This window comes from Hippocampus zosterae, chromosome 1 (assembly GCF_025434085.1).
Source record: "Hippocampus zosterae strain Florida chromosome 1, ASM2543408v3, whole genome shotgun sequence".
Lineage (NCBI taxonomy): Eukaryota > Metazoa > Chordata > Actinopteri > Syngnathiformes > Syngnathidae > Hippocampus > Hippocampus zosterae.
Window position 1 is genome coordinate 15675801 of NC_067451.1, and position 69631 is coordinate 15745431.

Sequence of the window (69631 nt, forward strand, 5' to 3'; positions counted from 1 at the left end):
ATGCACATTAGCTGGGCCAGGCGTTCCTCTTGTCCTGCCGCCTTGTACTGGGACTTCAACGTTTTCATCTCCTGCCTGATGTTGTGGATCCTTACCGCTCTTTGATTCTTTGCGTACGTTGTTCCCGGGCTTTTCTTCTCCTCCTCGCCAAACCTTTCTGCTGCGAAGCTGACAATGACTGCTGTCATAGCTTGTAGCTTCCCGTCGGCGTGTCCCTTCACCATAGCCTCCAGAATTTGGTCGACATCGTCGTCGACTTGCTTCCAGAGAGAGGTCATGCTAGCTACAGGCCATTTGATCCGTCTCGTTTCAGACTTGATGCTCGAGGGATTAGTTGGTTTATATAGTTCCCTGTAATTGTTTTTTCCAGAATCACGCTAACTGGATGTAACTCATTTGACTTTGGTTGAGTCACCAACAGCCACCATGCCTCTGCAAATTGACAACATTGACCTAGACTTCCTCTCTGATACTGAGCGGGATTTAATCCTGGAGGTGCTGCGGCGGGACGAGGTACTCAGGCAAGCCGAGGAGCAGCGCATCCGGTAAGGAATTAGCTTTTCTTGCTTTGGCGGCTTTCCACATTGTCGAGTGCTGGTCCTGCGCCCGACACCTTAGGGCGGTCCGTTTTCCACTGAAATCAGCACAGTGGAAATCGCGACAACAATCGCACATCAAATCCAGAGGTTTGAATGAGACACGAGCAATGGAGAAAGAGAATCAACTGTATTTCCAATTGAACAGTGAGAGCACTAATTCTATTTGAGAAGAGATCGAGGGCGGAAATAAAAATGGACCGCTGTTGCAAAATGGCGTATGTTAAATCCCGACTGTTTACAAGGGATACGGCCTGACTGAGCCCTGCTGATGTAGCAATTTTTTAAAAAACAGATTACTACCCCTGTAAAAAAATATTTTGAATTGCCTATACAGTTTTGTTGAAATCACAAATATTATTTGTCACAATAATTTCAGAAGGTACGAAACGGGTAAATAACAACATGCAAACATTTTATTTATTTTGTTTTTAACCGACTCACAGGCTGCATAGGTGGTACTGGGGGGGGGCTACCTGTTGGGGATGGGCATCATATTTGCTATTGCTATAGCTTCAAAGCCAATGTCTTGTATATTTTTTTTTAGAGTCAAGGAGTGTGTAGTATTTATTGGGTATACAGTCTTGTATACACAAACAGATAAGCTGCACTGCCCTCTCCTGTGACCATTTTCAACATACTATATTCCTGTTAATTATTGGGGGGGGGGGGAGCTGTTTTATTTGTTTGTTTTTGTTTTTTGCTGCGGCATACTTTCGGGTTGATTGCACGTTGTTTGCCCCATTGTTTTGCAGGAAGCTGAAGCAAGAGTTGCTAGAAATTAAGAGGAAAGGGGCCAAACGTGGCAGCATAAGATACAGTCAGCGGAGTTGCGCCCGCTGCCATGGCTCACTGAGTTTGCTGGCATTCAGTTCCAACCACTGTCAGTGCTGCCATCACCTCGTATGCCGTAAATGCAGGGCCAACCTCCCGGATGGATCCTGGCTGTGCAGTGTGTGCGACAAAGAGTCGTAAGGGAATGTTTTCATACTTTGTTTGCAATACTTTAAATGGGGGTACATTTAAAGTATTGAAGCCAAATAGCAGTTAGCAGCACTAAAAGTTGGCAGGAGATCTATTAGCTAAAGTACGGCTATGATGTCTTGTAGTGACATAAGGAAGAGTACAGGAGACTGGTTCTACAATCTGAGGGTCAACCGATTCTCCACCATGCCTGGCCACGAGCTTGTGAGAAGCAGCCTCAGAAAGAGGCCCGTGAGTGAGTACAGGAAGAGGAAGTGGGTTCCGACTGTTTGACAAGGAATGTAAACAGCACGCCAAGCCCAACATGGCAAAAGTGGCTGGAATACTGTTGTAGACAAATGGTAAAAGAGGAAATAACTTGGCATGTGATTCACTGACTGTCTATTTTTTAAAGTGAAAAAGTATGCGACAATGGGAGATGTTCTACTTCGAAATTCGGAATCGAGCCGAGGTCCACCTATTCCTGTCCCCAGGCACAAAGTCAGCGCCACCGACAAACGGTGCAACATTTCTTCCCGCACATACACTATGCACAGAAAGTTAAGGATATTCACCTTTTGGGTGGAAATGTAATCAATTTAAAATGCCCTATACCCTATGCAGGTGAACTTACAGTAATGTTAATTTTTGGGAGTAAACACATCCAGCTATTCAGGACTTGCTGTCCTCTACCAAGAAGCTGATTGGCCAAACTCACAACAGGTGTTTGTTGTGTGTTCCAAAATTTTGCTGGATTACTGAATAACATTTAGTTATTAGTTTGGAATGAGTTTTCATAGTCAAGCCATCCGTTGTTGCAAGGGAAAGGAAATGGTTTCAGTAAAATTTGGCTGTTCTCACTGCACAACATTTGAAATTATGAATTGGTCTTTCGTCAAGTGACTGTGATCCAAGAAGGTTGATTGATGCCTTTTGAGATGTTCAGTTGTCAGGGATTAATGGATTGTTGTAATTCATGCCTCCACATGATTAACCCCTGATAATTGATCATCAATTTGGGCATTAACCTGACATATAAAATTTGGGGGGGACATAATGGCTTATAAAGTATCAGAATGATATAAATACTGTATACTCCAAATGTAAAGAATTGTGTGAATTGTTCTACCCTCCCAAAAAAATCTCAAAATTAGAGTGTGGAAATCAGAATCAGAATCAGAATCATCTTTATTGGCCAAGTATGTAGAACACACAAGGAATTTGTCTCCGGTATAACACGCTGCACTAGTATCATCGTAAACAACAAAATCATTGAACCATTTTAGAGTAACCACTAGTTTTGAAGTACCATTTTGTGGTGCAAGAAATTTGAAATCTTAAATGTGTCGGAACAATGTGAAAGTTCACCCAAAAATCTAATATCCGTAACTTTTTGAGTACTTTATGATAAAATATTCAAATATTGGGATTGCCAAAGATTATTCAAAATTTTCTCTTGTAGTCCTTCCAGTGAGAACTCAGTTACTTCAACGGCATCTTTTGAAACAAAAGAGGATGGAATTTTCTCTCATGGTCCTCCCAGTGAGTACTCGGGATCTGTTGCTTCAACAGTGTCTTTTGAGAGAAAGGGGATCGGTGACCTGTTCAAGCCATCACGGAGTGACGCTGAGTTGTCAGAACTCGCCAGCCTCACTAGCAGTAAAACAGGCCCCGAGTCAGGCCGTGTAACCCCTGACCTGCACAGGTAAACTCACTGCTGGTGCTGATGTTAGATAATTACATGAACTTGGACTATATTATGTCATGTGTAGTTGGATGCATTTCAAACTGATGTGTTTTTTTTGTCATCCAGAAGAGATGGTCTCCCACCACATTACAACCAGTCCAGTGTGACTCTCTTACCAGATGCTATCAGCATTCATAGTTACAGCTCGGAAGCTGAAGCTGTAAGTGTGTTGTCATATTCAAATCTTCTCCCAGCTCGCTCAATCTACTCCTCTTTGACTGTAATTACGGGTTATGTCCTGATAGGATTTAGAAATAAATCAGTCCATTCCAAGCCAGGAGTTTGACGTTGACAAACTCTTCAGACATGTTCGCGATCCTCCCGGTAAGTCTCTTATTGTCTTCCCACAAGCAAAGACAATTTGGATAAAAGCCATCATGTTCATAACAGATGATGGCATGGATGTGGGCAAGCAACCCGACTCGTATAAGGCCCCAGTGGAAGTTAAGAGCCAGTTTGGACAAGTATTGGACACCAAAGTAAGTACAATAACAATATATTTCATTAATGCTTATGGCAACTTGTTTTTTTTTCTTCCTTTTTTTCACAATTTCAAACATGTCATTAAAACACCTGGGAACTGTCTGAAACATGCTTCATCAAAATATCTAAGAATGATGATGATATTTTCACATCACCGTTTCTTGTTGGGCTCAAATCGACCCGTTTTTAGGGGCCAGCACTTTTCTCATGCAAGCAGGCGGTTGTACAGACATGTCAACAGGAATGTGCATGATCGTGTGTACCATTGTGGAAAAGTCTGTCCCTGTGAGATGAAGACATTCTAATTCAGGCCAGGGCTCGACACTAAGACCATTATGCTCGTGAATGTGGCCAACTTTTCAATGTGTGCTAGTGGAAATTTAATCCGGTCGCACGAGCATGAGTGCATGTTTCAATGTTCTGACTGGTATTTGGGGAGATTACAGCGAAGGTGCTCCAATTTTGTCTCCTTTTGTCAGACGGCACAAACACGGCGGGTCAGACCCTCTGTGACACATGTCAGGGTAAAGGTCAAACACCAAAGATTGTGACTTGTTTCTTGAGACATCTTGAACCCCTTTACAATGTATAACTGTCATTTTAAAAGTTGTTTAATCATTGGTAGAGCGCAGCTAAATTACTTAAAACAATTCAGAACATGTCATCTGCGGTTTGAATCAGAATCAGAATCATCTTTATTGGCCAAGTATGTAGAACACACAAGGAATTTGTCTCCGGTATAACACGCTGCACTAGTATCATCGTAAACAACAAAATCATTGAACCATTTTAGAGTAACCCGTAGTTTTGTAGTACCATTTTGTGGTGCAAGAAGAGTGACTACGTCAGTGACTCTTTAAGGAGTTAATGGCTAGAGGGAAGAAGCTGTTTAAGTGTCTACTGGATTTGGTGCGCATGGATCTGTAGCGTCTGCCTGAGGGGAGTGGCTGAAAAAGGTGGTGGCCAAATCTTGCGTTGTTGGGCATTGCCAGAGCTGTGACATCAAAGAAGACAAAAAAATGCCATGGCTATTGTGGGATGCGGTTGTGTGCGTCATGTTCAGTTACTCTCTACGTGCTTCATCACTTAAAGCAGGGGTTGGGGCGGCAAACTCGAGGGCTGCTGTCCTGTCTGTTTTCCATCTCTCCTGGCCGCAACACACCTGATTCAAATAATCAGGATCATTCTCAAGCTGCTTCAGAGCTGGCTGATGAGCTTGATCCTTCAGGTGTGGTGCACCAGGGAGAGATGGTATAACGGGTAGGACAGTGGCCCTCGAAGACCGAAGCTGGACATGTCCAACTTAAACAATGCTTCATTCAATGTGTGGCTGTTGGTTGCACCAATGGTGAAGGGAGGGGCACAAGTTTCATCAACTTTCCAAAGGATAAAGAAATCCATGACCAGTGGATAGCAAAGTCATTCGGCAGGGAGGAAAGCGTGATCAACTCTGGTTGCCAGGCAAGTACTCCAAGCTGTGCGGATCATCTTGAACCAGCGTGCTTCAGCAAACATTTAGCAGAGAGCATCGGGTACACAAGTGTAGTTCGACCCAGGCTGAAACCAGCTCCCATGCCAAAAAATGTTCTTTCGTCAAATGTGATTTCAACCCCCAGCAGCAGGATGAACTCCAGCCGCAGTGGTTCGTTCGAGAAGCCATACAGGCAATAGGTGAGGGAGGAGTTCAACGGAAAAAAACAATTGCAGTATAATATGTACTGTACTTCTGCCGACATGGCAAGCTGTCCAACATGGCAAAGCCTTTCTTTACCGCATGTTATAAACACCCCGTGTGTAAAAATTGCTTGCCATTGCATTGCCATTGAATGTAGTGTGTTGTGTAAGCTCATGGAAATTGTACAGTATCTCTATGGTGTTGCGTGCTGGTCGGCAACTAAAACGTCACTTTCTGTAACCCTAGTAGTGGCTAGGGTAACTACATCCCCCCGCCCCCGATGCCTCAAGCTACCAGTAATCGAACTATGGTTGAGAACTTGGAGGAAGGAGCGTGTGTGTATTCCAAAACATATTACCAATGAAAACATGAATTTTAACAGACTCTGGAAAATATTTGGAATCTAATCTTTAAATTCCTGTCAAATTTAAATAAAATAAGTATCCAAGCCTGAATGTGTACTGGATGCTATATAACTGAGCAAGCACTGTTTGCTTTATTAAGTTCGGCTTCCCATTCAGCTTGCTCCCGTTCACTGAGGTGCTCGCGTTCCGCTCCATTTTTGCAACGGAGACTGTGTGCCGGTCTATTGCAGTGGTACATGTGGAATATCCCAAAGACGTGTCAAAGAATTTTCCTCAAGGACTCAACATCTCATACACTACTCCAGCTATTTTTCTTTGAAACGTGATTAGCATGTTAGTTCTTATTGGTGACAGAAATGAAATGTCGAGTTTGATGTTGAAAAACACTTCAAGTCCAATTTTGTTACACCACAATGCTGAAAGAATTTGTAACTTATGTTCATGGCAGAATGTGTCAAATATGAGCTGGATTTTTATGATCACCCTGACGAGTATGAGGTCCCAGTGAACATCAAGAGACGATTTGTAAAAGCTTTGGTCATACAAGTAGAACAGTTATTTACTTTTTAGTTTAACTTTTGACCTCAAGGGAACATCTTTGGCGAGACATTGCGGGTTGCCTTGCGAGTGACACTTTTCCACTTGCAAAAGATGGTATTGGGAGGCACTGTTTCTACCATTTTGTGGGGATTTCAGGCTTGCCGAGCTCATGTCCTTCGGGTGATCTGGGCAGTGTCTGCTTTGCTGCTGTTCAGGTTCTTCTCTTGACTAAAGGTGTCTCCTTGAAGTGAATGCAGGACTCCCTTGTCTCGTTTTTGGCAGTTTTTACTGGTGGGTCATTTCATGACCAAATCAACCAGTGGGTTCAACCAAGCAGATTTTGATTTTAATATAGCTTGCTCTTCTTGTTGATAGTGATGGCACAACACTAAATCTCAAATATGAGGTCAGTTGGAGCAGGGGTTTGTGTTACAGCCCACCGAATTTGAATTAGTTGGGCAAAAATGGGCGTGGCCGCCTTCCTTTGAACCTTTGTATCTCAGAACTACTGTAAATCTTTTCAAAACGGGTATTGCTGGAAAGGGAATTCAGATCTTTACAATTGATGCATATTTTAGTAACTTGACCTTTTGGCCAGTAATTTGACCTTAATTTATTTTTCATGAAATGTAATCCCTTTCCAACAATACCTGTTCTGTGAAGATTGAGGAAGTAGTTCCTGAGATGTAAGGGTTCCCCACAAAAGCGGCCATGCCCCTTTTTGCCCAACTAATTCAAATTCGATGGGCCGTCGATTGACCTAGAATTTGAGATTTAGTATTGTGCCGTGGCTATCAACACGTACAGTAAATGAAATCAAAATTGGCTTGGTTCAATTTTTCACATTTTTGGGGCGATTTGGCATGGAATGAGCATGGTACCATTTTGTGATGTAGAAAACCCAACTGCTAACAAAAGTGAGTACAGCTCAGAGCCAGTTTTGATTATTGGAAGTACCGGGTTTACCCAATGCGATGTTTGTGTGTTGACGATAAAGCTGGGAATTTTTCTGTCTTATGATAACAAGGAGCGAGCACAGTTGTGATGCTGGCAACTAGACATTGTTCTATTTCTGCCCCAGATTTCTCCATTTTCTCCTCTTTCAATGTGATTAGCCTTTTTTCCTTCAACCGTAGGTCCCAGAAATAAAGCAGGTCATTCCAAGCCCAGACTTTGACGTTGACGAACTCTTCAAGAAGAGCATCGAAAGCAGTGAGAAATCATCTCATTAGTCTCTTACTGTCATGCTCTTGTTCCCCCCCACCCCACAATACAGACAGAATTTGGTCATAATCCATCATGTTCATTACAGAAAGTGTCTATAATGAGATGGATGTTTATGATCAATCCCACTTATATGAGACCGTGATTGACGTCGAGAGACAATTTGTCCAAAATTTGGACACGCAAGTAAGTAAGCAAGCCCCACTCTTCGGGGCCGGCTCTTCCTGATGCAACTTTGTGCCCCATATGCTTTTGGGCCAATGGCGAGTACAACTCTCATCTCTGTAAAGAGCCCAGAAAGTGAGGGTGGGGTTGCGGACTGTTGGGGGTTTTGAGGAAAGCAAGTGCCCATAAAGGATATGAAAGCATTTTGATTTTCGAATCAGCAGTTCACACACTTATTCCATCTACTCCTTTTTGCACGTGACTAGCCTTTGTCCTTTTAGGTCACGGAAATAAAGCAGGCCAGTCCGAGACCTGAGTTTGATGTTGATAAACTCTTCGAGAAGAGCTTTAAACCTATTGAGAATCATCCTGGTATGACTTTTATTGTCCTGCGTTTTTTCCTTCTACAATGCACAGAGAATTTGGTCATAATCCATCATGTTCATTACAGAACGTGTCTATAATGAGCTGGATGTTTATGATCAATCCCACTTGTACGAGGCCCTGATTGACGTTGAGAGACAATTTGACCAAAGTTCGGATATGCAAGTAAGTAAGGCCTATTTTTAGGGGCTGGCTCTTTCTCATGCAAACGAGCAACTTTGTGCCTCATATACTTTTGGGCCAATGGCGAGTCCTGCTTTCATCTCTGTTAAGAGTCCAGAGAGTGGTGGTGGAGTCGCGTTTGTTTGGGGGTATAGAGAAAAGCAAGTGCCCATAAATGATATATGAAAGCATTTTGAATTGAGAAGCAGCAGTTCACACAGTTACTCCATCTATTCCTCTTTAAGCATTACTAGCCGTTTTTCCTTTTAGGTCACAGGAATAAAGCAGGCCAATCCAAGCTCCGAGTTTGATGTTGATAAACTCTTTGAGAGGAGTGTAAAACCCATTGAGAATCATCCTGGTATGCCTTTTATTGTACTGTGCCCCCCCCCCACCACCCCCCGCACAATACTGTATAGAGGATTTGGTCATAATGCATCATGTTCGTTACAGAACGTGTCTATAATGAGATGGATGTTTATGATCAATCCCACTTATACGAGACCCTGATTGATGTTGAGAGACAATTTGTCCAAGGTTTGGACACGCAAGTAAGTAAACCCCATTTTTAGGGGCTGGCTCTTCCTCATGCAAATGAGCAACTTTGTGCCCTATATACTTTTGGACCAATGGCAAGTATGACTCATCTCTGTAAAGAGCCCAAAAGGTGGCGGGGTGGGTTTGTTTTGGAGGTTTTAGGATAGCAAGTACCCATAAGGAATATGAAGGTTTTCAAATCAGCAGTTCACACACTTGTACCATCGACTCTTTAAGCGTGACGAGTCGTTTGTCCTTTTAGGTCACGGAAATAAAGCAGGCCAGTCCAAGCCCTGAGTTTGATATTGATGAACTATACGAGAAGCGTGTAAAATCCATTGAGAATCATCCTGGTATGCTTTTTATCGTCCGTGCGCCCCCCCCCCCCCCCCCCCCCCCAACACACACGCACACATCGATAATGCAGAGAAAATTTGGTTGTAACTCATTTTTGTTACAGAATGTGACAAATGTGTGCTGGATGTTAGTGATCCCCCTGACTCATATGAGGTCCCAGTGGATGTCAAGAGCCAATTTTACCAGGGTTTGCAAATGCAAGTAAGTCATGGTTTTAGGGAACAACCCTTTCTCATGAAAGTGAGCAATTATCGAAAGGCCGCACACAAAACCCCTGTGCTAAGGCCGAGTTCCGCTTTCATTACCATAAAGATTGCATAATGTGGCGGGGAGCTTGTGCCCACAATTAAGTTATCATCAAGGAGGCAGGGCTTTAGTCACTATTCTATCTATTCCTCTTTGAGCATCATTAGCTGTTTGTCCTTTTATAGGTCCCAGAAAAAAAGCAGGCCAATCAAAAGCCAGAGTTTGATGTTGAGAAATTCTCAAGGATGAGTGTAAAACGCATTGAGAATCCCCCTGGTAAGCATCACATTGTCCTGTTAGTGTTTTCCCACAACCGAGGAACAATATGGTTTTAACTCATGTTCATGGCAGAATTTGTCAAACATGGGTTGGATATTTGTGATCAACCAGACTCGTATGAGGTCGCAGTGGCTGTTAAGAGACAATTTGAACAAGATTTGGACATGCAAGTAAGTAGATCAGTACCGGTAATTTATTTCATTTGCAGTGTTAAGTTCCTTTCATGAATTGCCTGTTGGAACATGTGAATTCTCCATTTTAGTTAGCTCATGAACATCTTGCGGGAGCAAGGGGAAATTCCCTTTAAGCATACAGCTGCTAGTTGGTCTGCTGCTAATGGTCAGGACCGGGCCAGAAATACGCTGGCCATTCGGCAAAATTAACAGAATTCCCAAGGGTCACCACACCCCTGACCTTTATATTTTATACTTATTTGATCTCATATTTTCACTAGTCTTGGGAATTACCATGCTCATCTGGGACCTTGTAATATATTTTGTGCGATGTAATGTCTAAATGTGTATTGACACACCAAAATAAAGTCCTTGGATCTTTGAATCCTTGAATTTTGAAGAAAGGAAAATTCCTTGAATAGATTTGTTTTCATTCATTTCAGTTATTCCACTGTAGAACAAATGTAGAATAAAAGGTGAACTACAAAGAAATAGACCATTTAGGAATACTAAATACACCTTATAATGTATAAATAAATTTGAGATTATGATCCTACATACGGCTACATTGTTATTTGCACAATGACACGATTGCTGCTTTCATCCCGGTAGCTATCGTCTAGTTATTAGCAATTAAACTGCTCCTCTTTATGTGGGCAGACTGTTCAAACTGCTCACTTTTTCATGCTTTCCACTTGATCACTTGGGTGCTACTTTTTCAAATGATTCAGGTTTCTTGTACTGCCTTGTTTTTGACAACATACGAGGCACACCAGCTTCCTCCTCCACGTCGCTTTGGCGATCCTACTCGGGGAGAAATTTGTTAAAATATCTTGATCTTATGAAGTTATGGCTGCATATTAACTGCGTGTTTTAGCTGTAGGTTTGCTCAGTTTGTAACAATTGCTTTCCATTTACTGTTGCTTCTTTCATTTATTGGCGGATTCTGTTGATTTCAACTTGCAAACCAATGTCAGAAGGGGAACTCCGATTGCCTAGAATCGCGCACATTTCCGCCACATCTGAGGGGTAAATTTGCTCACACCTTGCCGGTCTGTCTTTGTACGTCCCGGTCCCAAGTGGCCCGGTAGCGGTCTGCCGACCAGTGGTTGGAAACCTTTGGCTTAAAGCATGCTCAGGGATGGTAGAGTCACATACCCCAACATAAGCAACATGTGGTGCATTGAGAGTACTTATGCAACGTCGGGAAATTGGAAATAAACCGCACCATTTTGCACGTTCATCGTTCTTCTGGAACGTTTTGAATATCGAAAAGCCGAAATCGAGATCCCAATTAAATTTACATTAATGGTCCAGCCATACCATGTATATTTTGTGTTGATGATAAAGCTTGGAATTCTGTTTTCCTCTCACTCTTAATGTGTTAGGAAAGGCGCCAACCGCTATTAAATTATTGTCACTTAGACTTTCGTTGATGTCTGCCTCAGATTTCCTCCTCAACTTCTCTTCGAATATGACCAACCTTTTGTCCTTGTCCTGAAGGTCCCAGAAATAGAGCAGGCCGTTCCAAGCCGAGACTTTGATGTTGATGAACATTTCAAGACGGTCAACAACATTGAGAATCATCCTGGTTCGTCATTTATGTCCTGCTATTGTTTTCCCTAAATGCAGCGAGAATTTGGTTATAACTCGTCATATTATCATAATTGCAGAACGTGCCAATATTGGGCTGGAAGTTTCTGATCAATCTCATTCATATCAGAACCTGGCAGACATCAAGACGCAAAGTGTACATGATTTGGCCATGGAAGTAAGTAAGCCTCGTTTTTCGGGGCAGGCTCTTTCTAATCGAAGTGACCGATTGGTTTACGCCACCCCATACTCTGCCTGCCCAATGGCAAGTCCAATTTTTGATTTTCTGACAATCCCAAAATGTAAGGGTGTGCGGGGGAAGCAAGTTTCTATCAAAGCAGTAAAAGCATTTTCCTTTGGGAGGCAGCACTTCATACACCATTCCACCTAGTCCTGAACATGATAAGTTGTGTGTCCTTATAGGTCACAGAAATAAAGCAGGTCATTCCAAACCCAGAGTTTGATGTTGAGAACCTCTCTAGGAAGAGCTTAAAACGCATTGAGAATTCTCCTGGTAAGCCCTATTTTTTTTTTTCCGGTATTGCTTTCCCCACAAAATAAAGAGAAATTCATTTGAACTCATGTTCACGGCAGCATGTGTCGAAAATGAGCCTGATGTTAGTGATCAACCTGACTCGCATGCGATCCCAGTGCCAGCCCCGAGACAATTTGTAAAAGGATTGAACACACAAGTAAGTCGATCAGCGAATGTACTTCATACCTGTGAAATTCTTCTCATGGATCAATTGTTAAAAGCTTCAAATTCTCTATTGTTTAACTTGAGATTAGGCGGCATTTTCCACTGCATGGTTACCTATTCTTTTCAAAGACGAGCTGTTGACGCTTTTCCAATGGCCAAAGCTAGTACTATGTGGTGCCGTTTATCATTACTGGTCAGTTGGGCCGCCAGGTGTGCAAAACTAATAATTTAAGGGTTAGGGTTGATGGTGTCCACTTTCTTGGTGCCCTCAGTCTCCTCTTCACTTGCTGTGAATGCAGGAAACGGTTGTTGTTTTATTCCGACCGATGAGTTCTGCAGTATATTTTTTTGCAGTTTCCTGAAGTATTATTTTGAAGTAGAAAACAAATCTCCCCACCCCCTGTGACCCAAGTACCGCTCAGCTGGTACTGTGCAGTGGAAAAGTGTGTGCGCGCGGAAACGGTGTTTGGCTCTCTTTTGGTAATAAGCAGCTAAAACCGTTGAAGCGTCAGGTAGACGTTGGTCTGTATCTGTGTTGGCGTTCTCCATCTTCTCTTTCTTGAACATGATTAGCCATTTATGTCCTTATAGGTCCCAAAAATGAAGCAGGCCAGTTCAAGCCCAGAATTTGATGGTGACGAACTCTTCAAGAAGAGCGTCAAAAACATTGAGAATCCTCCTGGTATGACCACTGCTGTCCCACCTTGTCTGGTTTGCCCTCAATGCTGAGCGAATGTGGTCGTAACTCATGTTTACTACAGATGGTCTCAAATGTGGGCTGGAGGTTTGTCATCAACCTGACATGTATGAGACCGTATTGGATGTAACGAGCCAATTTGAACAAAGTTTGGACGTGCAAGTAAGTCGGACAGTAGGAGGCATTTGATTCACGTTTTCACAATTTAATACAGGTCCCAGGTGTTTTGATTACATGTCTGTTCCATACTTTAAAAAATAAAAGTCCACCGTCCGCCTTCTGAAATGCATCCGTTTTTAAGGTCTCAATCACCAACGCCATGCTGTGTGTTTGACGAGAGCACTGATAACTTTTGGTTTATGTTCATGTACAGTTAACGCTAAGTGTTGTACCTGTGTATGCTACCATAGAATCCAGAAATAAAACAAGTCTGTCCCAGCCCTGAGTTGGATGTTCAGAAACTTTTCAAGAAGAGCGTCAATCGTACTCAAAATACTGGTAAGCATCTTATTGTTTTCTCCCTTCTGAGTAAGATGGATGATGAGTAATGCTCTGCACGTTCGCGTCAGAACACCGTTCAGCACTTGAGTTGCGTGATAATCGAGACACATTGGCAGTACCGATGGGAAACAGGAGCCAGTCTGTGCCGGATTTAGACATGCAAGTGAGTATTGCTATTATACGCTCATGTTTCAAGGTAAAATATAGGATGTACCTTATTAGAAAATTAACTTCCATGTTTGTAGTCATGTGGTTGTTGATTTGTACTTTGACAGGATGATGAAGAGGAGGATATTGACAGCCTGGTTAACACTCACAGAAATTCGATGGCCAGTTCTGCAAGTTCAATGGTAAATTTAAACATATTTTAATGTCAGCCCCTTTTGATCTGTTCTGTTAAGGTGTGGGTGGGTGGGTGTTTTTTTTTTTTTGCTTTTGCAAGACAGTAGTAGTGCTCTAAGATGGTGCCAAAGCCCTGACGAATGGGGAAAGTAGTCATTGGTGATGAGGAAGCACAATTGTTCCTTCAGTTAATGATCAGATTTGAATGCTTTTTGGAGAACCAGCCATTGCTTGGATGTTTTCTGTTTGATTGTTTTTTTGCATCAAAATGTTTCACAGGCACTCTATGCTGGCAGAGAACTCGATTCCCTTCACAAAAGGCAGCAGTTTGGCAGATGGTGAACAATTCTTACCAAAAAAAGAGGCTCTGTGCTGTTTGTTGCCACTTCCGTTTGAAATTTACTGTCCAACAAAACGAATGTAATTACTTGGGCTGTCAAATTAGCACTTTATTGCTGAGAGGGCCTATGTGATTTTTTTTTTTCCACCCCACCTCAAAAAGGGTTCTTGGAGTGTTGGTGTGGCGCTTAACCAAGAGTATGCCCAGCTTGTCTCTTGAACTAAAACAGATTCATGGTTGTGATTTTAACAATGTGAAGCACTTTGAGTTACCCCGTCGTGTATGAAAAGCGCTCTACAAATGAAGTTCGAGTTAACGAGTGTGGTTGCGAAACCCAAGGCACAATTGTATGTTGAAGTGATGTCTCAACTGAGAGTATTTTAGTCATGCTTTCTTGTTCATCACAGCAGTGGGGGGTTATTATAGTCTGAAGACGTGACAATCTTAAACAAAAATTGTCTAATGAAACTTTTTCCTTGTCAGAGCGTGAGCATGACGAGCATTTACAGTGACTCCGGAGACAGTTACAGTGTGGACGTGAGAGGGGAGGTGGTCTTTTCCATGTTCTACGATGAGCCCACCCAGAGCCTGCAGGTTTTAATCAAGGAGTGCCGCAAACTGGCCTGCGGCGATAGCCTTCGGCAGTTTTCTAATCCGTAAATATAACGTGGTTTTCATTTCAGTCCACGAGTGCAACAATTCATATTGTTTGTGTTTAAACACTTGAGATTGCTGCAACTTGCTACTGTATGTTTAAGTCAACAAGTTGTGCTGAATGGGAAATTCTGTGTAAACAAACGCCTCGAGAAATGCAGTCATGCGAGAGGTTCGCAAAGAGAAAATTGGGTTGTTTGCTCTTTTTTTTCTCTCTCCTCCATCCAGTTACATCAAATGTTACCTCCTCCCTGACAAATCTCGCCAGAGCAAAAGGAAGACTACTATCAAGAGGCACACCTGCGACCCAGTCTACGAAGAAACATTCAAGGTATTCCTGAGATGAACACTTCCTGTTCTCTGGGTTTTATTGACACTTAACTCATTCACTCCCAAAGATGTTTTTAAACGTCTTTTCAGACTTGGTCCAGAATTGGTTGGTACTGAATGATTAACCTGGTTGCCATACAACTCCTCGTCACAACCCCTACGGAGACCTTTAGGACAATTTATTTACAGTAGCGCTTGTCAATGTTGATTCTGTTCCTGACTTGCTGTGAAGCATTTGAAAAAGTCTTAGGCTGGATATAATGTTGACCCCCCCCCCCCCCCCTGCCCCGGCTATAAACACCGGCTCACCTATTGTAATGCAGACTACGCACAAGCGCGTAATGCCTCTGCCGACATGACTTTGACATCTGCTCGTCCCGCCCCCTTGATGGACCTGCGTCAATGGACTGAATCTAGACGGAAGCACGCAACGATTGGGCAGGGTCTAGTAGTGTGGTAGAAACCTGTTTTACGGGGTGTCAATTAAGCTCATACTGTAGCTTATTGCAGCAGGACCCTCCCTTTGTTCCCTGCTGAGGATTTCGATAGGAGGAGGAGGAGGAGGATGATGATTGAAGTAGGCACTGCCATTAGCCACAGTTTAGGGCCACATGCAAAATCGGCAGTAACATGCCAGGACCTGCCTCTTGTATTTTAACTCATTCAGGTTTTTTTTTTTTTAAACCCAAAGTCTTGGGGTGAAAAGAAATGTCAAAAAAAATAAGTACTGTAGCTCGTATTGAATGTGTGGAATCTGAAAATACAAAAATATGTCTTGGGGAGTGAATGGGTTTTAATCTTGTCCTTAAAATAGTTAATTAGTTAACTACACCACCAAAACCTCTGTCCAGATCACTGTGCAGTTGAACTCATTTGTCCCATTGTCTGCTCCACGATAAGTACAACATTCGCCGCAATCAGCTGTTCACTCGAAGCATGCTGATATCTGTGTGGCATCACGGCCACCTAGGCAGGAACACTTTCCTCGGAGAGGTGGAGATCGCTCTGGACTGCTATGACCTGGACTGCCCACAGGAGGACTGTATGGCCCTCATGACAAAAGTAAACCATTTAAATTATTTCAACAATCATTTTGACATTTGACAGCAATACTGTACTTTATAGTCACACTATCGCCATTAAATTTAATGACTTTTCATGAAGTACAGTGGTACCTTGAGTTAGGAGTGACTCGACTTTCAAATTTTTAAAAATGCAAGTTGTGGTGCTGCAGATTTTTTGGGGGAGTGGGGCAGGGTGTGCAAGCACAGACTTGATACGAGTGCTGTAGGTTGTCAGTTAACTCAACTCACTTGACCAGGCACACCAGAAATGGCAACACATTCACCATTCAATAGATACGTGACAAACTGTTGAATTCAATTTACCGGTAATTACATCATTTTTTAAAGTGCAATATTAAGTTGTGCTGTTTTGCCTCATTACAATGCATAACACGCACACACATTTTTTTGTTTTTTGAAATGAAGGGTGCAGCTGAACGACCTTTCCATTCATTTCAATTACACGCGTGGTCACAGAATGAATTAAACTTGTTTCTCAAGTTACCACTGTTTTAATAATTTGTCACCATCCAATACATTTTGAAAAGATCTGCAATGTAACGAAGGCTTAAATACTCCTAGTTCTGCTGTCACGACATAAAAAAATGAGCATAAAGCATCCAATGCTCTTCATTCAAGGCTCCGTGCTGCATACCAGCGTCGGCTTTCACTCAATTCAAAGGAGAGTTGGTGATCTCCTTGAAGTATGTCACACCTAAAGGCCCTCGATTGCAGAAATTCAAAGGTGACGCTGCTGTACAATATGAGAAAAGATTATTTTTTGGCACACTTTGCTGCGCTTGACCTTAAAGTTTTGTCTCCCCTCCTCTAGGCAAAAAGGTTGTGGAGGTGGGAGGTGGGGAGCTCCACATCTTGATTAAGGAGGCAAAGAATTTGATGGCCATGAAGGGAGGAGGAGGCATGTCGGATAGCTTTGTGAAAGGGTGAGACTGAAACAAAACTCAAAGACTTTCTTACGATATCAACTGTTTTTGAAGACTCTTTTTGCTGTGTTTTCACAGCTACTTGTTCCCGTCTAAGTCCAAGACTACCAAGAGAAAGACACCCGTCGTGAAGAAGAACCTGAATCCTCACTACGGTCATACGTTTGTCTACAAGGAGTTGATGCTGGAACAGCTGAGGACCATGTGTCTGGAACTGACTGTGTGGGATAGAGAGCCCATGTTGAGCAATGAGTTCCTCGGAGGAGTGCGCCTCAGTTTCGGCGAAGGTAAAACGCAGACAACGAATCCAACCACACTTTAGTACGGTTGCATCTCAGTCAACTGGAATATTGTAGGCAACTTCATTTAAGCCTGTATCCCACTGAGCGGCAAACAAATTTGTGACAAGAAAAGCTCGCTGTGAATGAAGTAAAGCTGTTGGCGGATGTCTTCACAACCTTTTACAACTTTGAACGAACCCCGATGGAAAAATCAGGGCGGGGCAGCTGGAAGGAATTAATGGCATTTCAATGGGAAAAGGTGGTTTGTGATGCAAGTGTTTTGAGTTACGTGTGCTCAACTTGGTGCCAAGGAACTATGCTAAATTGAGTTCTTGTGGTGCTTTGCTGCTGTCTTGTGATCTATATGCAATTTCAATATTTTAAATAGCACGGCAGAGGGACTGAACACTATAGATAAACTTTTCTACTTTTTTTTTTTATAAGCTCCTACATATGCAGTACCTACAAAAAGTTTTGAGGGGGCGATGGCCAAATGTTGGGGTCATCGCCGACAGGATGGTCATCATGGCCACGTAACGCTTCCTCAGTCAGTCAAAAATCTCGTGAAAGCAGTCTGTGGTGCAAAAAATATCGGCCACGGGACCCCTACCCTTCGAGAAACATGCTAAATCAGCTAGCGCTCTCACACGGCCTCATATAAGTCAGAGGTCGGCAATTCATTTTTCCACAGGCCCTACCTTGCCCAGACGTGCTGTAAATCTTAAGTTCATGCATGAGGTCAGTGGGGGGGATGAGCACCAAACAACCTCTGACGCTCATCCCACATCCACACCCAAATGTTTGTGCACCCTGACTTGACATCCCCCCTTTTTAGGCACTGTAAAAATTGGAAGCCAGGAAGTGGAGATGGATTCCGTTGGAGAAGAGGTCAGTCTGTGGAAGAAGATGATGCAGTACCCAGACTCTTGGGCAGAGGGCACTCTTCCATTGCGCACCACCATGAGGAAGAAGGGCAAATGAGGACGCCAGAATCTTTTTGGACAGAGGGCAAAGGGAGGTCAGAAATGGTTTGATCACATACGATGGTGTTTTATTTAGCAAAAACATAAGCTCACCTAGCGACATGATGGGACACGCCGTTGATTGGCCATGAGAAGACACTCTCTTCCCACCCGCTGGGCTCAAAATCTGATGTTTTTTTTTTTTATGACTAATGTGCCTATGCATACTCAATTTGTGGAGTTATTTTAAGAACACTTGCACACTTGTATTGTTTGTAACAGTAGCTGCACGGCATATAAATGGTGTCATAAAGAGTCATGATGATGTAAAAGCAAATTGTCATATGTAACCTGTGCTTTTTGAATCTTTTATGTAGGTATTGCTGTTTATCATTTTCAAACGCAGTTGTAGGTTTATTGAATCTTTTGCATATGTATGTGACGTTTTAAATTTATATTGTCCTGTTTAGCCAATAAAAGATGACAAACCATTAAGGATCGTTTCATTTAGCTCCATCGTCATAGTATCTCCGCTGGCCTCCGCATTACGAGCAGCTGTTTTACTTCGGTGTAATATTGCATGAAAAACATTCGCCGGCATGGCAAACAAAATGTACTCTACTACTTTTGCTTTAAAGTATGACTAATGAAGGTAAAATTCAGTCTAAACAATTACTTCCATAGGAGCAAGTATCTAAAGAAGAAAACCACAAAAGTCCCGAGTAACTTTGGATTTTATTTTTTCATCAAATGTCAACTAGGGAAAAATGGAAATGTGCAAATTACTCATGCTCAACAATGTCAATTTAAACAAGAGTTCATAAAATAAAGTGAGGCAAATTCTGACACGAAATGGTCTTTTGTTGTAATGAACCAACACGATAGGCTCATCAGGTAGAGATTAAACTGCTGACAAAGTTTCAGGAAATTTAGTGAATGTAAATGTAGTGTGTTACGAGTACTTTAGTTAAAGGAAAAAAAGTATCAATGTTAATGTGTGTTGTGCTCTATTTTGGCAAGTAGACTCTGGTGATATCAAAAGCATAGAAGGCCAGCAATGTCACTTTCTTCCTGATTCCATCTGAGCTTTCTGGGGCCTTATCAGCATGTGGCCCCATGGGTTTGTCACTGCCACTTTTATTATTATTATTTTATGACTCGCAGAAATCATTGTGGAGCTCCAGCTTCTCCCTCTCCTCTTCATCTAGCAAGAAGCTGTCAATGTAGGAAAAGAGTTCCTCCGACGCTATGGGGCTGATGAACCGCTCCCGATCCAGCCCGAGCTTGTCCACCAGCACCATGCTGAAGTATTGCCCAGAGATTCGGAATGTGAGCCTGCGGGGAAAACCGTTGAAATCCCTTATTTGGTGGTACTATGCACTGAGTCAGATGTGGGATTCGTGTGTATGAATGCGTCTTGTGCGGGGAATTCACTGAAAGCATTTTCTCGTCTGGAAAATTGAGCCGTGCCTGAACACATAATGGACTGCCCACTGGGAAAGCGGATTTGCCTTTACTTCTATGAATGAGTTTTTGTCTGGTGTGATTTTGATCATAATTGGTGTTCTGTTAATCAAATTAGCAAATTATTTTTTTTTGTTTTTTCCCCCTGGCCTAGCCCGACATTGTTAGCTGAGAATCTCGTAAGTTTGCCGTTTTTCTGCTCAGGTCAAATCAGTAACTGCGTGCGTGTGTGTATGTGTGATATATATGTGAGAAATTGTGTGCATGAGTGTAAGTGTGAGAGATTGTAAGTGGATGCATGTGTGAGGAATTAATGCAAAAGTGAGTGAATGGGCTGTGAGAGCGTGTGCAAGTCTGTTAGTGAGAGGGATCAAGTGAGTGAGTGCACGTGTACATGTTACTAAATGAGTTTCCTGTCTGTCGCATCTCAGCATTTGAGTGTGAAGACGCCTCCAAAGTTAAAGTGGAATCCATGTTCTCTCGACTTTACCTCAATTCCTCAACGACTACAGAGGTCAAGTTTTTGTCCTTGATGCGTCCCGTCTCATTCGGCGGTGAGCCCAGCAACTCGATCAGTGTCACATGGCGAAGTTGTAAGCCGCAGTCTGCTTTCTGGGAACGAGACAAAAGCAAGAGAGATCTGTGACCGCTTTTTGTGAGGGGCTTTCATTTTCAAGTTGAGATGCATTCAAAGTTTTCCTCACTTGTATCATGATATTCTGCAGCTGGTACTCCGGGTCGGCGATGTCGGGCGCAGACAGGATGAGAAGTCGCCTCTTTTCGAAAAATTGACGTAGCAGAGCCGACGCGCTTTTCACATCTGACTCAATCTCCATCGCTAAAACGTACAATGCCAACTGTCATTGTCAATAGGGACCTGGGGAAGACCATTTGTCTCGATTCGACCGATGGGTATTCCTTGATTCTAATGACCCAAGCCCGTCCAATTAAGCTATGCCCTCTAAGTTGTGGCCACTATGGAATTGATTAGGGCCCGACCAATAGTTGTTTTTTTTCTCCGATATTTGGTAGAGAAAAAAAAAACTCGGGCACGTGATTAATCAGCCGATTCATTTTTAAAATGGATCATGGACAAAAGTTTTGGGGGGGTTTAGCGCTCACAACAACAAAGATAAGAATGACAGGCGGGTTGTGACTAACCACACTTAAATGTGACTCGGAGATTTTAATAAACTGTTTATCGACTTGGGCTCACAGGTTTCAGAACCCAGAGCCAACCCTGCTTAATGTCGACAAGTGCTCGAGAAAATTGATGGATGGGTAGCCTTGGGGGTTGCTGGCCTCTTGCCCAAAGTCAGCTGAGATAGGCCGCAACTCACTCATGACCCTAATGAGGACAAGCACTCGAGAAAATGGATAAATGCTACTGCTGAATGTCATCATGCCACTAATGTGTATTTCATACTCACGAACGCACTCCGCAGGCCCATCACTCCAATTGCCGTCGAATTGGCAAACCCGACTGGACACGCCCCTGCGCTCATAACCGCCGTCGCAGTGGTATTCGCACACGGCGCCGTGGTTGGTGACATCGGATGAGCAGGTGAGGGAACCGTGAAAAGGTGGAGACAGTGAAGGGCATCTTCTCACTAGGTCAGAACACGGCGCTGCGGTGTTATTTGAGCGCTCCTGGCATAATTTCATGCTCTTTCTCTCAATGGCAGAAGGTATAATGAACTTGTTTCTGTGCCTTGGAGTACAAATTTGATTCATTCTGTATCCATGCTCACAACGCCTTCAATTAAAAATGAGTGGAAATGCTATTAATGTGTTCCAGTATGTATGATGTCATTTTTAATAAGAAAATAGCAATCTTTAATATTGAACTTTATAAAAACATCCAGTCATTAATTGCTACATTTAATGAGTCAACAAATACTGTCCGTGCAGTAATACTGTCTTATCTTCATTTAGGTCCCTCTCATAACATGAACCTTTGATTCTCAACAAACAGCGTAAGTCTCTTCTGTGACTAATGGCAGATATGGATGTCTATATTTGAATGAAAATTTTGTAAAGTAAAAAAATTAAAAGTTTCATGAATAAAGTTTTTTTTTCAGATTTTAGGCAGTTTTACAAGCTAAACTAATTACGACTAATCACGTCATAAATGTTAATTTCACCAGTATCCCTTTAAGGTTTCATGTTTAATATTTTTGTTTTAACATATAATTCTCTTTGTTTGATGTTTACTTTGACAGTAATCTTCAGCTCAGAGTTGCAATAAACAGCATGAAGTCTCTTTGTTGAAGAATTCTTTCCAAATTATAGCTCTCAAAACCATCCCATCTACAGCACTCATATCTCAACTTTGCGCTTGCAAGTCAAAAGTAAAAAATCCTGCTCGTATCTCAAAAAACCTATAGGTCAGGTCATTCATATCTCACGGCACCCCATGGTGACATTTTTTTGTTTGGTGGACTGGCTTGTTGTGACATTTTTCAAATCTAATGAATATGCCTTAGCTCAATGAAGGCTGGTTTAATTGAGGTGGTAAAATCTGACATGCTCTCAGTGTGGAATCTGCTCACCTTCAACACGGACAATAAACTTGCAGGCGGCTCGGTTTCTGGCTTGATCGTAGACTTTGTAGCGAATAATATTGGGTCCCTCCTTAAATTCACTGCCGGGCTCCTGGCCCACGAGGATCACACTAAAGGGAAAAAAAAGCAACAAAGTTGAACTTGTCTTTCCATTTGAAATCGGACACTGTCCTAAAGTTAAACAGAGACATACTCGAGCATTTTATCAGCCGTGTCCGTAGCAACTGGTGCATCCCAAGTCACTCTGGCAGTCAGTTTTCCAGGTTCTGCCACCCTGATTCTGGATAGCGGACACCTTATTTTGGGAGGTTCTGTATCTGAAGTCATTTGCAGATCCACAACACATGTTATGGAAAACAAATACAGTAATCCCTGGTGTATTGCATATTATGCATAATACCAATACTATCTACATGGGGGGGGGTATAATTTTTGTGTGGAATGCGGCCAGTGGGTTGACATTTGATCATCCATGTCTGAGCACTTGAAAAAAATATTGTGGGAGGTTATAATTAACATAAGGAAAAAATGTGACATTTTCCTTGCATTTAACATGGGAAGTGAATTCATTTACACTTTTTTTGGTAGTTAGGGCAATAGTCTAAGCTCCCAGACCCCAGTTTCAGAACCTCTGCTTCAGGGAAACATGAAGATTAAGTGACCGCAGTCTTGGATTCCATTAGCAGCGTAGGAGGAAATATGTGTATTTTGGTGAAAGTGAGCCCCTGGAGAGCTGTGCTTGGTGGGGAGGGAACAAAAAAAAAAGACGTCAGCAAAGCAGATGTACTAAGTTCAGCTCCATTTTGTGGCTGCAGATTGAGGCTGTCAGATGCAATTAAATTCTTCATTACTCATAGTTTGCCCATACTTGAAGTGCTTGACTGTAGGACAACTGGTTCTCTAGGACGACCCTGGCTGGTCAACTGGTCTTCGGGGAGGATTCAAAGCTCCTTTGCCATTTACCCTAAACCTAGCCCTTGACGCTGACACTAACCCTCACATCTAGACCTGCCTTGTGTAGCTACTGTATATACCCTTGAAGAGCGCCACGAACCCCCGATTTGTGCGTCTGTGTGTGGCGTTTTTTTTTATTTTATTTTTTTAAAACTTGTACCCAAGTACAGAATTTGAATCAACTCTTACCGGAGTCTTGTTTTTTGTACAACGCAAAACTCTACGTCTACTTGAAGCATAGTGTGAGTAATTTTGCCACCTCTGAGCTTCTGAGAGTACCTGAGCAAATAGGCTGTGCCCCACTCCACGTCCCCCCGTGCTGACACGTGCGGGTGTGCTCCCCTTCGATGCGATGGCCGGGGGTGCAGGTGAAGTCGCACCTGGAGTCCACCACGAAGCCCTGAGTGCATGTGTAGCTGCCGTGCGGAATGAGGGGCAACACACTGCATCGCATCTCTGCAGAAAACATGAAGATTCTGTGATGCCATGATTGCGTCCACGATACCGTTCCCTCCAAAAGGACTGGAATGGCAAGGTTGATTCCTTTGTTTTTATTGTACACTGAAGAAATTTGGATTTTGGATAAAAATATGTTACCAAACAAAAGTTCAAAATTCCTTTTTTTTTAATCCATTCATCCATCCATTTTCTGATCCGCTTTAATCTCACGAGGGTCACAGGGCGTGCTGGAGCCTTTCAGGCAGTAGGCAAGGGATACCCAGAATTGGTCGCGAGTCAAATGCAGGGCATACATAGACAAACATTTCCATGAAGGAAACCGGAGTACCCGGAGAGAGAAACCCATGCAGGCACGGGGAGAACATACAAACTTCAAAAAGGAAGGCCAGAGCCGGAATCGAACCTCTCCACTGTGAGGCCGACGCTGCTAACAAGTCAACCAGCTTTGCCGCTGCTTTCATTTAATGATATTAAATATACTGTATGATGATCTAGATGTGTTAGACAACCCAGGACAGAGCGCCTTTAATTTGAAGCCACACAGTTTTCACGTGAGCAGAAGGAGTAGAAGGAACAGACATTGTTAAATTAACTTGTGAATTCATAAAATTTCATCTTTGGTGCCCTTGCAACAACTGCATAACAGCTGTGGCCCATTAACTTGACCAGGCTGTTGCTTTCTTCTTTTCCAGGCCTTTATGTAGCCTCTTTCAGTTCTTGTTTGTTTCTGCAATAGGCTGGCCACCAGTTCAGGGTTTACCCCGCCTAAGGCCCAGCCAGAGACAGGCGGGATAGGCTCCAGAATGCCCCGCGACCCATGTGAGGATGAGTGGATCAGAAAATGAATGGATGGATATTCCCCACAGTGAATGGGGGATTTACAGTACTAAACTGTGCTATTTTTTTTTAACAGCAACTCCCACTCACTGCGGCAGACGGCGGTTCCCGACCAGCGGCGGTTGGCGAGACACTGGATGGAGCTCCGGCCAATCAGGCGATAGCCTCGGTCACAGCTCATGTTGCAGCGGGTGCCCTGGGTGGTCCGATACGCTCGGCCGTGTGGGGAGTGGCAGGATATCTCCCCATTGACGAGACGGGGGGAACGACACCAATGAAGTTCTGGTGGGCAAGGGAAGGCATCGCATCAGTTTTTTGTTACCGATCACCCCTTTATTATAAATTGAAAAATATTTTACAGGTTTCTGATTTTCAAACTACCGGTAGTTGTGTGAGACCCAAAGGTATACGCTACAATGTTTTTGAGAATTAGAGATGAGTGTGTGTGTGTGTGTGTGTGTGTGTGTGTGTGTGTGTGTGTGTGTGTGTGTGTGTGTGTGTGTGTGTGTGTGTGTGTGTGTGTGTGTGTGTGTGTGTGTGTGTGTGTGTGTGTGTGTGTGTGTGTGTGTGTGTGTGTGTGTGTGTGTGTGTGTGTGTGTGTGTGTGTGTGTGTGTCCCAAGTGAATTTATGTGTGCATTATTTCCATACATACTGGTGTAGTCTGGAAGATCGTCATCTTCCTGGGCAACGTCATCATAGCCGCCATCCTCTGTGGTTCCACACACAGCTAGAACAAGGAGAGCAGAGACACATGGAAGAAAGGCTCTAATAAACTATTGGCTCTGAGATGTTCCCAGAGCCAATAGACTTCTTTGAGCATGCAGAGACGCTTTTGTTAATGTTACGATGATAGCAAGGAATCTCAGCCACACAAGCTTCCTTTTGCAAAAATAACATTCCAGCATTCACACACATGGAATTTCATGAAACGGATTGTGTTTGATTTTGAAAAGCACACTACACTCGTATGTGTTGTTTGTTGCAAACGTATGTTGGCGAAATTCAATTCCTAATCAATAAATCACATAAAACACGTCACAGAAACGTGTTGTTCACATCCCTGCCAACATTTTGAAGTACAATTGCCTCCCCTGGCAAATCATCAGAATGGATCAAAATCTCTTCACTCAGACTACATGAGGTAAAGTGTGGCTGAGTAATTTGTTGGTCTCATCAAATAAAAGTTGATCGTTTGAAGTAAAATTAATCCACTTTGTTGATTAAAATTTACTGTGATCTTTCTCTCTTTCAAGCGCAAATTTGACTTTTTAGACCGAGACAAATGACTGTCTTTTTAGAGTAAAATATACTCTATGAAATTTTGTGTGCACAAGCATGGGTAGAACATGTAAACACGACAACGGAGGTCTTGCCCTGAACAAAGATTCAAACCTGACACTTTTTGACTGTAACGCAAAAATTCCGATCATGACTATCGTACTACCAAACGCTTATCCAAGGGCAAAGCTACATGGTGGCCAGGAGTGGCCTTGGCCACCCCTGCACCTCTGGTCACGAACTGGCCACAAACCCACATCTGAGGATATATTTTGATACCTGTCACTTTGCTGTCATTTTCACATGTTTGTAACATTATTCGGCCTTCTGTTCCTCTGCTACAATTCATTTAGAAACCCAATTCCAGTAAAGTCAGGACATTGTGTTAGACATAAACAGAATACAATGATTTGCAAATCAGTGCATGAGTCAGAAATAGACCATGAGATAGTACAGGAAAACAAAGCATCGTAACACAAAATGGCATTATCAAGTAAAATAGGCTCACCAAACCATTGCTTTTTACTTAGACTTGATACTGCAAGTATTATGAGTATGCTGGGAAAGGTTTTGTATATTTGTGCATTTCATGAAACCTTGACTGGGCATGGTATGACTAACACTGACTTCTGAGTTACAGAGGGGGTGAGCATGCATGTGTATAGACGCGTATATGTGAACATGTGCATTACAATCACTTCCTCGTAGAGGTAATGTGTCATATTATTTCTGTTATTTATGTTAAAGGTTCTATAAAGCGCTTTGTTACAGCTGCAGCGATTGCGAAAGTGCGACATGAATAAAGATTTTGTATTGTTTTGTATGTATCCTGGCCACCCCACTGTAAATTTTCTGGCTACAGTACAACCCTGTCAACAACGACAACAAAAAACACACACACATTTCCACTTTCATTTATTTAAAAATCATCGGATAATTGTTATTACCTCTGATATACTGTGGAATTCCAAATTGTGTTTTCCTAATATGGGATGGAGTCTTAAAATATTGATCACATTTGTATCTACTACAGATGTTACTACTAAAGACGGTCAATACATTTGACTGACTGAGAGTACATGTCAGACCATATTCACAGGCAAATTCTCCATTATTATCATTCTAAGAGATTCACGGACTTACCTGTGAGATACAACAAGAACAAAAAGAGCACCGGGACACGGGTCATGGTCAAACCTCTGGTCGGTTAAAAAAAATGATGACACTACTGGGAGAGAAAAACTAGTGCGCAGCTTCTCGTTGGCGTCCCAAGTCGGACTCTCACCAATGGCACACTCCACAAAACTTTGAAAAATGACACTACAACGACTTTTAAAAAGCACCTAGTGATTTCTTTCCAGTGGGAAAGTTTTTTGTCTTGTCTCAGCAGCGCTCAACCCAATAGCTTCTCGCTTCAGTGGCGAGTATTAAGCCACTAGGGGGCCCTGTTGTCTCTTGTCACTCAATGACGTTACGGCGCGTCGATGAAAGATAAAAAGTGATTCTTGGAATCATTAAAGTGTTATTTGTGGGTTAATTCTGAAATATACATGTTCACACAGTAATTTACTGAATTTTTAATTGTTATTCGAGCGATTATCTGACAGTCAAATCACAGAAACTAGCGAACACCCAACAGGGAGTGTGACAACCTTCAGAATAAAGTAGTCAAAAGTTATCTCTTGAATGTTGCATTATTTTCATTAATAATATTGCTGAATCGATATTGGAATTTTTTTCTTTGAGTTTTCAAAGGACACCATTGATTTAATGCATGATTATAAGATCAAGGGTGTTGAATGCGCCCTTTAACTCGTCACTCACTTAATTTTGACAGAACCGCCGCAGAAAAAAAGGTTGAACGTTGACGGCTAATTTGGCACTGCCCTGAAGTAAAACACCAGAGATTTTTACGCCTTCGGCATAGAACACTCTAATGGTGCAGATGTACAGTATTTAAAATTAATTTGTCTGAATTTCTTTCAGAGCTCTTATTATTTTCATATCAGTCCCTTAATAGATATGGTAAATTATAATTAGATGGTTCATAATTGTCATGTTTCGCATAAAAGAAGTTTGTTATGAAAGCGGTGTTGTGGAACAAGTTTAAATATACTAGTTGACTTGATTTTTTCCTTTTTTTTTTTACTACCGTTGATTCCGTCGGGAAAAGCAATCTGGCCGGCGATGACGTCACTTCCCATTGAGCTTGCTTAGAACGTATCCCCCTTCACCAACTTTTTCTTCTCTTCGGGGCTGCTTTGAAGTGATCTTTTGTCTGTCTTCTATACATAAAAGAAGCCAAACATGTCGCCGCCCTCACGTCGGCTTCAAACGAAACCGGTCATCACCTGCCTGAAGACTTTCCTCATCTCCTACAGTCTGATTTTCTGGGTGAGCTGCGACCATGTCGATGTGGAGGAAAGGAGGTTGGGGGAGTTTACAGGACAACAAGCTAACAGCAGCAACGGGCTTCAAATATGCGAACAAGCGCAAATCAAAACAAGAACTTTTGTCGTTATAAATTCATGAAATGAAGTAAAATTTTATATAATGCTCGTTCCCAAACTACGATGAATTTGTTTCCGTTACTTGAGAGCACAGGCGTCGGCGATTAATCTAAGAAGACTAAAACTCGATGACGTCACTGGTAACGCACACGATATAAGTACCCTTGCTCCATTTCTCTTGAAAGAAAGAAAATGCTTTTCCTGTCCATTATCAAAAGATCTTCATGTTTATTGTGGCACCACAAGCACAAAAGATAAGGCAAAATAATAGCAAAACAAAACAAGCCATTGAAGGATTTACGTAAAATCACATTGATTGATTAAAGAGACCCGAGCACTGATTCTTGACCTTGTCGGTGGAACTGTACCGAACGCCGCGGGTTTGCACATTCACGGTGGCCTTCGTAATTTGAAAAATGTCAAATTCATATTTAACCCCCCAAAAAACGCATATTGAAAAATTGCACTTCTGACTCCTTGACTTGTTTTTCTCCACACTTGTTTAGTAGAATTTTGTGACATTGTTGAAGTAAACCGCAGGTCTAAGTGTTAACTCAAATTTTAGCTACTCTCTTTCATATTAAAAGATTCGTCTGCCTTTAAGCCTACAAAAGCAAAACATTTATATCTAAGTCTGGTAGGATTGTATTTTGTAATCCTAAACAGCTTTTACGATGTTGGGAGTTTACTGTAAAACAATAAATAACAATAAAAAGAATTACACACATGGTATGTTTAGATGCAAAACATCCTTAGTGGGCGATGACCTCCTGAGTTGTGCACACACTTGAGCTTTTGCTGTGTTTGGTCCTTTATTAAGAATTAAAAAGAATAAGTTCAGTAGACCAATCACATGGCGACCACTCCATTACAGTTGAAAACACTCCTACACCTAATGTGATAAGTCCAAAAAAAGGATTATGTTGACATCAGTAGCAGAAAAGTTTAAAACAATTGAAAGGAAGTTGTTAGTGTACTATTTCTACTTAAATGTGTGAACAAAATAGCAGATATAAATCAGAATGTTCGGAGCACTACTTGCATATAGCGCTTATACTCACTCAAAAGATAATGATTGCTGTTGTTTTTATCTGTGTGTCAGCCAAAGTTCACAAGAATGCTTTCGGTTGTCATTTTTATGATGTTGGTGGCAGTACCTCCCACCTTCGCCGCCGCTGCCGCCAAAATACACACACGTGCACATGTGCACACGCACACTTCAAAGGAATTAATGCCTGGACATAAAAAAGGCAACAATGACACCTCGGCCTCAAATTGAGTTGGAAGCACATAATAGTCAAAAATGAATCCGTTTGGAAGTGTGTCTCGATACAGTAGCTCTATGTTTATCCGCCTGCAACTGGTTAAAATTGCAGATTTACAGAAAACAGATAAAGGTTTGTAGTTTTACCCTTACTACCCTTTCAACACTGAAGATGATTGACACATGCTTAAAATGGTTGAAAGCAAACTTTGTCAAAGCCGTGTGATCATCAAACCTTTCCATTTAAGAAATACAGAAAATACTGTACTTAATGATAGCCTGTATGTTAGATATGTGCGGTATCTTTCAGAGGCGAGGCCTGGTGGGGTGTCGTTTGACATCTGAGCATGAGCTCTGGCCCACAGCAGTTCTGAGAGTTTTTCCATTTTGTATTTACATGTTTGACTGTTTGTCATGCGAGGAAATATGTCTGTACTCATATTCGGACTAATGCTCCGAGAGTACAACACAGATACTTCGAGGGAAAATGGATGAAAACACTCTAAAATGGATGAACTCTGCAAATAAATTGCAAGATGTAATGTAAGATGTAATTAGCAAATATCGGATCTTGGTATCAGCATGTACTCAAATGTCAGTACTTGTATCTGGTATCACGTGCATCCCTTGTGTGTCATAATTGCACACGTCCGCATATTACGGTGATGCTGATTGGCTGCTGCTCCTCAGTTCACAGGCATGATCCTGCTAGCAGTGGGCGTGTGGGGGAAAGTCAACCTGGAGGCGTACATCACACTGGCTTCCGATGAGACCACAAACGCGCCGTACGTCCTCATCGGCACCGGCGCTGCCATCATCATATTTGGGCTTTTTGGCTGCTTCGCCACCTGCCGCGGCAGCCCGTGGATGCTAAAACTGGTCAGCGGACAGGGAGCTATGCCCCATCCTTCAAACCAAAATACGCACAATGCTTTTAATGATCTGCACAATCTTGTTTTATACTTTCTCTCTTCGGACAGTATGCCATGTTCTTAAGTGTGGTCTTCCTGGCCGAGCTAGTGGCTGGAATATCAGGCTTCGTCTTCAGGCATGAAGTGAGTTCTCGGTGGCATAGGCATGATGTGAAATGAAGTAGAAGACAAGAATGCGATCACTTTTTTTGTGCGTGTTTGGACTTTTGCAGATAAAGGAAAAATTAGGCACCGCATACCAAAACGCAGTCAAGTCCTACAACAGCACAGAGAGCAGCAGAACCGCAGTGGACGCCATCCAGAGGACTGTGAGTAGGAGTCCTACTTTTCTTGAATCGTGCCGGCCGAGCATTTTCATGATCAAGAGTCCTGTCCTATTTATTGGTTGTTACAGCTGTTTTGTTCCTCAAATTGAATTTGACTTATTTTTTTCCATTCAATGCAATGGAATTCTCTGATTTTATTCTTGGAAAACAACTTACATATTATGCATACACATTTTCAATAGTTTTTAAGTTTAATTTTTACTTCATAATAATTCATTTTAGGCGGCCCGGTAGTCCAGTGGTTAGCACATCGGCTTCACAGTGCAGAGGTACCGGGTTCGATTCCAGCTCCGGCCTCCCTGTGTGGAGTTTGCATGTTCTCCCCGGGCCTTCTCCGGGTGCTCCGGTTTCCTCCCACATTTCAAAAACATGCGTGGCAGGCTGATTGAACACTCTGAATTGTCCCTAGGTGTGAGTGTGAGTGCGAATGGTTGTTCGTTTCTGTGTGCCCTGCGATTGGCTGGCAACCGATTCAGGGTGTCCCCCGCCTACTGCCCGAAGACAGCTGGGATAGGCTCCAGCACCCCCGGCGACCCTAGTTAGGATCAAGCGGCTCGGAAGATGAATGAATGAATAATTCATTTTAAATAGTACAAATTAAAAATGCTAATGAATTATTTTGTTGTTGAACTAAGCCCAGTTTCACTATTTTGTAAATAAATTGATGACAATTATGTCAGTTGTATTGGGGCTGGGGAAAAGTCTAATCACTCCAAGTCAATCATAAATAAAGGTTGAAACCAAATATTTGCCTCTGTGTTTCGCTGGCATGTCACGTTGTCTTGTCCAAGGAAACCAAGGCAACAAAAGTCTTTGTAAAATGATGAGATTTTTTTCAGCTACAACAAATATGGAGAAGCACCATTGAGACATTTGTGATGGAGCCTCCTCCGAGCATTCGGGTGCTCCCTCCCCTTTTATGCCATTTTTCACTTCTTGGGAGGGGTTCAATTCAGATCACACAGGACAGTCACTATTGTGGACAGCTGCACTTACAGATAACAGGATGAATGAAGTCTGGGGCATGAGCAAGCAACTTTGCCTATCTGCAGAGCATGGTCAGCACTCACAATGGCACAAACAGTTATAAGATGCATCGATTCCACTGTACAAGCTCCTCTTGACCGTTGAACGGTCTGTCATTATTCTCTATTGGTGGAAAATTGCTACTGCAGTCTCTTGAGCTTAAATGTTCATCCACCCTTGCTGGGGACATACCTACCACATGACCTGAAAGAGGTGTCCGTCCTTCGAATAGACGACCTGCCCAAATTTGTTTCTGAAAAATAAAAGCCCACCCCCACCTCCTCAAATCAATGCCCCTTTGAGGAACAAAACAGTTATTAAATGGATAATAACCATAATGCACATGTACTCGTGTTATTGGTTTGGTCACATATAGTTGCAATGCTGTGGCGTGAAAAACTACACGGACTGGGCCGAAACGGACTACTTCAAAGACCAGGGCATCCCCGCCAGTTGCTGCAAAGTCAACACCAACTGCCCTCCAGACACCCTCAAGGACCTGAACAAGGCTAAAAATGAAGTGTACAGCACTGTGAGTTACCACTTTTCGTCAAAATCGTCTCGTCCATCCAACAAAGGGCTGAGCGCTTAAATACAATGTATGCAAAAATACTCTGCATGCCCTCACCTGTGGAACCTCACTCCATTCACTTTCTGTCATTTTGTGCAGTTGTTAGTCGATGTTCGACACTGCAATATCTCGAGGTGTTGCTCTCAGGATTTTAAGCTGTGGGAACTTATCATTGATGAGGGTTAAGTCGGCCTATATCAATACCAATCACGTGAATTCACATGAAGTTTAAAATTCAAATCATCATTAACTTTCTTGAATTGATCAGTCATTCGCAAGCAAAGCGGCAAGGTTCATTCACCTCTTTGTAAACAATTGCCTGAAAAAAAATTCCGGGACAATTACCTCGACATCCAGTTGCGAGGAATTTAGGGATTTCATTATCTATGGTCCATAACATCATCAAAAGGTTTAGCGAATCTGGAAGAAATCACTACATATAAACATCAAGGTCGAAAACCAACATTGAATGCCCGTGACCTTTGACCCTTCAGGTGGCACTGCATCAAAAACCAACATTGCTGTGTAAAAGATCTCATCAGATGGGCTTAGAACACTTCAGAAAGCCAATGTCAGTCAAAACAGGTCCGCGCTATATTCCTAAGCGCAATTAAAAATTCTACTATGCAAAGCAAAGGCCATTTATCATCAACACCCAAAAACGGCGGCAGCTTCTTAGGCCCAAGCTCATCCAAGATGAACAAATGCAAATGCAAAAGTGTTACGTGGTCTGACGAGTTCACATTTCAAATTCTTTTGGGAAATTGTCGATGTTGTGTCCCCCTGGGCCGAAATGGAACCGAACCATCTGGACTATTCTGGACGCATAGTCCCAAAGCCAGCATCTGTGAAGGTACAAGTTTGAGTTAGTGCCAAGGGTGTGGCTAACGTACACATCCGTGAAGGCACCAATAATGCTGCAAGGTTCATACAGGTTTTGCTTTGCTTGTGAATGACTGAGCAATTCAGGGAAACTCCACGTAGAAACAATCATGTCACCCACCTTTTTTCCCAGTAAGCCTGTTCACCGGTGGGATGTTTTCTGCACGTGTTGGATAAACAGTCCTCAACTTTCTCAGTCGTGCCACCTGTCGCAGCTTTTTGGGAATATGTTGCAGCTATGAAATTCTCGGTTAATCATTACCTGCTAAAAATAAATGAAGTTCATCAGTTTGATCATGAAATAGCTTGTCTTTGTCGTGTATTCAATGAAATATAGGTTGAAAATGATTTGCAAATAATTATATTGTTGGAGGGTCGCGGGGGGTTGGTGCTTCACAAAGCATCCCAACATCAGTGGAAATGTGTTTGGACATTTACATTGTTCCACAGTAATTTTAGCCCACTGAGGGAAAAAATAATTACTACATGGTCGGTGACAAAAATGAGTTGACACCCACCGGTGGGAAAATGAACTGGACAACTGACTTGTGATCAGTCCATGGTGTACACTGCGGCTCCCACACAATCTCAAGACCTTAGTAATGTTGGATAATTACTTGAATTGAATAAAAAATGACTAAAGTCCTATGTGCAGGGTTGCTTCTCGTTGGTGACTAATGTGATGGAGTCCAACCTGGATATCATTGCTGGGATCTCATTTGGAATCGCCTTCTTTCAGGTACTTGCTAGTGATAAGTTGCAACACCTCACTAAATAAATACGGTGATATATTGACTTACGAGTGCCCCGGTTTTCCCAGTTATGAGCCGTTGTTTGATGGAATTTTTAATTACTTGTTTGAAATGTGTGTCGTGAGCCAAAATTTGAGTTTCGGGTGAACTTATACCATGCCGCCACTCGAATGAAGTTGGAAGAATAACATGGAACAATTAAGATACTGTAATGCCCTTGGATGTGGGAAAGGAGAGCCACATTCGCCGCGATGCACTTGCAGCCCTTTTTTTGGACTGTACTGACTACCGGCATTCATTTCAAGGAGGAATTTGTTTTTGATTGATGGATCAAACTCCCGCTGCATATAATGGTCCGAGAGGTACATGTTTGTTTGAATAAAATACCAGAACACGTGATTCCGCCTGCTTTGAATGTTTATTATTGTGCTCAGCTCATCGGGGTATTCCTGGCCTGCTGCTTGTCTCGATACATAACCAATAACCAGTACGAGATGGTGTAAGCTTCATGCAGGTAAAAAGGGCTCCCGATTGCATCCAGTTTCAGCAAATCCAATCAAAACTGTTTCAGCACTTTTCGTATATCTTTCCAGGTGACTTGGCGTGCCTCTCCCACCCTACAGGACTGACCCTCTTGTGATTTTTTTAAGAAAACTTTTTAGAGAAAACAAACTCTTGTTTTTTTGGGGGGTGGGGTCCGCTCACGTGACTCGGTAGAGGAGCAGAAGGGAATAACCCAAAGGGAATTTGAGAGGAAAGTAGTTTGATCCAAACATTTCAACACGTTTTTTTCCTGTTATCGTAATAGTAAATGTTCAGCCTAGACGTCATTGTGTCAATGTTATCACTTTATTTTTGTGTCTTTGTTTCTCACTGAAAAGTAGTGCCTTGCTTTATTTTGTACTTTTGATAAAAATGTACAGCTAAAATGACAAACTGACAAGGGATTGTGCATGAGGTTATTTGTAAGGGGAAATGGCGTACGTAAAGTGCCAACAACAATAACCCACATTTTCATATTAAAGTCATCAGTGTTTAATTGCTTTTCCTCTGTGGATGCATGTAAAGTATTGAAGGGGAAAAAATAATAAAAGGTGAATTCACATAACTTGTCTGTCCTCGACATGTTTTACATTAATCAGAAAAAAAATTTCAAATCCTTTTCCCCAAATTCTTTGTCCTCATTGACCGGCCTTCTGGAGGCCTGATTACAATCGCTTCATCCCAGAGTGGATACATCTCAAAAAGCTTGGCTGCCATTTGCATCTTTCCTGAAACAATGATGCAGTACTGTATTCCCAGATCTCATGTGACCATGCACGAACATCATCCAGATTAACAAAGTGACTTCCTGTGGCAGTATTACAGTGCTTGGTTGCGAATGTGTTCCATTTAAAAGAATCACCTGAATACAGTTAGATTGTTTCTTTTTATGGCAGACTAACCACACTGTACTAAATTTCCCCCATGGATACCATTGCGTGAGAGGATCAAAAATATCCTTGTACTAACCTCAATGATACATTTAATCATTTGTAAACTTCTATTTCTCAGATATGGTTCATGTTATCGACTCAACGCATGGTCCTAAACATGAGGTACAATAAAAAAGGTTACAATACAAAGGCTGTATCACAATGTTTGGCTTTGCAAATGTTAAATGATAAACCTATTGGTCCATTATGCACAGTATCAGTAAAATATGATCTTAACTATCTTTGGAACTGCAAAAACATTTTCAATACAATCTTTGTATTGTTGCCAAAACACGTGACTGGTGACTTTTGGTTTCAAGTTGAGCATTTATTAAGCCATTATTTTTATTTATTTATTTTTGTTGTATTTTTTCTTATCTTATTTGATGTAGTTTTTAACATTGTACTCGTGATTTTAACTGCTTGTTGTAAGGTGTCCTTGAGTTTCTAGAAAGGCGCCCACAAATAAAATGTATTATTATTATTATTATTATTTAGACGTAGGATTAAGTTATCGCTGTGATTTAAGATCATATTTTTCAATGCACTGTTCCAGACAACTTGAGGTACAATTGCATGTGTTCCAATATTGTCCAAGAGATGTATTTCATTTTCGGCTGTCACAAAGGGTGTTTTTATTCCATTCTAACTTGTTGAGGTGAGCTGATTCTAATTCAGTAGTTGAAAAATTAGATAATGCTCTAAGGACGATGCATTGCAATTCAACAACGCCCCCAAAAAAAGCATGTTTAATGAATACTACTAATCATGGGCGTTGATTTGGTGGGGGGAACGGGAATACATTCTGAGGGGGCCCCCTGAAAGAAAAATAACGTGAAATGAAATATCATTTTTAAAGTAACAATCAAGTTCATAATTGTTATTAATTATTATTATTAGTAGTAGTTGTTGTATTTGTCACATCGGAAACGTTTACCTTTTTTTTGTTGAGTCTGATGACATTTGATGACGCCCTGACCAATCGTCACGTTTGAAAGTCAGTTGTGTCGACAACGTACACTAACTGAAATGTACTGTGTAGTGTACTGTGTGAGAACATAACACACGAAACGGCTCATATTTTGGGGAAAGATCAAGGAATTTCAAAACATTTAATTGAAACGTGACAGCGTTTTTGAAACGTCAAAAGGATGAGCGATGAACCAAACACTGGGTGGCGCTAGCGGCCTACAAAAGTTTGTTGTGAGACGTAACGTTTTAAAGCGACAGTGGGCAACTATATTCTGTGGAGACATTGTGTGACAAAGAGCCTTCGTCGGGCCAGAGTATGAATAATTTAAATAATTTCAAAAAATAAAAATATGTATGTGCCGGTTGTTAGCTTCGACGTTCAATGTTCAAAGATGCTGACGACGAATTGCGCTGCTGAAAGACCTTTTGATTGACACGAGTCTGGTGACTCAAGATTGGTTTAAACTAGATCATACGCTCTCAAGCCCGCCCTTATCCGCCTCCCCGGTCAATAAGATCAGTGCAAACGAACGGATGGGCGGGATTTGGCTCGCCGCACCGCAACTCGCCGGCTGTGAGGCATATAAAAGGAATTCAGGCGTTTATCAGACAAGGAAATTTTTCAGTTTCCTTCACGCCTGGTGGTCAACGGAGCTCCCCAAATTAAGGACTTGGGATATATTTCTACCAGTGTCCCAACACGCAGTCAATCAAGCTATCTCAAAATTCAGGTAAGTTCGTTTTTTTCCAGGTCGAATAATTCACCCTTAGTTTGTTTGATGCAGGAAGTCAAGGTCATTCTAGACATTAAAAAGGGATTGATGTCAGTGTATATTTGAAAGTAAAAATGAAAATACATCGACTGTTTAGGCCGTCTGGTAAATATTTGACACCTCCCTTGCAGCTCCAGCCTTAACGCCACCTGCCAACTACACTGTGTAACCAAGCCCCGGAAGCCTTCAGCCATGATGCAGATCAGCAGCGACTCGGCCGCCAACAAGCACTCCCTCATTAACGTCATGCACCGCTTCATCGCGGCGGCCAATAACATGGACGAGACCATCATGGTGCCGAGCCTTCTGCGAGACATGCCACTGGAGGAGCAGGCGGCCAGCCAGACGGAACCCAACAACAACAACAACTACAATAACCACCACCCCGATCATGACGATGTGCCGTGTCCCAGCAAGCAGCAGAGGGACATGTACGAGCACTACCTGCTCCTCAAGTCTATGAAGAATGACATGGAGTGGGGTCTGCTCAAGCGGGAGATGAGCAGCGGTGCCAGCTTTCTTGAGATGGCTGTCAAGCAGGAGGAGCAGCAGCAGAAGACCATCCCGGGGGCGCTGGCCCTGGACGACAACGCCGACCTGGAGCGCCAGTTTCACTTTCATCTGCGCGGACTCTTTGGCGTTCTGTCCAAACTCACCTTGCAGGCAGACCACCTCACCAACCGATACAAGCAAGAGATCGGCGGTGGAAACTTTATGAGATAGAATGCACTTTTTTTTCTTGTCCTGCTCCTCATAGCCTTTCTTCCTCCTCCCTCGGGACTGCTTGACGTGATGGGAAATGTCACGGGAATTCTCTTGGCAACGGAGCGGGGCCGTCAGCACTCCATGTCCTCCCCGTCTCCCTCCTTCCCTTCCTCCCGACATAAACCGGTGACGCCTGCGGCACGTTGTCGTCCTGCCTCAGGAGGACTCCCATTTTGAGTGCTTGGTGGAGGTTTAACTGCCCTGATGAAGCACAGCAGATCTGCTTTGTGTCCACTGCAGATTTCCCTATGAATTTGTGTGTGAATAAAAGGTTTGACTGTAGGAGAAATTGAATGCTGGTTATTCTGTCCCTCCTTTTTTTTTTGTTTTTTTTTTGGGGGGCGGGGGGTTAATTTAATTTTAAAATATGTTAATGCTGAGCTCGAAGGGCTCTCTTCACTTCAGTGTGACTGTAACTTGGCGTGCCTTGTTGGGCCCTGTTAATTCGCATCCCTTTGTCTAATTGCTCAAATGCTTCGACAAGGTCTCATAGCTCATCTTATTTGTCCTCAAATGTATTTTATATTGTGCAGTTGAATAAATAAATAATTGTGACCTTTTATTTGGGCTTGTTTTTCTTCTTCGAAGACAAATTTCCCCGTGGTTATAAAAAGTGCAGTGGTAGCTACATGGGTCTCAAAGTTAAGTGGCTTTTTTTTTTCTACAATTGTGTGCTACAAATTTTAATCAAAAAAGCTTTCTATTTTCCTCAACTAATGCATAGTGTTACTGTTCAAACTGTCATGCTAAAGCGGCTTACAATACCTTTTAAATACACTTAATGTATGAGGGTATGAGGTGTAGAAGAACTAAATGCTTTCGATAACATAGTAGGCGCCTGAATTTTAATATAATGGTGGTACTTGGACAGCCATTTTTTTAAACAGTTCTGTAAAATGTTTACAAACAACTGCATTAAACCGAACAAGTTGTGTAAAGTGCTTACAAGGTGTGCAATGTGGGGCAGGTAGAGCAGCTTTGTGTGGTGCTCATCGTGGGGATTTACGAGGGATTTACAAACAGGAAAGGATTCCTCTTAATTTAGCTCGCTGACTTAATGCGACTAGCTAGTTGCCTTGGAAGTGGAGGATCTTGGACTCTTCATTAGGTACACCTGACCAATGTTGACTTCAAAGTCAATGCCGGTCAGTTTCATGTCGGAGTAGGGAACTCAGGTTCCACGAGAGCAATATCCTGCCTGTTTTCAATCCCTCCCTACTCCAACACACTTGATTCAAATGAACGGCTCATCAGCAGGCCTGAAATGATCATGAACGGCTGAATCAGGTGTGTCGAGAGTAGGAGGGGATCTGAAACGGGCAGGATATGGCTCTCAAAACGGAGTTTCCTACCCCTGCTACGGTATGCCATTTATAGTTGGAAATATAAATTTGGATAAATACAATTACAATCTACACAAAAAATTACAACAAAAAGTTGAATTCTCCATCCATTTTCGGGACCTATCATCCTCACATACTTTTTAAAAACATGAATGAATTCGCCTCAGCGAGGTCTGAGCTTTTAAAGAAAAGACAGGAAATTTTGATTGCAGTGGTTATTGATCGGGGTAAGAATGTTGAATAATCTGCTTTTGTGTGTGTGTGTGTGATGTCTGCCGCGTTGGGATTATTCAACATGTTAAAACTGGGTCGAATTGACATTACTGGCACATTACTGCTGTTCCTGACAAACAAATATAAGGAGACTTAATGTTTGCACCTTTGTAGTTGAATCACCAACATAACAGTTCTCCGACTCCATCAATATTATCTTTTTCAAGGCAAAATGTGGTCTATGGGATTGGATCACAGTAGCTTGTTAAAACAATTTGCCTTTAATTTATGGCTTGTGAGCGTCTTTTCGATGACTTTGATGCTTTCATGTTTGTACGGTGGCCCCGGGTTATTCTTTTATTCAAAGCAAACTCCAAGTCAAATATTCGTCTCTTAAAAGTTCTTTTCCCCGCCTTGATCCAACAATCTGCACTGTGACACAGCCTGAATGCCTCCACACGCCAGCGCTGATAACGCTTTCATTTGGCGCTGCTATAAATTGGCTTATAAATGGTGTGCATGCAGACAGGTAAACTTGACCTTTAATATCTCTTAAGGGCAGCCTGACATTTGGTAGTTGTAAATCACAGATGTCTGCCCCTTTGTCACCATCAGTATAAAGTCCCCTGCACGCCCAATAATGAAACATGACACATTAAATTGATGAAATAGAAAGTGTGTCGCTCAAAGTGCCTCATATAACTATACGTCACAGACTGAAACCCTCCCTTAGCAACAGCTCCACCACATTTGGCCAATCCGCTCGCAGAGGGCTGATTTTCCAACCCCTAAAGGCCAACAGTGACGGCTCTGATTGTCGACATCCAGGAAGTCAACACGAAACCGACTGCTGCCTTTTTTGACCAGCACACTTTATTGCAGTGAACTTGCACGACGGTCATAGTCTCTCTGTTGTGCACAAATTGCAGTTTGGCAAAATGGTTGCGCCAGTCAAGCCCCCTTGTTCGGGTTAACTAGGTCAACCAGACTAGGGACAGCTGGTCCGGCAGTGCGCAAGAACATAGATGGGTTTTTGTATTGTTTCACAAAGTCAAATTAGGTTACTGTTACATCCACCAAAATGTTGCTGTAAATTTACAATACTGTCTGACAGATATAAGAAATAACAATAGCAAAATTTACCTTAAGGACATGAGGCACCATCGCACTGGATTGTGCTGTTTTTTTGTATGAATTAACATCATACACCCACCCAACTTTTGAAGCCAAAGCTACAAAGCATGTTAGACGTAAGGCACAATAGTTTATCGTCGTAGCAAATGTTGAAGTTTGGGTGGAATGCAGCATCCGAGTACATATTTTGTATTCAATAAGCAATTGAAAAATGAATTTATTCATAATAAAAAAAATAACTCTGCCAACCAACAAAGATATGAACAATTCTGTTGAATGTACTCATAAGTTTCAATTTTATATTAGAGCAGTTTCCTAAACTTTTTCAGCTCAGCGCCCAAATGACAAATGTAATTGCTTCCGTCAATATCAAATGAAGCTAAAGTTACAATTCAACTACCTATATGTTAGACATAGGAAACACGATGGTGAACAGTTTCCCATTATGGGCAAGCAGCATTCATCCATCCATCCATCTTTTGCTTAACTGGATGTGGGGACAGCAACCTAAGCAGAAAAGCCCAGACTTTCCTCTCCCCAGCCACTTCGGCCATTGCTCTAATGGGGATCCTGAGGCGTTTCCACACCAGTTGAGAGAGAGACATAATCTCTCCACCATGCCCTAGGTCCTTCCAATCCTCCTTTTGCTGGCATGCAGCCAAAAGAAATCACACAAAGGAGGTGTCCTAAATACTGTAAATGTCTGAGCCACCCCATCTGGCTCCTCTTGAACTTCTGAATGAGGCCAGAATCTCCTTGCACCGGTTCTGTCCCGAAAGCCCCACACTGGTATTCTTTCACTTGAACCAGGGTCTCATTTCCAAAATGGAGAGGGAACTCTAAAGAGATTTTGGGCTCTTGCTTCGCTCGAGTGGCGTTGCTTCAACTCTACCCTTCAGCGACTAAGGACCATGGCCTCAGATTTGGAGGTGCCGATTCACATCCCAACTTCCTCACACCTCGGCTGCAAACTGCCCCAACCAGAATTGAAGGTTGTGGCTCGACGAAGCCAACAGAACCTCAACTGCAAAAAACAGACGCAGTAGTGAGGCCACCAAACCGGATCTCTTCAACACTCTCACCTAAAAATACATTACAGATCATAATAATAAGAACAATAATAACAATTATGTATTCGAAGAAACGATTTCGACAATGGTCCAGAGGGTTTGATACATGCTGTTGTTTTATTTATGAATGAAATACAATGACATCCACCACATATATCAGCAGAGCAACTCCACCTGCGCCAAAACTTAGTCCTGCTTCCAACAGGCATAAAAGTTAGACTACTTTCAGCCACCTAACTGTCAAGAGCATGTACGGCGCTATTCAAATTATTATGCATATGATGCTTTTCACTAATTTGTTTAGTCTATGCAAATGCAATCGACATAGTTTTCAAGTCATCAACCGTTAGAGAATAATTTGAAAGTTTTTAAACCAACCAACTGTGGCAAGAGTCATTCATTCCTTTAAAAGTTCCGCAACTTTTTCAGCTCGAGAACCAAATCTGAGGTCTGTCCGTTCATCCGTCCATATCGCTTGCCCTCAGCAGGGTCAAAGGTCGGCTGGAGTCTATGCTAAATAACTTTGGACTGGTCATCTGCAAATCACATACACCAACAATCTACTCACAATACTTCTGCACAACTCCATTTAGCAATCAATGAACCAAATAAAAAATACTAATAAAGTAAAATTGTTCTCTACTGTATTGATAGTCATGATTACAAAAAGCCCAAAATTTTACTACAACGCGCATGAATTGCATGAAGAAGCCCTTTGCCAAGAAGTTGTGTGTTTGCCTGATGATCGGTGAAATAACATTCAGTGTGATCGATTGGCAACCTAATTCAAACATATTCATGATACATTCTGGATCGTTATGTTTGTCGTGATGGAAGACTGTTGTTTTCCCGTTGTTGGTGGCGTGCCACACGAATGTTTAACTCATAAAAACACTACAGTCATTTCCTGAGAATGCACGTCCATCCCCTTGCATGCTCAGACAAAACAGGCCTCTAAGTAGCGTGACACTGATGCTCTGTGCACGAGGCTCCCATGCTCATGTCTTGGGAAACCCGAGAGCAAACATTCGCAGCCAATCGGCACACGGCAACAGCAGCTGTCCAGAGTCGTCGGTAACGGAGACTTCTTTCCTTGTGTCTCTGCAGCTCACTCACAGCGAATATATTGCAATGGCCCTGTTGCAATGGCCATTTGGGTTAAATGTGTCTGGTTCCGTGTCTGGAGTTGCATGATTGCACACTTGGCAGGGAATGACACTATCTGGTGCTTCTTCTCCATGGCCTATTTAGTATTTTAAATGAAAAAATACTAGTGGGGAAGTTTGGGGTTAGGGTTTGATTTTAGACAAAGTCCAATCGCAAGCTACCAAATCACACGGAATCCATGCGCTCCATGTGCAATAAAAATGTAGCAGATCTAGCAGTCGCAGCAATTTAGATCACCCTAATTGCTCTGATGATTCTGATTACTTGTCGCCAAACGCAGACTTTATGGGCATGACCAACAAAGCCCAAAGCCCTATATATATATATATATATATAGAGAGAGAGAGAGAGAGAGAGAGAGATAGATAGATAGATTTTTTTAAAGAGGAATGCACCAGTCACAATCAAGTTGCTGTTTCTTTGACAAGTTGGATCACACGGCTCCCTTGCTGAAGAAGCAGTAGCAATGTTTCAAACATACCCAAGTGCAAAAAAAAAAAAAAAAAATCAACAAAAATGACTGACTGACACATTAATACCAATGTTGCCGGTTGAATCTGTGCTCTGTATTAAATATAGAAAACATATCAGAAAGATCCACATTTCTGTTTCAGCTCTCAGGTTGTCCCGTTAGGGGTCACTGCAGCGTGTGGTCCTCTTCCAGCTTCCTCCTCTCCAACACCAATTGCCCTCATGTCCTGCCTCACTACATTTATCAATCTTCTCTTCGGTCTTTCTCTGGTCTGCTCAGAATCTCCATTCTCATCACCCTTCTACCGATATTCTCGCTATACTGTACCAGTGGTTCCCAAAGAGTGCATTCGATGTAAAATACATATTGTAAAGTACATATTGGGAAACTAAACAAAGATGACTCATGGGACTAAAATGGGGCACGGCAACACCACTGCCAAGAAAAAAAAACTCAGTTCCCGCACAGTCTTTCAGTTATTCGTTTGGTTGTTCTATATTTATGCCGTGAAAAGTATTTTTCATGTTGTCTCTCTCAGGTAAGAATCCTTCCATCTCCCAAATCACTGCTTTTGAAGAAATCAAAAGTGGGCCATATTGCCCGAGTTACCAAACACTGCTTTATTATGGTTGGTATTCTACCTTGGATTGCTATCATGTACCATTGCACACTAAATGTCAGCTCAAAATCCTGTTCAATTGCTGATTTGTTACACTGTCATTGATTCAAATGGTAGAATGCAACACACCGCCCTCCCCCCACCACATGAAAGCCTTAAAGACTTCACAAAGGCAACGGCCTGTGTTACATGCTCTTCCCAAACTCTTTTTAAGAGGCCAAGAGTAATGCCGTAATTTAAAACGATCTGGCTAACCCCGTGCTTCTCAGTTGTCTTCTTTTACGCCCCCCTTCAAGAAGATGAAAACATTTTGCGTCCCCAACTCTGCGGTGTGACTATAAAAAACATAATTTGTTGATAAATTTGTGATAAGGACACCTCTGCATAACAGTGTCTCCTTTAAAAAAAATAATAATAAATGGAATAAATAGATAAGAGCTGCACTGCCGCCCACTATTGTGGATGTGCAATGACGCTTTATTCTTGTGCAACCCAAAAAATAATGGAAATAAGAGCATGTTACCCAGGTCACACACGCACCTCCTGGCATCGCACCGCACACACGAAGGACTGGTTTAACCCCATGTATTAGGCGGATATTGATCTGCATGCAAATTTAACTCAATGGAGCACTCGCTTCCATCTGCCACAAAGAAAACCATTTTTAACAAAATGTTCTGACTGAGCTATTTTCACTTGTTATAGCCTAAAAAAAACATGTTGACTTTCAATCTCTTGGCTACATTAGTGTTTCTGCCTAACAGCGACAATATAAATATCAATCATGACATTACCACCAAGATAGTTGGGCTAATGATAGACCACAACTTTCTTATATTGTTGCTCTAGAAACGGTGCTCAGTTGGGCTAAGAACATCATGGATGAGTAAAGGCTGGCTTTGTTGGGGCACTCTGTCCCTTGCCCCTTTAAAGGAGGTTGTTTTGACATTTCGTCTGCCAATCGGCCAATTCGCAAAGGACTTTCGATTGCGTCCGTCTGCCACCATTACCGAACTGTAACTCTCCGCGGAGCAGCGGAATGTCCGGCCAACAAGGCAAGACAATCTGCTTGGGTCCCAGAGTAGGAAAATAAACTGCGGATGAGAAAATCGATAAGCCTCTGCTAGATTTCCCGAGTCCAATTGCCACTAGTAGTCTCAAAATATTCCAGTGGGACCATGGAACTTGCGTTGAGGAATCAGGGCAGTGAAATATGCTGGTCCATCATAATATCTTTCTATGACACTGGTCTTTGGTCGACAACAACAAGTCTTTAGTTGTTCAAAGCCAAAAGCAAAGTCGCCACTGTCAAACTTCCTCAAACTTGTCAACGTGACATGATTCTGGAGTGAACAGGATCGAGGCAGACATGCTGACTTTCTGTGTCAAGTCAGGTCAACCTGTGCACGTGTGAATCAAGATCAATACCTTTGGAGCAGTTACACTGCGGTCACATTATCTGGATGCATTTATCAGCCCCGGTAGAAAGCTTGTACTCCTTCAGTAAACAACAGCCTTTGTATACTGAAGGAAAAAACATTGTGTGTTTTCAAATACAAGCATGTGCGGCAGTCTCACGTTGCTTTGCAGTTATTCCCAAAGGTAGATCTCAATTCCAGTGTTAGGTAATATGAAGTTCAGTGTAGGCCTCCAGCGAGATCGGGGCCCGAATGGTCTACATAGCACAGAGGAAGAACGCGTCATTGTGCACGCCTGGGCCTCACAATACGCCGCCTTGTACTGCAGACGTAACGAAGACCGGCACTGATGTCGTTAACGCTGCTGTGCATCCCACTCCTGACCGCACCCCTTATCAGACAACTCCCCTGACCGTGCCACACAAACACAAGATGGGCTTGATTCGAACGCGGCTAACGACTAAGGAATCTCTCGCATTTATTAGATTACACAAACAATCTAATGACGTCCATGTATCAGAAAATCTGCCTCAGGAAAGCAGAACATCAAAATGTCTTACTTGTTGGATGTACAAGGCCATTGTGAAGGTGTAGCTCCCTCTGTTGGATCTGGATAGTCATTGCACCACCTGGCCTCAAAAACAGTGGAGTGGAATGAATTCTTGCGAGGCGACCTTCATCAGCACACCTAAATATATTATCGGGTTGTTGCTTTGTGGAACTCATCGGATAGAATCGACGCTTTCAATTGCTCACAGGCACATATTCACACACATCTTGCTGCTTGCCACCGCAAATGACACTGCCTCACACAACAAAGAGTGACTCAAAAGTGTAGCCAGTTAACCACCAGCCAACTCTACAGACTTCAATGGCCTTTTTTTTGTTGTTGTTGTTGGGGTTTTTTTAACTCTCAAGCGCTACAAACTAGATGTGCATCATGACAGTGTAAATAGAAAAAAAGGTTTTGCTTTGATGGAAATCAGGCTTTTTTTGGCGTAATGGCGTGGATATTTGTTTCGTGTTGTTGCTGTGGAGTTACTCACATGCAATCGGAAGCTCTGCACATGTGTGTTGTGTCATGTGTTCCGCGAATGTAAACACATTGATATATATCACATGAGGCAATATCACCAAAAGGTGCCTTTGAGACTTCCTGTTTCAGTCCAGAAAAGTTGCCCTTTTCCTCTGAACTTCATATTCACTGTATTAACAGATGTACTGTACTGTACTGTTAGAAGTGCATTTTGGTCAATCTCAGAGAATGGCATATATGAGTGTGCATCTCACAGCAGCTGGAGAATGCTAGAACATTGTGTTCTCCTCCATACCAGCGGCGAATCCCAACTGCACCACTCCGCTCGTTCCAATTTCAACATAAGATCGCACTAGCTGTTATGTGGAGTGTTTTTGTTTAGATGGACAGAATCTATCTGTTTGGGCTCCCAATGGCCCACTATCTAGGATTGCGGTGGGAAGACAAGGCAGCCTTTTAGCTTGCTTGCATGCGTTGTTACCATCAGTTTCACATGCATTAAAACAGAGCCCACGTCAGCCGATCCTCCGTGGTACAAATGTCTGCGATCTGGACATTGCATTCAGGGCATTTGAGGTGGGAATGTATACGGTTATGTAAGGGCTGGAACGGGTGTGGTGTCGATGCAGCCTGAAAGAGAGACGGAGGCTCAGGGAGGCTTTTCCACACACACACACACACACGCATACAGTTATGCATGCACACAATTTGGATTCTATTCCAGCGTGCACTTCTTTTGCAGTGATCACGCGTTGTCAGAAGAAGTCATTTATGAGCAACATCACAAAGTTCACCACAGGGCAAGGATCTTCTTTCCATGGCAGCTGCACACTTTAATCTAATCTGCAGCAACAACAGGGAAACAATAGCACGGCTTTGTGTTTCCGTGTGTGTGTGTGTGTGTGTGTGTGTGTGTGTGTGTGTGTGTGTGTGTGTGTGTGTGTGTGTGTGCTTGAGTGAGTGAGCGGGCATATGCATGAATGCCACGGCCTGTTTGGTCCGAGGAGTTGATGAAGGAACCACACGCATTTTGTTGGCTTTTAACCGAAGAGTTCCAATTGAGTGGGAAAAAATTAGATTAGACTTTTTTAGAATATGGTATTGCCTCACATATTAGCAGTTCATGCTTCACAAATTCACCTATTTGCTTTTTTTCAGATAAAAAGACTAGAAGCAGAAAGTCCAGACAGCTTTTTCAATATACGGTAACTTGTTTTTCACAGATGAGAAAGAATATACTCCTGTACGTATTGTTACATTACCTGTCTGTACATGTTATGGCATGTGACTATTCATTATATGAAGGTAATTCCCTCCCGGAACTTAATTTTATATTAGCCTGTCAATGGGATTAGCTACTGAATGCTAGCATTAGCGCTGGCAACATGTACGGTACTTAAATCTTTGGATTTAAATATTAAAGGTGGGCACTGAAATCGTGTTGTCACCAGTCCGTTAGTACCGACGGAATGTCCGAGAGTCAGTCACTGACAACTGATGGTAAACTTTGGCGGGGTAAGCGCTGAAAGAAGTGATTTTTTTGGCCAATTTTAACCCGAACCGTCACTCACCCGAAAAGTGAAGATGAGGAGCATTTTGGGGCCGAGAATTAGTCGAGTCGAGATGAGAAATAGTCCCGTTGTTGTTATAGTTTTCGTTGAAGAAGTCAGTGCTGCTGATTCGGATGTTTCTGAGCAGTTTGCTTTGACATAACTCAGGGAAGCTGAAATCCATTTGCGGGGGAAAAAAAATTGAACAAATACGCGCTACAACCATTGCGTCCAAAAGAAACACTACAAAACCAACGTTGGAAGTTCATTAATAATTTCATGGAACAAATATGACTGAAATTTCTGTCAGTGCTTCAGGGTCATGCCTGTCCTCCGGTGATGTAACATTTCAACAGCAACCAATTCCCCTCAGACATTGTGTGGAAATGACGAGACAAGTTAAAAGTATGTGCTTTGATGGTTGCTTATAATTCAATCGTGCAGAAAAGACAAACAAATTGTGTCACTGACTGAGTGGAAATTAGCTGCGCGTTATGTTGACTGAATCCAATGAACACAAAAAAAGCAAGGACAGAGCGATAATTGCTCTTTCTGTTCCAACGTGAGTACCGAAGGTTAGTGGCACATGGCTGAAAACATTCACCAGTATTTCATTTCATAATCTGCCGTTGTGTGGTGAGCCATCCAGGATGTACCTTGCATCTTGCCCAAAGTCAGCTGGGTCAAAAACACACAAGACATCTGGTGCGTTTCTTCCCATCAGTCGTCAGTGATGGACTGAGAAGGTCCATCGTTGCTCACCCAGTTGGTGACGATTCCGGTGACGGACGAATACTCGCTTGCGTCAGCAACATGATATTAGAGGCGGTATGTATGTTTTATTTTTGGAATTTACTATTAACATTAAAAGACGAGTCGTGTTTTATAATGATGACAGTTGACTCTGGAACAAATCTTTCCGTTATTTCCGTTATTGTGCTTTTAGGCTTGGAGGTTCCAGTTGTGCACCGACAAGCCACTGTTTTAACATTAATGCTGTTTGAACAAGGTCAAGGCGCCTTGTTATAACAGAGATCACGATGAGGCATAACACCATTTTGTTGGGTTTCTCGTGTGTGGTGAGGGTTGGGGTGGGGAGGCATCCAAATTAGCAAGAGATTCCACACCATTAGATGGGCTGACATTGCACAAACTCAAGGCATTAATCATGAGGCTAACATGTTTGATTCATCAGCCCCTGTTGATGTTGCCGAAGAGCAAACATCTGAATGGATGGACATGAGAGAGCTTCGCGGAAAGCAAGTTGAGAATGCTTTCCAAACTTTTTTGTTTGTTTCATTCAAGTTTTTGTTGTCACTCCTTTAACAGTCTGCTCACGGGCGAAAGAAGTGAAAAGAGAATGTCTCCAGCCTAGGCCTTCCCTTATTTCTTTTTGCTTTTCTTTTTTTTTCTCTTAGCTGAGCAGGCTGTTACATAAGCCAATCTCAGTACCGTTAAGAGATGTCCTTTGTAACCTCTGTGCACTGGAACACGCATACACGCGCGCGCACACACACACACACACACACACACACACACACACACACAATTCTCCTCGCAACAATCCTCGCTAAATTATTGTGTGTGCTAGTATATAACACAACGCTTCTTTCTAACTATGTATTTTATATTTCGTACAGAGCAGTGATTCCACCGCTAAAACTAACAAGTCTTACAGTGGTGCCTTGAGATATGACTTTAATTACCGGTAGTTCCTCGAGCAGGCTAATACTTCAAAACACACGCACACACACGCACACGCGTGCACTCATTTTTCTTTGGAAACAGAGTATCACCGTGGCAGCAGCGTGTAACAAAACGAAAAGCTATCAAAACGTTTTCGTTTTAAAACACATTTAGATTAAATATGCAAACTTTGATGACAATCGGATAAATTCTGTGGGAGGAGTTAGTTCATGTCGGGGGGCCGAATCCCAAAATGGCGGACTTGCTTTGAGGTTTAGTATATGGTTCCAAAAGATTTTTTTGTAGGTCTCCCAATTTTCACAGACCGAGTTGAAACGTACAATTAGAAAAGTGTTGTTAAAAATTTGTATGGGGGGCATCATTGAGCTATTTATTTCTCGAAAATATTGATATTTATGTCAGGTCTGATGTGTGTTCAAGATCTCATGAGTATTTGCCCAGGTTAGCCCCTCAAATTGAACATTATTTTTCTCTGCAAATTGTGCATTCTCACTTCCTTGGTAGTGAGTGCATGGCTACCGAAAGACTTTTTTTTTTGCAGCTGAGGGTGACTCCCAAACTTCATAGCCATGGGTCAAGAATACCGGCGGGACAGGTCTTCATTAATCCTCTCTAGGAGGCTCTACAGACCCATTTTTTATACTGCTGTACGACAACTTTAGAATCTCAACAAAACAAAAAAATCGCCAGGCCAGATGTGTGAGTTTGGTGAGTTTTTGTTTATGTTTAGGTTCCCAAAAATGTAAAAAAAAATTGACTTGGAATTAGGCAGCGTCAATAGTTTCCCATTTATACATTATTCATACGTACATTCCGTATGGGATGTACAACCCTTTGTCTTCCCCTTTGTGCAGAAGAAGGAACTCGGAAGGAGCGAGCCAGAACAGGGCGCTCGCCCTCTCTGTCCTCTGCATTTTCGTCTGTCAGTAGGTCTTGTGCAGACTTGCCCTCCTTTTGAGCCAATCACGCGGCCGCCGGCGCGCGGCAGCCCACCAATGAGCAGGCAGGCCCGGCGGGGGCTCGATGCGCAGTAGGCGGTGACTTCGTATGATGTAATCGAGGCTGGATTTACAGGATGGTCGCGAGGAGTGAACCCAAATCGCCCCGAGCAGCTTAATCGCTAAAGAAGGTAGACCCTGCTGCAACACTTCCATGGAAATGACATGCACGATTTTGCACAGTTGATCTTCTGAACCTAACTTCGGGGAGAGAGAAAAAAATGAAGGCAAATACAGCATCAGTGTACACAAAAAACACACACACAAATGTCAAATCTAGCAGTATGTTATCAGTGCCCGAAGATAAAGACGTGTCTGGACTCCAGTAACCTTTTGTGGGCGGGGAGATGTGGGGGAAGAAGTCGATGCGTTTCCAGTGTGCTCAAATGCATCCGTACATTGGGGCCGAGTTGAGTTGAAAGGGCTCGACGGGTATGTCGCGCCTGTGTCATACATGGAAATATCTCAGCATCACACTTTGACACCGAGCGGCTAAGGAGCGCTGCCAAACGTAACGGATCCGCAGATTTGTTTGGAAACTTAGTTTCCTTTCAAAATCAATGTATTCTTGTGACATTGAAACCCCAAATTCTAATTGTTTCGAGAAGAGCATAAAAACAACAACAAAAAACAACTTCGCATTTCACGTTGGGCACTCTCAAATCATCTTTAAATAGCCTTTCAATGTCATCTTTTTTATTTTTTAATTTTTTCTTTGAAGGAGGTTCATGGGGTCCTCGGATAAGTATGCCCCACCTGTGTAGCACAGTAAAATCTCAGCATCTCTTTCACACCCAGATGTCAAACCGTGCTTTCAAGGCCATGTCATTCTTCAACATAGAAATCTTCATGGACTCAGCAGGCATGTCTCGCCTATACATGTATATTACTAGGCATGTTCGATCGCACTTTTTTCAGACCGACACAGAGTACCAATTCCGCTACTCCTTTTGATATATAACATTTAATTTAAAACAACGACAAAAAAGTGTGAACCGACCTTTCCCGGAAGCAGAAGATGATTCGCCGATGTCTCAAACTGCTGCAGTATCGCGCCAAATCCTGCTCTGGAGTATGGAGTACACATAAATACATCAGCTTCTCAGCATGTCAAACTCCAAACAACAAACAAATCAATACGTCTTTAAATGTCTGTCATAGGGCATTTTTAATATTAAAAGAGGTTCTTGAGGCCTGAGGGTTCTCTCTGGGGGTCTGAGAAATATCTCAGCGTCATATATTCACAGCAGGGCATTAAACAGACCTGCCGAACTCAGAAATGTTGCTTTATATGTCCTTCATAAGATATTTTCTAACATGAACAAAACCAGATGTTACGTCTATGTCATTCTTAACACAAAAGAAGATTGACAGGTATGTCCCACCTGCGTTATACTCAGCATGTCAAATTGTGATGGCAAACTGATCAATTTCTCTTCAAAATCATTTTCTACATTTGAAAAGTTGAAGAGCTGGCAATCTATGTGATGAATTTCATCATTGTGGCCGAACCCCTTCCTGGCTCAGCTGCTCATCAGGCAAGAGTGTCTTATTTGCAACATCTCACATGATGCAACCTCCAGCCTGGATGTAGCCATCCTTTTTATTTATTTAATTTTTTTAAATAACAAGAATGTACATTTCCCATTTTGTGCAACCCGTTCTGCTGCTTTTTGATTGTCAGTGGGCGTACATGTAATTATTGAAGCGGGATTAGTAAACACTGAAGGATTTAGTGATTTGAAGTGAATTTCAGACACACGGAGGGAAGAAGGGGAGTTGGTGTAAAATATGTCATTGGCTCCCTCTAGTGGAAAAAAATGAAACATTTTGTTGCGGTTTTACATTTCCCTATTTTAATACTAAAGTAGCCTTTGTTGATTGGAGGGATTATTCTATTACAAGGAACGCAAGTATTTAATAGACTAGTTGTAATCAACTGCTTTTTATTTCTATTTTTCTTTTTATTCAACGGGATATACGGTATTTTTGTCAACACCAAACTCAGGCTAGAATCACCATTTTTCTTTTTCAATTAATGATATAAAAACAGGAATAAATAATCCCCAAAAAACAATGCTTGTAAGCCATAAATACATGATCAAGACATGTCAACACTCTCCGGTTCTCATTATTTCTGTTTGTAGTAATCTATTAATACCATTTACAGCTGTCCCCACTCATTCAGGTCCAAAAATTTTGCATCATCTTAAATGTGGATCTTAATCTGTTGTAGTTATTTTTAACTGATTGTTTGTCAGAGTATATTAATAGTTTTCTAATGTTCATTTCCACTTTCCCTTTTTCATAGGCCTTATGGGTGTGCTGGAGCTGACTGGTACACACACATTGAAGACTACGGATAGTTTAGCACCCAACATGCACGTTTATGGAATGTAGAAGGAAGCCAGAGAGTGCTCGGAGAAAGTCCACATAGGCACGGGCGGACACGCAACGTGTGAAATTCGAACTGTGAGGTGGTTGTGCTAACCACTAGGTGACCATGATGCCACTTCAAATCATGAATACAGTATTTTCACTTTTTTTGTTTGTTCTTGTAGTTTGAAAGTTTTGTGACCCAACCCGGTAAACAAAACATAAATATAAAAGTATGATTTACAATCATGCTTTATTCTTCCTTTCTTATAAAATAATCAAATAAAAGTGTCTCGCAATCCACTGCTTTTTACCCCATTCAACTCAACTACGCCATCTTTACATCTCTTAAATATCTTTTTTCTTTTTTATTAAGTTTGTGATTCCAAACCCAAAATCCATTGATTGTCAACACAAAGAAAAATCTATTATAGCACCAGTACAATAAAACTGTACTTTTGCTCGCTCAAATACTGTTCTGAAACCAGAGTCGGTGGGGGGGTAAAGGGATGCTAATAAGTACGTGAAGCACCGACCATACAAAGCAACTTTCCATACATACACAATAGGTCAAATATATTAAGGAATATTAAATAAAGCACGGCAAAATGAGGTGTCAACAGATGCAAAGAACACGGCCGCGCGTGTCCGCTCCTGAAAAGTCCCAAAAATGTGATTCAGCGAGGGAACGTCGGGGGGGGTCTGTGTTGTTGCACCATTGAGGTCCATCGATCACAAAGAAGATGCAGAAGAAGAGGGTGGAGTCAAGGTGTTGGGGAAAACGGAGGAGGTGGTGGTTGGGGGGGAGGGGTCCAATGTTTGACTACAGTGCGGCGGTCTTCGTCTCTGCGGACCACCCACTTCTCTTAAAACGCCTCGGATCAAGTCAAGTTAGGAACCTGAAAAGTGAGTGCTCGGACGGAGATGTTTGAGTTTTGTCAGATGCGGGGCTACCGATCTCGCGGTTTCTCCTCCTCATCCTCTTCATCGTCATCGGCATCTTGTAGGATGTGAATTGAGGAGCCCAGCAGTCTCTGGAGCTCTGGAACGCACCGCACCAAATCCACCAGCCCCTCATCCTTGTCGTCTTCCCCCTCCTCATCCTCGTGCTTCTCCTCCTCCTCATCCTCGTCTTTGTCCTTGTTGGAGGAATCCAGAGGCAAGCCCACCTGACTGACTAAAATCTGCCGGCCGAGCTCAGCGCGAGGCAGGCTGGCCACCTCCAAGTGAGGGTGGCGGGTGCGAAAAATCCGTGCAGAAATCTTCAGGCGCTTCAGCACGTCCGACAGCAGGAACCAGTTGCAAAAGCTGCAAGGAAGACAGACGGAAAGTTTGGAAAAGGGGAGAGCTGATGCAGGAATGACTTTTTTTTTTAAGTGAAAATATTTTTCTTCTCCTACACAGTGAACATATATGGGCTACTCATCCCTGTTCACGTTCCGGGTTTTTGTGATTTAGTTTTCATTTGGAGATAAATCATTTCAAAACATCTTCCACCGCTGATGTGACCAACAACCTGTACAGCGTGAGAGAGTAACACCATATTCAACCCATCCGCTTCCCATTCACACATGACACTTTGTAATGTACATGAGAAAAGGGAATGGTTAACTGCACCCAAATTGGACATTTTCACGTCAGCGTGGACTCACTTGTGTCGTCAACTATTTCGACATGAATGGGATTGTGCGTTGAGTTCTTTTGAGGGCTATCACTTTACTTTGTGACAATGTGTCATTTTTCCAGTGTCTCATTGAAAATATGAATAAAAGATTTACAAATCTGTATGGTGGCAAGGGTTTGCTGACTCCCATTTAACAAGAAAGACGCTGTGTTAACTCACCCCTGCGTGACAGACACCTGTACGTGGTAGCAGGGCAAAAGGGGCTCAGAGGAGAACTCGAACACCAGGCTATCTTTGTTGGATTCCCCGTCGGCATTTACGCTCTCGCCCTCCGCACACTCCTGGCCCTTCTCTGACAACAGGAAATCCCAGCAGGGCTCCTTGTCTGTCTCTGCGTGGGAGAGAAATGGCGATAAAAAATAAATATAAAGGCTGAGGCTCGAGTTGCAATTCATATACCGTGTATGTGTGTGTGTGTGTGTGTGTGTGTGCATACACACACACACACACACACACACACACACACACACACACACACACACACACACACACACACACACACACAAACTGCATAATGTTACAATGGCGCTGGTGAATTTGAATGTTGGTCCTGGTGGTACTTAAAGAGCTAAGTGTTTAATTTGGGAGGTACTTGGTGGGGGAAAAAACACTCTTCAAGAATGGAAACAGAAAATTCTGGTTTATTTCCCAGTGCTTTTGTTACACTAAAACAATCAAATTGTTTCAGAATTCCCCCCACTTAATTGGTATACATATTCATTCATAACCTAGCCCCTCCATACCTATCTGACCTCATCCATATTCCTACGCCTGTCCGCTCTGTTCGTTCCTCCTCCTCTGTCCTCCTCTCTGTCCCCCCCTGCTCGCCTCGTCACCATGGGAAATAGAGCCTTCAGTCGCTCTGCTCCCCAGCTTTGGAACTCACTCCCAGCTGACCTTCGTAATTCAGACTCACTAACACATTTCAAATCCAGCCTCAAAACACATCTGTTTCGACAAGCCTATTCACTCAGACCATAAAGCCATTATTTAATTTATGTATTTATTTTTGTTGTATTTTTTTCTTATCTTATTTGATGTTGTTTTTAACATTGTACTCGTGATTTTAACTGCTTGTTGTAAGGTGTCCTTGAGTTTCTAGAAAGGCGCCTACAAATAAAATGTATTATTATTATTATTATTATTATTATTATACTCCTACTGCAGCAGGCTTCAACTCGTCTTCCTCTCCCCCTGAGAACGACGGTCGGTGCCTCTCGTCCAATTTTTTCTAACCGCCAAGCAGGAGGGATTTCCTGTTTTCCAACATTGGTACTGAACTTACCAAACAAGGAGCTGCTGTAGAAGTCCCAGTGCAAGGTGGGATCCTGCTCACCGCGGCCCTCCAGGTCGATGAAATACTCTGCAAGAACAAATGGTGGGAACAGTGTTGTCATGCCAACTGAAACCTGCCTGCAGCCAAGTGCTAACATGAGTGAGGTGGTATCTTAAGTCCTGACAAATGTGATGAATTGTAAAATCGACTGCGGCCAGAGCAGAGATTCGAACGCCCAAACCTCGAGACTGTGAGGCAACCATGGAGATTCATTTACATTTAGCGACTCCTATGACACACGGATTCATTAAAAAATATTTTAAAAATCACATTTTGCAGATGTCTACTCATACTTGTAGTTGTTGATGTGGTACAAAAGCCATGCATACATCATTCCCGCAGGATAATCAACATCTCATGTTACACATTTATTTATGTCGATTGGCTTTTTGTTCTATTTTTGATGGGTGGTGCACAACGATATTTTTCTAATGCAAAATATTTGCTTGGCGCAATAAAAGTTAGGCAACGCTGCTTTCTCGAACCCACTACAGAGCCCAGCATAGACTGCCGATCGCAAATGAGGCAATCAATAAATTGATCATCAGCAATTTAGACACTTCATGATTGGAAGTCATAAAAGCACGTCTGAAAGGAATAATTGTCTTGTAAATTATGATGAGACGCAGCAGAACATAAATCAATATTTTAGTGGGTTTAAAAAAAACGTTTACGTGTAATGAAGTGACACCAATATCTGATTTTTCAGCTCACATATTATTGACCACCTTTTTAACAGCCTCCCATGAGCTTCTGCTCCTCATGGTTGAATTCAAGCACCCTCAAAAAAGCTTAAACGTTACCAAAGTCAAGTCGAAGTCTGGTGGCGCTCACCCGTGAGGAAGGTCTTCATGGTGGTGCTGTGTGCCAGTTTGACCGGCGTGTGTCCCGAGTAGGTGGCCAGAGTCGGGTCTGCGCCGTGGTTCAGGAGCAGCCAAACGATGGGAAGATTGTCGCTCGCCACCGCATCATGAAGTGGTCTTTGGGGGACAAAAACAACCAAATGAATACAATATTTTTAAAAATCCATCCGGAACCTTCCATTACGGAAGCGGGTGTTGCTGGAGCCTCTTCCAATGTTATACAAAATTTTAAAATTGATTTTATTTGTGGGCGGCCCGGTGGTTAGCCCGTCGGCTTCACAGTGCAGAGGTGCCGGGTTCGATTCCAGCTGCGGCCTTCCTGTGTGGAGTTTGTATGTTCTCCTCGTGCCTGTGTGGGTTTTCTCCAGGTACTCTGGTTTCCTCCCACATTCTAAAACCATGCAAGGCAGGCCGATTGGACGCTCTAAAATTGTCCCTAGGTGTGAGTGTGGGCGTGGGTGGTTGTTCGTCTCTGTGTGCCCTGCGATTGGCTGGCAACTGATTCAGGGTGTCCCCCGCCTACTGCCCGAAGACTGCTGGGATAGGCTCCAGCACCCCCGGCGACCCTAGTTAGGATCAAGTGGTTCGGAAAATGGATGGATGGATTTTATTTGTCTGATGATATACAGTAACGGAACATCTTCGCGCTGGGGGGGGGGGGTGATAAGATGTAAAAAACAGCACACCAAATTGCACTTGAAGAAAATCTGCAAAGGTGAACTGCAATATTGCGAGGGACCGCTGTACACCGCACACTCGCCTGAGCCTGTCTAAAGTCTCCGTGTACTACATCGCTACACATCGACAAAATCCACTAAAAACTTCAGAGTTGCATAAACTAATCTAAATATGTCTACATACCAGTGCATTGGCAATGAAAAGGTGAACTTGTTCACTACAATGGTTGATTGAGTGATATGTTACTTTTTATAGCACAGAGGCTAAAACCCTCTTCTTGATGAGCCTTTATAACAGTGAACAGTAATGGTGTGCCAACGACGAACTGCGATATAGCAAGTGAAAACTGTCCATCTTCGTTTCTTTTGCCATGTACAGAAGCCTTACCGTGTTCCATCTTGAGCGCTGCAGTTAACATCGGCACCATGTTTCAGTAACATCTGGACAATCTGAGTCCAGCCACGAGAGGACGCCTCGTGGAGGGCCGTGTAGCCCGCGTTGTCTCGCCGATTCACCTCCCTGATGTCCTTTTCTAGACAGTACTGCACCACTTCCTGATAAAACAACCCCGCCCCAAAAGGTCAAATTACTGTTGGATTTAATAGTAAATTTCATGTGATTTTTACCTGATAGCCCAAACGGGCAGCACGTTGCAGCAACGTTTCCCCGGCATTTTTATTGACAATCAGCCGCCGCACTTCTGGAGGGATCGGACGTTTGGGAGGAGATTCTGGGCTGCCGTTTTTTCCTGACAAGTTCTTTTTGCCGGGCGAAGATGACGGCACGTTTTTGAAGAGGGGCGCAGGGGTGCTGTTCTTTGTGGTTGAGTCCTCATCCAGAGCTGCGGGGATGGCGCGTTTGCCCAAGCTGCTGCGCTTTGTCTTCGTCTAAAACACAAGAGAATAGAGCGAGCGATGACTCAAGTCAAATGGAACGCATTGTGATCTCGGTCAATAGGTAATCCGAACAAAGGACCAGAAGGATTAAAAAAAAAAAAAAAAGACAAACGTTACGCCACAGGGGGGCACTGTTGGCTTATATACTGTATTCGTCAAACAGCTGCATTTAAACATTAGAGAACCTGAAACATGACTTGAAATGTAACCTATCAACTAATAGTTGTAACGTAAGCTGATTTGCATAGAATAAACACACGAGAGTCATAATCATATTTTTATCATCAAGTACATTAAAACGAGTTAAATGTCTCCGGCAGTCAGAGTCTCTCTACAAAAGAAACAAAATGATTATACATATTGTACTGAACAACTTGGAGAGAGAACCATGTACAATACCATTGCATTGGTGAATTAGAAAAGAGACCTATTTATTGTGTTTTATTGTCACAATGGGTCAGGTTCTTTTTTTCATGACTGATTTAAACTACGCCTTGGCTCAGACACCGGGTTGGACGATAATGCCTAAAAATGAAATTTATTAAAAATAAAAAGTCAAACTTTAGAGTAGTGTGGTTTTACTGCAACATGACAGAGAGCACTGAGAGCTCCTGGAAGAGTGGCAGCAGAAATAAGTGCAAGAAGAAGAGGCAGAGATCATCTCCCCAAAAGCTCCAGTGATAGGTTGTTACCACAGAGCACAAGAGAATACATTTCTGTCTATACCTTGGAACTATGATGTTGCTGATCCATGTGCGTTATACGAGCAGTTGTTTGAAGGTCTTAAGAATAACTATCATCACAAATGTGAGGCAAATGTGCTAACAACTGCTGTAGTGAGATGCTGTTTTTGTTAGTTTAAAGGCAGTAAAAGGCAACTTCAGTGGCAGTTGACTTCAGCGGTCTCGTGGTAAAGAGAAGCAGTAGAGCTCACCTTTTGCTCCTCAATGTCACACAAGTGTTTGCTTTTGAACTTCCTCTTCCCAGAAGGCTTGTCGTTGGACTCGAGCGAAATGTCGCTAGCTTGGTAGCGGACCGAGCCCGAACGTGTCAAGGAGGTTCTCCGTAATGGTGGTTCTGGACTGGAAGCGGCAGAACTTGGACACCGAGTCTTCTGGGAATCTGCAACAATCGGGTGGCATTTTGTTACCATAGCCACAATCTTGCTGCTGTAGACTGTAAATTTCCCCAGTGTGGGACAAATAAATTATATCTTAATCTTAAAACACCCCTTTTTAGGAGAATTTTTTTCCAAGGCTCAGTTTATAATTCTAACGCCAATCTAGATGCTGTGGGAATGAAAAAGTTGCCTATCACACCTTTACCCTCTGGAAAAAAAAAACCTCAGTGATACAATAACCAAATTATAAATTTGACAAAAGGTTGTAATATAAAAGAGGATGTTGAGTTTTTTTAGGGGAAAATTTTGCAATCTTACATTTTTACAAGAATAAAGACATATTTTATCAAAATAAAAATTCTGAATCTTACAAACACTTGTTTGGATTGGTTAGATTTTGTTACCGTTTAAAATAGAGGATCACAAATTTTGGGGTCTGGGGACACACCTTCAGTTATTGAATTTTTTTTCCAAGGACCCCCTCAAAATCCTAATGCCATTTAAACATAGCAACCATTTGTACCCCTCAATGCAAAGGGAATTAAAAAGTTGACAGGAACGAATGTGACTAAATTTTAACAAACCATATATGAGAGCACTTTTCTCCATATCTCAGCAATACGAAATTATTTCACGTTTCGCGCCAGACTGAAAAACAGATAATGACGCGCTACCAGTTGCCCCTGTGAAGTTTCATTTGTAGTTGAAGCATAACACGATGTCGCTGAGCAAATTTGCTCATGCAAATGACGAGTGCATTACAGTTCACTAGTGGACTTTCAAACAACATCCGTAAACAGCATAGCGGAGGGTCATGGCGAGCCGCAGAGTTTGATCAGCCATGTGGCACCACAAATATTTTTGCACTTAAATTTGCATTGGTAGAGACCTCGCATCCATCGTGTGGTCGGCAACCACGTCAGCTCGGGTGTTCCTCGTGTCCTGGTTTGCCTGCTTCGGCACGCCAGCTAAGCTTACCAAGGGCCCACAGCTCACATCAGAGCTCTGGATGGCCGTCGCTGAGAGTCTGGGGTGAAGATTCACCACACTACAGCGTACCACCCCGAAAGGCAACGGGCCCTGACTGATAGTTCCTTGTTCTATGAAAGCCTATTGAACATCGCATGTGTGTGTGTGTGTGTTTAAAAGACTTAAGTCCTCTATAACAAATAAATTAATTAGAAGAGCTATGCATCAATTGATAGTTTACACCTTTTTTTTGTTTCAACCTGAGTTAGTATTGGATCAAGTTGAATGCAAAAGGAGCACTGTAAATATTGTCCAATGTTTGTAGTCAAAATGTCATAGATTGGGAAATGTATCCGTTGGATTAAAATAGAGCTGATATTTTAGAAAGAAAAAAAATGAATTAATGAATCTCTTCTTTTACTGTTCTCAGTTGTTGTGTGAATTGGCCTTGAAAAAAACCCCAAATATTTAAGTTTCTCTGACCAATAAGAATTGAATTAAGGCCCTCTGATATTGCAAGGTACGAAAAACTGCAATAAGCTTTTTAGTCTCGTGACAATTTGAGAAGTAAATTGCCTACTTTTCTTTTTCCCCACCTTAAGGATACATTAGAAAATATGAATGCATTCTGGATATGCTGAATCACCTGTCCAAAAAAACCAAACAAACAAAAAAAATGTTGATTTACAGTGGTCCCTTGTTTATCGCAGGAGTTACGTTCCAATAATAAACTGTAATCCGCAAAGCAGGAAAGTTTTTTTTTTTTACAATTCTGTTTTAAGGCTGGAAACCTCAACGTTAACATTTTCTCACGTTTCTGTAAAAAGCAGCATGCAGAATTACACAGTAGAAAATACATAAAGTCAATTAAAAATGTGTAAAAAAAAAAATAAGTAAACTGTTAAAAACAGCATGCAAAACTGCACTTGCAAAAAAGTCTGCGAAATAATGAACCCACAAAAGGTAAACCACAATGTAGTGGGGAACCACTGTATTTCATTCCCTGACTCGGATATAATTAATAAGGAATCAGATCAATAAGCAGTACTAACTGTGAGATTGGAATCGCTGAATTCTAATCATTTCCCATTTCCGGTGCACTTATTTGTTAAATTAATTTAGTTTTTGTTTTTTATTCTCTGGGAATTAAAATGCATTGATACATTTGTATGTATTCATTATTAAAATATCGTATTCGATAATTTATTCATTTAACTATAAATGTAACTATTTTACATTGAGATCTTTACTGAATTAGTCAATAATTATCCATTATTTTGTGAACCACTTAACCTATAAGATTCATTCATTCATTCATTCATCTTCCGAGCCGCTTGATCCTCACTAGGGTCGCGGGGGGTGCTGGAGCCTATCCCAGCTGTCTTCGGGCAGTAGGCGGGGGACACCCTGAATCTCACACTCACACCTAGGGACAATTTAGAGTGTTCAATCAGCCTGCCACGCATGTTTTTGGAATGTGGGAGGAAACCGGAGCACCCGGAGAAAACCCACGCCGGCCCGGGGAGAACATGCAAACTCCACACAGGGAGGCCGAAGCTGGAATCGAACCCGGTACCTCTGCACTGTGAAGCCGACGTGCTAACCACTGGACTACCGGGCCGCCTCCTATAAAATTACATTACTTTAAAAGAATACAATTTTCCATGCTTTTAAACACTTGAGTTAATTAAATGTTACTCTTCCACAGCATTAATTGAAAACACGAATTAAAAATAATTGATTATGTTCATAACAATGATTGTGCACAATTGAATTTACATTTTTGATTCTATTACTTATTGTTAAATTGTTATCTAAATATTTTTCTCACGCCCACGAAACCCCTTTTTTCTTCTTTTTTTTAAAAGGTCACCTAATCTAGGATAGCCCGTGAGCTACATCTCGGGAAGTTGTTAGTGGTCAGCAGTCACTTGCAGTTAGTGGGGAGAGAAGATTCAGATGATTGAGATGCTGCAATGCAACGATGACATTGACAAAGAAAAGGAAGCTGGAGGGGCATTATTTTTAAAATGGTGCACGCAAGCTACAATGGGATGTTCCTGCACTTTACATGCTAGGCGTGGGTACCTGCCTTCCCGTGTAAGGCCTCCCCACTAGGTACACAGCGATTTCCTTTTTTTCTCGCTCTACTTGTCTGGTTTATTTTTCCAGTTTCGTTCATGTTACTGTAGGTTGAGTTGCGTATGCGTGTGCCTGCGTGTGTGCGCGCGTGGGCTGGTCGATTGCATGAGGCTGGCTGCTTGAAAAGTAGATCTTGCATCAAAAAGGTTTGCGTTTAAAATTGGACAGAAAGCAAAATTCAAGGTTGATTTTACAAACGAGTTGAATGACCCTGTGGATTGATGAGTTGGCTGGTAAAAACATGCTCCTACCAAAGTAAACAATGAACATACCCGCTGTGATTCCGCTGTCTGACTCATCAAGGTGCTCTCCTTCTTCTAGTTTGTCCTTCTCAGTGATGTACTCCCCCGTCTGGTACTTTCTATTACGGCAGTGTCTCCTCCTTTTATGTGCCGGGGCATCGTCCTCCACGTCGCCCGCCTTGCCCTTGTCCCGGATGTCCCGCTCTGACAATCGGTTCGAGCGTGGCCTCCCTCTCGGACGGCGGGCCGGCATACGCGGAGGAGAGGGGGAAGGGGCCCTTTGAAGGGGTGGTGGTGGTGGTGGTGGCGGCGGTGGCGGAGGCGGGGAAGGCGTCGCAAAGCCCCAGAGGTCCAACCTGGCCTCGTCGGCACGTCGCCGTCCTCTCCTCAACCTCGGGAAGGAGGCATCTCTAATGGCGGCCTCCTTAGTGGCTGCAGCGGACTTCAAGGCACGAGACTCTTCACCCTCAGGGCTGCTGTCACCATCTGTAACTGATTCAATCACATTTGAACGTTACTCTCCCACCAGGTCCCTTGTGTACAGGTGCAGGTGACGCATAGGAAGCATCCACATTTTCAGTTTATCAACCTGAAGAGTAAGAGTAGACATCTCAATAAGATGCTATACAGACAAAAGCGCAATAGACGCAGACATTTTAAGGAACATAGACGGTACCAGTTTTGTCAAGTGATTTATCGTCTTTCCGAGTCTGCTCTTTACTCTGCGAGGAAAGTCTTTGCTCCAATTCTGATGGTTTTTGTTTCATCTGCTGAAGGAACCAGAGGATGGGATGAATGTTATTGTGGAACCAGATGACAACTTCATCAATTCAAGCACAAACATAGACTACCCACGAAAGGTTTGGGCTTTTGGCTTTCGGGTAAAATTTCAGGATGAACCTAGAATGCACAATTACCATTACAGGTGAACTTCATTTGACTTGGAACTTTTGAATGCCCTTTCCCCAACTGTCGAACGTCTCAGTTCTTTTTTGCACAAGAGGCAAAATTCCAAAGATGTTCACTTTTATACCTTTCTGTTTCTCTTCCAATGTCTCTATTGCTACCTGCTGATGACTTTTGGACAATCTAAATTTAGTGACTACTTCCAGCTGCGAAAATCCAGTTTGAAGGCTCATTGCACCCAAATGTGAATTCTGGGCTGAAACAGAAAATGTTTATAAGATTAATTGATTTACATATGACCAGCATCTCACAATCATTTAAAGATCTTTTCATTTCCAGTCACGATGTGAAACAATATGTAAATCTCGGGACAACAAAAATCTGCGTCATTTGAAAATTCGAATGAATATCAAACTGAAATGTAAAAGAAAATAATCTGAAGCTCTCCCTTTTAGTAAGTTAATGTCATGTTCAAATGTAAAATAATTTGATGTAGATTGATTTAATTTCTTTTTTTCACACAAATGTTTTTTTACCCTGTAAAAAGATACATCTTTTATAATGCTGACAGTTCAAGCTTGATTATCAACACTTCCACTCTCATAATATTAAGGTAGTAAAATATAGCAAACAAGGATGTATAGTGGACGCCGCAAGTTGCGGGGATAGGCACACCCAAACAGCGAAAATCAAACTCAAGCAGTTTTTCAAAAAAATTATGATTAACCCCCAGTCCCCAAAATAAAATAAATATGTAAAATATTGGGGGAAAAAATTGCAAATAGATGTGTCTGCGGGTGCCGAACCGCAAGTATGCAGGGGGTCTACTTTTCATAATTTTTATAACAGGCGCCATGCATAGAAAAAAAAAATTAAGTCAATAATTAACCAAGACTAAGTTGTTAAAATGCACAATATGTAACAAACACATCCTAGTTAGGAGGGTATTTGAAGCTGATAAAATTCATGGAATGAGTGTGGGAAGCGATGAAAAATATGAGCCATGACAGCAGGTCACAGTAACATCACAAAGGACCTGGCAAACTGTGAACCTAGAAAATATGAACACTGACAAACCTACATCCAAATTGGCAGAATCATAGAAAAATACATTCTAAATATGAATATTTGGTTGTGAAAAAAATGGCCTTACTCATTTTAAAGCTTTTGAAGGGGGTTTGCCAACTACAAATTTGAGGAACGTTGACCGACTCTTATAGAGAGTGTACTTGATCCTTCCAGACATTTCAATGTAGGACACCTATTCTACATCATCATTCGTGGTGGATAAGATGAAAAACGCAAACGCAGTGAAACACAAAAAACAGCGCTTCTGTCGTCACTCAAAACACGACGACTGTTGAGAGGCATTCAGTGGCGGTTACAACACAGACCAGCCAGCTCGCTGGTTCAGTCCTGGCGATGGGCTCGCTTGCACGGCCGCAGGAAAGGCCGTCCTTGGCGGCCAGACAGCCTTCTCTCCCCAGGCCAATGGCCGACTTCTGCGCCCACCTCCGCTTATCGTGCTAACAGGCTGCGACGCGGTCCCAGCGTTTCGAACTGGCCAGCAGAGTGCCTGCTTTAAAGGTTTTTGCTAATGTCACCAAAACATCCTCTTCCAGGAGTGTTGTTTCGGTGACAAATGATTTTCAGACCAAAACGCAATTTTGGCCCAAAAAAGTCGGGACCAAATTTTTGGTGCATCCCTATTCACTATCAATTGTTAGGTGTCATCTTGGTCTCATGATGTCAAAGACTTGAAACACCAATTCTAATTGAACCAGGAAATGTATTTCTCGATTCATTAAAAGTACACCTGTTGTGTTTTTTTTTTGGCCATCCAACTTCTTTTAAAAGGGCAGCAAATTATGCAAATCATACTGAAACGTTGAAGAATTGGATAAAGATTATGGGTGCATTTTAGATTCAGAATGAAAGTTCGCCCGAAAGCCAAACATTAGCTCCTTTTGTGAGTAGTGTAGTATAATGTGAACAAACCAAACATTAAGATACTTTACCTTCTTTTGGGAAGCAGGTGTGATGTCTTTTTCTTTCTCTCGCACCGTCTTCTTTGCAGACTCCTTTGAGGGTTTCTTAGGACTAACTTTCTTCTGCTTAACAGCTTTGGTTAGCGACTCCACTTTGGTTCCATTTGTTTTTTTCTCGTCTCCTGTAACTGGGGACCGGCCCGACAGAATGGAGGCGACTAAACCTCCACGATTTTCATCTGGGGGATCGTCGGACTCTTTGCCGTCTTTCTTCAGCACCTCCCCCTCCAGCACCTGGGCCAATTTACTCTCCAGCCTGTTACCATTGGTTGATGCGTTGCTTCTGAGGCTATGAGACTGTCCAAAGGGCTTAGAAAACCCGTGCCTGTGTTCTCCCTGATGGCTGCGAATCTCTGCATTATTCTCAGAGGTCTCTGTTGGTTTCAACCTTTCCTGCCTCTTTCTGGATGGAGGCCACTTTTCCGGGGACCAGTATGCTGGGGATTCATATGGAGAGACTTGTTTGGGTGGGGTGTCTTTGAGAAGAGTCAGAACATTGTCCTTTCTTGACACAGCGTTCGTGTCACTTGCCTCTGCAGTTGTTTCAAAGTCTTGCTGCTTCACAATGGACGCGAGGTTAGAGAGCGGAGACGGTTTCTCCCACGTTTCTTCCGCAGGAATGGATGGACTCTGAAACCTGGAACTTTCAACATTTCCTTTGGGTGAGGAAACTTGTGAATTTTTTCTTTGAGCTGAGGATGCTTGGTGTGGAGGATGTGAGGACTGTTGCCAAGCCGAGTAAGGACCCACTCTTTTGCCAGGCCTCGGATGCGCATTGGTGGCGCTTGACAGGGCCGTCATGAGGGCCCCTTTATCAGGACAGTTCTTGGTGATGGCTGTGCTTGTGTTTTTAACTTGCTTGTCAACCTGGGCGTGCTTCAGCGAGGGGAGCCTCTTTCCTCTCGAGGTCACTTGTTCTCCTTGGTCAATTATCGAAATAAACTCCTGCTTAGCAAAACTTTGGAACTCGTCTGCAAAAGTCCCTTTTCCGTTTTTGCCTCGAAGCGTAGAGGCCAGTATGGGACTAGCTACACCTACGTATGTTCCAGGGATATTTTTAGTGGACTCTTGCGAGGATCCCTTGCTCCATGCTGGCTTAAGCTCAGAGACCTGGCGATTCTGTGGCCGGATCGATTGCTTTTGATGAGATCCATTTCTGTGTGTATTGGGCAAAATGGGGTATTGCCCAGCTGCGCCATACGTTGTAGAATGAGTCCTCTTTGTGTTTGGAAAGTCCATTTTATTTGACTTGCTCTTTTGAGGCTCCTTTGTTGAATGTGGAGGGTCATTTGTGCATTTTGGACGTTTTGATTTAGCTGACAAATCCAGGGGTACGTCCCTTTGCTCCAGCGAGCAGGCCACTCTTTGCTCTTCTGTTTTCAGAACGCCTGTGGCGATCTTGTCCAAGCTAAGGCTCTTTTCCACGTGGTTCAGAAGTCTACTCTGAGAGGCGATGGTGGCTAGTGCAGAGCCGCAACAAATGGCAGCAGTGGGCGACAATGTGTAGTGGGTAGGTGCCGTGGAGTTCAGCGACGGGTGCTGCAGTGGGAGAGCGATCGCCGGCGAAGTCACCACCGAGGCCGGGGACTTATGATCCCCGACAGATTTGGCATTCTTGCTGGACGAATGATTCGCTTTAAGTTTCGAGGCTTTTTTCTCGGAAGTGGTAATCCGGTTCATGGAGAAGGGATAGTGATAGGTCCGCATGAGGGGCGTCCCTGCTACACCTGAGGTTTGAGGTTGAATGTCTTTTGGAAACTGGCTGGCAGTTGCTTCTCTGAGAGCGGCGATCTGCCCCAATGCTGGTGGGAGAGTTATTTTACAAAGGGGGGAGGAGAAATCGGCGGAAGGCAGGAAGGCAACTGGCTGGGCTGGTTTGAACAAGGAACACTGGAAACCAGGTGGAGCAGATGGTGTTTGCGTATGTGATTTCTTGCTGTGACAGGGATTGGCCGAGTCCTCCCGGCTGACTTTTATGCCACTCGACCGCTGAAGAGCGGGGAAGGCCCCTGCGCCGTCGGCCTTGATTTTAGCGGCCTCTACCACTCTTTTGTCTGTCCCCTTCTCAGCGCTGGCGGGGGCTGAGCTTGACATTGGTTCATTGTTGAGCTGCCGGGGTGGAGAAGGCTCCGGGCTGTGGTTGTAATTACTGGTGTCCGGGCAGGCTCTCGCCGTCTTGCAGTCTGATGTCGGAGTGGTCTTGTTTTGCTGACCGAGGGTAACATCGCCTCGAAACTCAAGGGGCAGCGTTTGGGGAGGATTTCCCACCATGCTCATGGACGCTTTATTTGGAGCACTGATCTCTCTGCTCACCGTGCCGCCATCCCCTACATTCATTAGTGAAGAATCCACCTAGGTAATAAAGAATAGAGTTCAAGAAACCATTTTAATAAACTTCTTCCATTCAGTAATCCAACTGTAATAAAAACAACGATTACCTGCATAGGTGTTTCTTTAACACAACATGCCTCAAAGGGGAGCTGAGTCAATCTGATGAGTTTTTTCTTGAAATACAGTGATAGGCTGCAAAGACAAAACCAGCTAATGACCATATATACTTTGGACAATGTTTGATTCAGAATGAGAAAACCTCCGAGATTAAATTGAGTCTGAAGCCAAAAATGACACAATCTCCGGACAGCAAGGAAATCTCTCGATGTAGAAAAGAGAAAACTACTCTCTCTGTTATCCACATTTTGTTGGTGTCGTTGCACACAAAAAGGGAATTCCTGTGGTGTTCCATCCTTGTATAAATTAAAATTACATGTTTAAAGGTCCGGTTTCAAAAGTTTGTTGTTTACATATCATGGTGGGGTCTTACTGAAACCATCTAGACTGATAAAAGACGAGAAAGTCTCTTTTTTTTCTCCTCATACTAACAGACAAATTGACTCAACACAATGATTCAGAATTAGGGCAGGGCTGCATGTAATTGATTGCTCGCTTTAAAAACAAGCGGTTGGGTTTTTTTTTCCCAGGTATGTTTCTGCTCCCTATTAAATGGTGACTAGCAGGTAGCCTCAAGGTTCTCTGAACTGATGAAGCCTTGCATGTAAACTGAACAGATTTGCGCAAATTGTCATGATGTTAAGCAGGATTGCAAATTGCAAGCAAGCACGTTAAAACACTGATTTACAACTGGGGTCCCGCGACACAATATAAGAAGTTGTGGGAGATCACCTGATGTACAGGTGTGTTATTTATTTACTACAAATAATATTTGGTCAACGGTCTACATCAGCAACAGAACAATTAAATAAAATGATTTTGCGTATAAAGTTTGGAGGCGGTCACCTCAGGCTAATATTGAGCCACTCCCGGCTCAAGGTCTTTACAGCGTTGTACTAGCTGGATATCATTTTTAACTTCCAATTGCAGTCTTACATCGCAGTGATGAAGTGGTGATGTACCGAAAACAGATGGAAGTCTCCCCTAAAACTGTGAAAGAAGAGACACAATTTTGTCATATGATCCTATGGATTTTCATAGAGGTAAATCTTGTTTCTTTTGCAAACAAGCACATCTTGATTTCTCA

At 42.6% G+C, this 69631-nt stretch overlaps 5 protein-coding genes and 2 long non-coding RNA genes across 21 annotated transcripts in view; 4 read left to right on the forward strand and 3 right to left on the reverse strand.

Moving 5' to 3' along the window:
- The first annotated feature begins 348 nt into the window (after positions 1 to 348).
- Positions 349 to 19157, forward strand: sytl4 (synaptotagmin-like 4). 12 transcript variants are annotated; one of them, XM_052070911.1, is made up of 34 exons: positions 349 to 545; positions 1352 to 1567; positions 1706 to 1815; positions 1975 to 2080; positions 3022 to 3264; positions 3373 to 3466; positions 3552 to 3630; positions 3697 to 3785; positions 7506 to 7581; positions 7682 to 7779; positions 8040 to 8130; positions 8210 to 8307; positions 8575 to 8665; positions 8758 to 8855; positions 9104 to 9194; positions 9302 to 9399; positions 9630 to 9720; positions 9796 to 9893; positions 11400 to 11487; positions 11570 to 11667; positions 11913 to 12003; positions 12084 to 12181; positions 12781 to 12871; positions 12951 to 13048; positions 13297 to 13392; positions 13461 to 13550; positions 13663 to 13737; positions 14553 to 14725; positions 14952 to 15054; positions 15954 to 16115; positions 16757 to 16862; positions 16950 to 17061; positions 17140 to 17348; positions 18178 to 19157. In XM_052070911.1, the coding sequence occupies exons 1-34, from the start codon at positions 427 to 429 to the stop codon at positions 18321 to 18323; spliced, it is 3822 nt and encodes a 1273-aa protein (XP_051926871.1). In that variant the 5' UTR covers positions 349 to 426; the 3' UTR covers positions 18324 to 19157. The 12 variants fall into 12 exon arrangements, with proteins under 12 accessions (XP_051926871.1, XP_051926880.1, XP_051926890.1 ...); XM_052070920.1 differs by lacking the exons at positions 9104 to 9194; positions 9302 to 9399 and having other exon boundaries at positions 2998 to 3264; XM_052070930.1 differs by lacking the exons at positions 9302 to 9399; positions 9630 to 9720; positions 9796 to 9893; positions 11400 to 11487 and having other exon boundaries at positions 2998 to 3264.
- Positions 7892 to 9213, reverse strand: LOC127604313 (uncharacterized). The gene is made up of 2 exons (XR_007963248.1): positions 9064 to 9213; positions 7892 to 8000 (listed from the first exon to the last, which is right to left on the reverse strand). It is a non-coding gene; the product is annotated as an uncharacterized LOC127604313 (long non-coding RNA).
- A 282-nt stretch (positions 19158 to 19439) lies between the features above and the next one.
- srpx2 (sushi-repeat containing protein X-linked 2) lies at positions 19440 to 27467 on the reverse strand. Its single transcript, XM_052071123.1, has 10 exons — positions 27005 to 27467; positions 25236 to 25310; positions 24673 to 24864; positions 23566 to 23742; positions 22526 to 22649; positions 22321 to 22442; positions 21199 to 21378; positions 20473 to 20606; positions 20259 to 20380; positions 19440 to 19639 (listed from the first exon to the last, which is right to left on the reverse strand). Exons 1-10 carry the CDS (start codon positions 27048 to 27050, stop codon positions 19456 to 19458), a joined length of 1356 nt encoding a protein of 451 aa, XP_051927083.1. The 5' UTR covers positions 27051 to 27467; the 3' UTR covers positions 19440 to 19455.
- A 583-nt stretch (positions 27468 to 28050) lies between these two features.
- Positions 28051 to 35232, forward strand: tspan7 (tetraspanin 7). The gene is made up of 8 exons (XM_052071275.1): positions 28051 to 28255; positions 30326 to 30514; positions 30616 to 30690; positions 30780 to 30875; positions 32296 to 32451; positions 34028 to 34111; positions 34559 to 34638; positions 34718 to 35232. Exons 1-7 carry the CDS (start codon positions 28169 to 28171, stop codon positions 34625 to 34627), a joined length of 756 nt encoding a protein of 251 aa, XP_051927235.1. The 5' UTR covers positions 28051 to 28168; the 3' UTR covers positions 34628 to 34638; positions 34718 to 35232.
- A 1858-nt stretch (positions 35233 to 37090) lies between these two features.
- mid1ip1l (MID1 interacting protein 1, like) lies at positions 37091 to 38671 on the forward strand. Its single transcript, XM_052071263.1, has 2 exons — positions 37091 to 37302; positions 37476 to 38671. The coding sequence occupies exons 1-2, from the start codon at positions 37106 to 37108 to the stop codon at positions 38065 to 38067; spliced, it is 789 nt and encodes a 262-aa protein (XP_051927223.1). The 5' UTR covers positions 37091 to 37105; the 3' UTR covers positions 38068 to 38671.
- A 9864-nt stretch (positions 38672 to 48535) lies between these two features.
- Positions 48536 to 53315, forward strand: LOC127604282 (uncharacterized). The gene is made up of 4 exons (XR_007963225.1): positions 48536 to 48693; positions 48781 to 48959; positions 50380 to 50546; positions 53148 to 53315. It is a non-coding gene; the product is annotated as an uncharacterized LOC127604282 (long non-coding RNA).
- A 131-nt stretch (positions 53316 to 53446) lies between these two features.
- bcorl1 (BCL6 corepressor-like 1) overlaps positions 53447 to 69631 on the reverse strand; it is a 22031-nt gene continuing 5846 nt past the window's right edge. For 3 of the 4 annotated variants that reach the window (XM_052070839.1, XM_052070848.1, XM_052070828.1), the window contains 12 exons: positions 69391 to 69534; positions 68535 to 68619; positions 66067 to 68448; positions 63819 to 63912; positions 63173 to 63634; positions 59604 to 59791; positions 58400 to 58660; positions 58161 to 58327; positions 57067 to 57212; positions 56182 to 56259; positions 55056 to 55227; positions 53447 to 54520 (listed from right to left, as the gene is read on the reverse strand). In XM_052070839.1, coding sequence (XP_051926799.1) covers positions 54163 to 54520; positions 55056 to 55227; positions 56182 to 56259; positions 57067 to 57212; positions 58161 to 58327; positions 58400 to 58660; positions 59604 to 59791; positions 63173 to 63634; positions 63819 to 63912; positions 66067 to 68448; positions 68535 to 68540 — 4314 coding nt within the window. In that variant the 5' untranslated portion in view covers positions 68541 to 68619; positions 69391 to 69534 and the 3' untranslated portion in view covers positions 53447 to 54162. The remainder of the gene's footprint in view (positions 54521 to 55055; positions 55228 to 56181; positions 56260 to 57066; positions 57213 to 58160; positions 58328 to 58399; positions 58661 to 59603; positions 59792 to 63172; positions 63635 to 63818; positions 63913 to 66066; positions 68449 to 68534; positions 68620 to 69390; positions 69535 to 69631) is intronic. The other variant, XM_052070857.1, reaches the window with a different exon arrangement.

What these genes read in the sequence shown, in the direction of transcription:
- sytl4 (XM_052070911.1), top strand. Translation starts at nt 427, where the DNA reads ATGCCTCTGCAAATTGACAACATTGACCTAGACTTCCTCTCTGATACT. An exon ending in GTCAGCGCCACCGACAAACG is followed by an intron (nt 2,081 to 3,021) that starts GTGCAACATTTC and finishes TTTCTCTTGTAG; the next exon opens with TCCTTCCAGTGAGAACTCAG. An exon ending in ACATGTTCGCGATCCTCCCG is followed by an intron (nt 3,631 to 3,696) that starts GTAAGTCTCTTA and finishes TGTTCATAACAG; the next exon opens with ATGATGGCATGGATGTGGGC.
- srpx2 (XM_052071123.1), bottom strand. Translation starts at nt 27,050, where the DNA reads ATGACCCGTGTCCCGGTGCTCTTTTTGTTCTTGTTGTATCTCACAG. An exon ending in GGCACAGCCTATTTGCTCAG is followed by an intron (nt 22,650 to 23,565) that starts GTACTCTCAGAA and finishes AAATGACTTCAG; the next exon opens with ATACAGAACCTCCCAAAATA. An exon ending in GTAGTCGTTGAGGAATTGAG is followed by an intron (nt 19,640 to 20,258) that starts GTAAAGTCGAGA and finishes TTTTCCCCGCAG; the next exon opens with GCTCACATTCCGAATCTCTG.
- tspan7 (XM_052071275.1), top strand. Translation starts at nt 28,169, where the DNA reads ATGTCGCCGCCCTCACGTCGGCTTCAAACGAAACCGGTCATCACCTGC. An exon ending in GCCCGTGGATGCTAAAACTG is followed by an intron (nt 30,515 to 30,615) that starts GTCAGCGGACAG and finishes CTCTTCGGACAG; the next exon opens with TATGCCATGTTCTTAAGTGT. An exon ending in GCTTCGTCTTCAGGCATGAA is followed by an intron (nt 30,691 to 30,779) that starts GTGAGTTCTCGG and finishes GGACTTTTGCAG; the next exon opens with ATAAAGGAAAAATTAGGCAC.
- mid1ip1l (XM_052071263.1), top strand. Translation starts at nt 37,106, where the DNA reads ATGGGCGGGATTTGGCTCGCCGCACCGCAACTCGCCGGCTGTGAGGCA. An exon ending in CAAGCTATCTCAAAATTCAG is followed by an intron (nt 37,303 to 37,475) that starts GTAAGTTCGTTT and finishes CCTCCCTTGCAG; the next exon opens with CTCCAGCCTTAACGCCACCT.